At 42.1% G+C, this 72,089-nt stretch overlaps 1 protein-coding gene across 1 annotated transcript; it reads right to left on the bottom strand.

Annotated features, from left to right (window-relative positions):
• Positions 1 to 15,310: 15,310 nt before the first annotated feature.
• LOC145389572 (uncharacterized) lies at positions 15,311 to 45,603 on the bottom strand. The gene is made up of 6 exons (XM_080264830.1): positions 45,569 to 45,603; positions 30,765 to 31,246; positions 25,426 to 25,547; positions 16,439 to 19,292; positions 15,624 to 15,820; positions 15,311 to 15,322 (listed from the first exon to the last, which is right to left on the bottom strand). The coding sequence occupies exons 1-6, from the start codon at positions 45,601 to 45,603 to the stop codon at positions 15,311 to 15,313; spliced, it is 3,702 nt and encodes a 1,233-aa protein (XP_080120956.1).
• Between the last annotated feature and the right edge of the window lie 26,486 nt (positions 45,604 to 72,089).

Raw genomic sequence — 72,089 nt, 5'->3', positions numbered from 1 at the left:
TCTTTCTCAGTTAACAGTCTAGCCTACTCCCAGTTCAGGGAATCTCGCCTTCAAGAAATACGGCATGCCACAGAAAAGGACCCAACGTTAAGACTGATCAAGGATGTCATCGTTCAAGGGTGGCCTGATGAGAAAGGTCACCTTCCAGACTGCCTAGCCCCATATTACAGTTATCGAGAGGAGATGTCTGTACAAGATGGTGTTATTCTTAGAGGAGAGAGGGTGGTAATCCCTAGCTCAATGCGATATGAGATGATGGAGAAGGTGCACGCTGGCCACTCGGGTATAAACTCCTGCCTACGACGTGCAAGGGAGTTAATCTACTGGCCTAGGATGTCTTCGGAAATTCGTCAGTTTGTGGAGTCCTGTGACGTCTGTTCCTCCTATTCACTTAAGCAATCCCCTGAGCCCCTGTATCAACATGAACTTCCAGAACGTCCCTGGGAAAAAGTGGCAACTGACTTGTTCACCATCCAAAACCGAAACTATCTGGTAACTGTTGATTACTTTAGTCAGTTCACTGAAGTTGACTACCTTCCAGAGATAACTTCAGAAGCCATCGTCACAAAACTTAAGCACCACTTTGCTCGACATGGCATACCTGACGTTGTGATCAGTGATAATGGTCCACAGTTTTCCTCTCATCAGTTTCAGTCATTTGCAAAGAAGTGGAAATTTTGCCATGAAACTTCTAGTCCTGGAAACCCCAAGTCCAATGGTGCAGCTGAAGCCGCTGTAAAATCTGTCAAGCTCATGATGAAGAAGTGCCATCGGGCCAAAGAAGACCCCTACCTTGGATTGCTGAACATGCGCAATACCCCTCAAGAAGGTATGGCAACCAGTCCTGCTCAGCGGCTTATGGGGCGTCGCACCAAGACATTGATCCCTGCTATTAATGCTCGCTTGCAGCCAAATATCATTGCTGGAGAACGAGAATGCATGGAGAAGAAAAGAGCCAGCACTGCAGAACACTACATGCATAGAAGAAGCCTCAAACCCTTGTCCGTTGGAGATACTGTGCGAGTACAACCAATAGACGATCCAAAGAAGGAGTGGAAGGAAGCCACTGTAGAGAAGCAACTTAGTCCCCGAGCTTATGAAGTAACAACGAAGGATGGAGGTACATACAGGAGAAACCGTCAACAACTGCGATCATCTAAACTAGCCAGAACACACAAGAGTTGGCCCAATGATGATAAGACAACACTGGCAGGTGATGCATCCTTAGAACCTGAGACTGTGAGCTGTAGGGACTGTGTCGGATCTCCTTTAGTAAGTGACTATGTAACCCGGTCAGGTAGGACAGTTAAAGCACCAAGGAGACTGGACTTGTAGGAATAATGTACCGTACAGAGTACCATTTAGCACTGTGATTAATCTTGCCCTTCAAGGAAATAATAATTATTCATTTTTTTTTTTAAATATGTGTGGTCTGTAAGGAATTATTGGGTTCTATACAGCACTTTATTTCCAAAGAATGTAAATGGAGTGCAACACCCGACACTTGATATATGTCCAACTGTCTATTGAATACCTAATCTTATCATGATTGATTATGCTTTATTTATTAAAGGGGTAAGGTGTTTCGTGCTTTGCATGTCAGGATTGATTATGTGTCTTTTACGAAAGGAGGAAGATGTTACGTATTTTGAATTAGCCGCACTTGGCGCGCTACCCACAATGCTCAGCTGTTTTGTGTTGAGGGTCAGATTCGAAAGCTAGAGAATAAACACCGCTGTCTCACTCCACCCATCTCTTGTTTGACTACCCTGCCTCGCCAGTATATCTTCACGGCAAACGACATAATACACAAGAACACGAAACACTAGCCCTCCCAGGCGTAGCATTCAAGAACACACAACACATCCATCTAATCACTGTCCTCTGTATGTCTGAGCCAATGAATATCCTCTTCCTTTACTGCCCATGTCTCACTACCATCCAGCATTACACTCCTAACACATGTCCAAGATGAATATAATTTCCTGACCAACACATATACAACATAAGGTCCAATACTAGACTTCCTTTACTTAGCCTAAGGTGCCTTCATGTGGTGGCACTGATGTGTGTGAGTGGTGGAGCTGCCCAGGTATTTAAACATCCCTCAACACCTTCCCTATCTCTGCTTGGAGGAGGATGGAAAAAAATATGTTCATCCTTGGTTTGTATAAATCCACCAACTGTGTAAATTAAAATAAAAAAAGAACTGACGCTAAAGAGGGATGCCTTCACCTGGTGACACTAATATACAACCTCCCTCAACCCACAATTTCAAATAAGGAGGATGGTGGAGAGGATGGAGAGTGAGAGGCTAATGAAGATAATGTATGTGAGTGAGGTGGAGGGGAGGAGAGGGAGGGGGAGGCCAAGGATGAGATGGAGGAATGGAGTGGAGAGGTATATGAGAGAGAGAGGTGTGAGCTGGGAGCAGGGCAGTGAAATGGTGGGGGACAGGGCGACATGGAGGCGATTTGTTTGTGGACAACCCTTACGGGATTAAGGCGTCTGGTAATAGATAGACAGATAGATAGGATGGTGGACTGCAGGAGAAGAGCAACATCAGCCTGCAGTCCACTATATTTCAGAATCTACCTTTTGATTCACTTTCATTGCTTCACCCACAGATAAACAAACCGAGATACATGAAAGCAACAAAACCACACGTGCCCTATGGTAACATGCCACACATACCTTCACTATAAGCATGCGCACGTGCACATGCACGCACGCACGCATGCACACACACACACACACACACACACACACAAAGATTCATATCCTGATGGGCTTGAAGGAATAACAAGAACAAAGAGGCATCACATTCACACACTTACCACATTGTACAGGGCAGGTGTTGGGGTTAACGTCCATTACAGTTTCAAGTTAGCTGGGGATTTCTCTTCTTCTTCTTTCCGCCTCTCTCTAGGCAGCTTCCACGGCTGACAATCAACTCACGCACCTGAAAAATATATTACACAATTAGTCCTTTCCTTCTGAACCTTAAGTTTACCTGGTAAGAAATGTATCTGATGGCATCAAGAACAATATCATTTGGGGACAACAACAGGGTGACATGGAGGCAATTTGTTTGTGGCCACCCCTGGAGGCGTCTGGCAATAGATTGATACTTTTTTTTTTTTATGCACAGAAGGAACACAAGGCTACAAGCCCACAAGATTGTTCCTTCCAAGGAAAAATAAAAACACGATAACAGAAGCCATATTCAAGACCCAATCATTTCAAGATGCCTGGACACACTGTATTTAAAACACTAAAGATCACAGACAGTAGGAAATACAAAGACAGTTCCAGAGTTGACCTGTTGCATACATGAAGTACTGAATGTAATGGTTAACTCTTGCATTTCAGAGTTTACATATTACTATCTATCTATCTATTGCCAGACGCCATAATCCCGTACGGGGTGGTCATTTGACTCTGAGTTATTTGTTTTACAGGGAGGGGCACTAACCCTCCACCAACCCACTTGACACGTAGGGAGCACGTATGGTTTGGTTATATGGTTACCACCCAGTGTTGTAAATGGTTTCTTGGCTTACAGGAAACCATTTGGCTTGTCACTCAATGTAAAGCCACCTATAACGGAAAGAAAAGCAATAAGAAGTGACAGGAAAGATGGGAGAAATAGGAAGAGAGGAGGGCAAGCACAGAAAAAGAATGATAAAGGCTAAGGAAGAAGTAGGCAGCATTACATCAAGACAGGTTATCATTCTCATTATTTATAACCAAATCAAAGCATTATAGTGTTTTAACAAGTTCTTGATATTATGTCAAAGTTACCATCACATGATGTTTATATATTTATTTTAAATTTAAGTTTTGCTGATTCTATGAATATTATCAATGTCAATATTTTTCATTTCCTTGTACGGTCCAAAATGAGCATATGGTCAATTAATTTCATCAATCAAATGTCAACTGTAACGAACTCTCTGAGGAAACTGAAGAACCTTCTCAGAATTACAACACATCAGGTTTGGTAAGTAGCGCAGACACAGCCAACCATCCTGCCAACAATTTCAGTCTTACTCTGCCTGGCATTGCACTTCCACCACCGCTCTGCTACTTACCTAGACCCATTTGACTGTAATTTGGCCTACAATTTCTGTCTCTCCATCCTGAATACTGAGCTGTAACAACAAATTTACACTAGAATAAGATGCTAGTCCTGACTAAGTGTCATGAAATGGATGCAGAATGCTCAGGAGAGAGAGAAGCAGTCAGGGAGAAAGACTGAAAGTTGAGAAGCTGAGGATCAAAGAAATGGCAGATGAATACAGGACCAAAGTAGAGGACGAGTTAGAATTACTGAATTGGAATGGATTGGATCTGGACAGACTGTGGAAAGCATATAGGGATTGCTTAGTTAGGAATGCTAAAGCGGTATGTGGTGTGGCAAGAGTAACAACAAAGAAGAAAGGTATGGCATGGTGGGATGAGGAGGTAAAGAGAGCGGTGGAGGAAAAGAGGAAGAAGTGGCTAAAGTGGTTACAGGATAGGGGTTCAGTTGAAATAAGAACTGAATATGTTGTGAGCAAGAAGCACGTAAAGAGACTAGTGATGAGGAAAAAGGAGGAGGTAAATGAGGATCTAGGAAGAAAAATTAATGCAAACTACTCTGAAAATAGAAAGTTATTCTGGAAAGAGGTGCGGAAATGTAGAAGTGAAAGCAGTAAGAAATGGGATGGTATGAAGGATGCAGGTGGTAGATTATTAACCCATGGAGATGAAGTAAGGACCAGATGGAAAGAATATTTTGAAAGCCTGATGAATAGGGATAGAGAGAGCAGAGCAGCTGTAAACATGATTGGTTTTGGGGGTGTGCAGAGAAGGTATGCAGTGCCAGGAGACGTGACACTCACACAGGTGAAGAGTGCTGTGAAGCAGCTGAAAAATGGGAAAGCAGCTGGGGTTGATGAGGTGTATGCAGAGATGCTTAAATGTAGTGGAGAGAATGGAATGAAGTGCTTGTTGGAGATATGTAAGAAGACATGGATGAGTGAAACTGTTTCTGCAGAGTGGAAAAAGGCTGTGATTGTACCCCTGTACAAAAATAAAGGTGAATGAAGTGAGTGTAAGAATTATCGTGGCATAAGCTTACTGAGTGTGGTAGGGAAGGTATATGGAAGAATTATTATAGTGAGAGTAAGAGAGATATCAAAAGTCCTAGAGAGTGATGAACAGGGTGGCTTTAGGAGTGGCAGAGGATGTGTGGATCAAGTATTTGCAGTGAGACAGATAGTAGAGAAGGCTTGTGAGAAGGACCATAAGGAATTTATGGCATTCATGGATCTGGAAAAAGCATATGACAAAGTGGACAGAGAAGGATTGTGGAAAGTTTTGTGCATGTAAGGTGTAGAGGGTAAGCTGTTAGGTGCCATCAAGAGTTTTTATGATGGTAGTGAAGCATGTGTCAGGGTTAATGGGCATCTAAGTGAATGGTTCACAATCAGTGTGGGCGTGCGACAAGGTTGTGTGATGTCCCCATGGTTGTTCAATGTATATATGGATGGGGTGATGGGAGAAGTGAAAACATGAGTAATGGAGAGAGGGATGGCATTGGTAATGAATGGTGATGGATGGAATATCTCAAATTTGTTGTATGCTGATGATGCAGTACTGCTTGCAAGTACCGGACAAGAACTTGGTACGCTAGTGCAGAGTTTTGCTGATGTCTGTAAGCGTCGTGCCTTGAGAGTACACGTAGAAAAGAGTAAAGTGATGGTTATTGAGTGAGAAGGTGACTCCCAGTGCAATGTCACAGTAAATGGAGAGAGACTGGAATTGGTGAGAGAGTTCAAATACCCGGGTACAGTGATAGAAAAGAGTGAAAAAAAAAAAATGTTACCATAGACTGAATTAATGTCTTTCAAAACAAATACAAAGGAATCAGACTTAACAACATTCAGGAACAGACTCAGCACTCTTTCTCTCTCTCTCTCTCTCTCTCTCACACACACACACACATACATACAAAAGGGGGTGATGCCTGGTAGATTTACCCCTTATTATACTTAAAGCATCATACTGGCAAGTGCAAGTGCAATAAGATTGTGTCATATCATATTGTTTATAAAGGCTCCAACCTGATTGCATACATTCGCCTTGGTCACCTAATGGCAACTCTCCACATTACTTGATCTCTGGCAGCCTCCCTATTCTGTCCCTTATCCCTGAGGTCACACTCTATAACCTCGTCCCAGGTCTTTTTCAGTCTGCCTCTCACAACCCTACCTGACATTCATACTTCTCACTTTCCCCACCCAATTGCCATCCTCCATCCTCCCCACATGCCCAAACCATCTCAATCAACCCCTCCTTATCACAACACCAATACACTTTGGTCCGATCCTTCCTCTCAACTCTACCCTCAACGTTCACACCTCTCACCCTCCACACCCAGTTGTCATCTTTCATCCTCTCCACATGCCCAAACCGTCTCAAGCTACCCCTCCTCATCACAACATCAATACACTTCAGTTCCATCCTTCCTCTCAACTCTTCATCAACATCTCTCACCATACCAGTTGTCATCTTCCATCCTCTCCACATGCCCAAACCATCTCAATCTACCAATCCTCATCACAATAATGTTTTCATGTACATTTTTATACCCTAACTCCTGTTGCAACAATAATCAACTTACATGATGAAACTAAAAAATCCCTGATTATATATGACATGGTGGGCATACAAAGACAGAAAAAAAAAATAAGATCACTTCTATATTTTTACCTTAGAAAGTGCAGAACTAACCATCTACATGATATCTCCTTGCTGGGTATAATTTAGTCAACTACTGAGGCTGTGTTTATACTTCAAGATTACTTTTCTCATTTATTTGTACCCTTAAAATTTGCACACACACACAGGTTCATTTGTGCAACATTGGGGGGTTAGTCCTTAGCTTTAACTCATCTGATGTCTGTCTATCTGTTGCAAGACGCCTTAATCCCATTAGGGGTGACCACAAACAAATCTCCATATTGCCCTGTTCTCTGCTATTTCACTGACCTCCCTGCAACTCAACATCCGCTCTCCGATCTCTCTCCACTCCATCTCATCCTTGGTCTCCCCCTCCACCTGACTCAAACAGATCTCCATGTTGCCTTGTCCTTTTCTATTTGGTTCACCCTTCTCTAACTCACACTCCTCTGTCTCATACATCTCGCCACTCCATCCCTCCATCTCATTCTTGGTCTCCCCTTCCACCTCCAAATGAACGGATCTTGAATTTGGCTCTCTTTTGTATTGTTTTTGTTTCTTTCTTGGAATGAACATTAATGTGGGCTCAGACTGTGGTTCCTTCTTCGTCGCATTAAAAAAAAAACTCTTCCAGCTACTCAGACTCTTACACACTCTTTCAGCCAGTCTAACTTTCATACACTCTACTAGCCAGTCTCTCATTCTCCATCCATTCCACTTGGCCAAACCATATCAAAGTACTTCTCTAAACACTTTCAATCACAAAAGATTTCACATGAGCTAAGGGGTCTTTGTATGCAACACGTGCTACGAGTGTAATGGTGTATGGTAGTGAGACCTGTGCAACAAAGGAAGAGGATATTCACAGGCTTAAATGTACAAAAATGGCAATGATTAGGTGGATGTGCAGTGCATCCCTGAGTGCAAGGCCTAAGGGAGCTAGGTTTACGACAGAAGAGTTGAGAGGTGGGGTGGGACTGGAGTGTATTGGTGTTGTGATGAGGAGAGGTAGATTGAGGTGGTTTGGGCATGTGGAGAGGATGGGGGATGATAACTGGGTGCAGAAAGTGAGAAGAGTTAATTTTAGGGGTGGGGTTGCAAGGGGTACAGCAAAAAGGACCTGGGATAAGGTCATTAAGTGTGACCTCAGGGTTAAGGGACTGAACAGGGAGGCTGCCAGAGATTGAGCAGCATGGAGAGCCACCATTAGGTGGCCAAGGCTGACACATGCACGTTGGAGCCTTCAAAAACGAAACTAGTCACACCAGGTACTGACCAGAATTTTCAGCCATGTACCTGCACAAACAGTTTGGTTTCTAAGGGTGCTGTTTACCCCTCCATAAATATAAGTTTTTTGCTTTCGTTTTATAATCATGACAGTCTGTTTATATGTGACAGTATGGTGCAGAGACCAAGGATAAGGTGGAGGGATGGAGTTGAGTGATATACGAGGGAGGAGGGAGTGAGTTGAGGGGAAGGCAGTAAAATGGTGGGTGACAGAGCAACTTGGAGGCGTTTTGTCTGTGGCCACCCTTTGCGGGATTAGGGCGTCGGGCTATAGATAGATAGATAGATGGTGCAGCACAGATGATTTGCCACACAGCACACCCAAGGCAATAACCCTACATGGAGTTTACTGATGACTGACACTGTGAAGGCAGAGCTGATGGAGAATACGAGATAGTAGAAGGTCAAAAGGAATAGGGAAGTGAGCTTAGAAAGACAAAGGGAGAGAGAAAAAGACAAGTAGATAGATAAACAGATAGAGATAGAGAGAAAGAGGGAGAAACTTTATTACAGTACAATGATCCCTACTCTATCATATGAAAGTGAAGCTTAGCCTTACCTTATGACACCCTATGGAGATCTCAGCCACTAAGCCTCAGTTACGCAGTGCCGTGGCATCAATATATTCTTGCAAATACCCTAGCCTGTCGCAGTATGAGGCAAGAGGTGGTGTGTCTCCCATCTTTCGCAGGAAGGCGTCTGATTTCAGCTTGACGACTTCTACGGTGCAGGTTAACACGTTTGTGAAATATCCTTTGACGTGGCAGGATCTTCCCCTCTTGCTACGGAACTTTTATTCAAGCTTGGGTAGTACCAGACTCCTCCACAGGGTTAACATGCTGGTCTCAGCCCTGGTGAAAGGACACAGGTCAAGGGTGAGAGCAGTGGAAGAGTGGCAAAGAGTGAAAAAATGTTATCTGAGAGGAGCATGTGGAATGAAAAAGAGGTATATGAGAGGTGCATGTGGAATTATATGGAAAAACAACGACAAATGATGAAGGTGACAAGCACTGTGATGTGGATGTTACGAGAAATACTCTGTGATGGTTCAGTCATGTGGAGAACAGAGAATGAGACTGACCAGGAGACTGTATGAGTGAGGTATTAGGGCAAACTAAGGCTAAGATGGTGGGATGGAGTGGTGAGAGATATAAGAGGAGTTGTGAATGGCAGAAGACAGAGTGACATGGAGGCGATTTGTCTGTGGCCACCCCTTGAAGGATTAACGTGTCTGGTAAGTTATACAGATAGATACAGGTAGATAAACAGACAAGGTCAAAGGGAATCTGCTGGTAATGCATGACTTCCTGTAAATGTCTGTTACTATGACCTCAATCTTGGCTATAAAAAATCAATAAATAAATAAATCATGCCCTATGGGTCAGACACTTACATATTGAAACTTTATTTATTTATTTATAAGTGTACATTAGTGATTATTTAATGCACAGCTTCTCCCTTTCCTATAAAAATTCTAATGCTTGATCATTTTAAAAACACTTCCCTACCTTTCTTCCTGCCTCCCTCCCTTCCTGAATGGTGTGGAGGGTGGGAGATAATCCTGTCTATTCTTTTCTCACATGTTTGTTAAATCTTTGTACCCTCACATCCACTCTTTTTTTCTCACCAGAATGAGAGACTGACAAGGAGAGTGTATGTGAGTGAGGTGGAGGGGGGGGAAGAGGGAGAGGGAGGCCAAGGAGATGGGATGGAGTGGAGAGGTATATGAGACAGGGGGGTGTGAGCTGGGAGCAAGGCAATGAAATGGCAGAGGACAGGGCAACATGGAGGCGATTTGTTTGAGGCCACCCCTTATGGCAATAGATAAATAGGTAACCTTAATATGTGGCAATAGGCCCCCTGTTATTCCTGCTTCGTGTGAACGCCTGTATGAACTTGATAATTCCTCACATAACTCTCCATTCACTCTCACATGTACAACAGCTCCCCATTCATAAAATTTCACGTCAACCTGACAATCCATTAAGATACAGTTTTCTCTATCTATCTATCTACTGCCAGACGCCTTAATCCCGTAAGGGGTGGCCACAAACAAATTGTCTCCGTGTCACCCTGTCCCCCGCCATTTCACTGCCCTGCTCCCAGCTCACACACCCCTCTCTCATATACCTCTCCACTCCATTCCCCCCATCTCATCCTTGGCCTCTCACAGCTCTCTCACAGCCCATTTTTACTATCACCCATGGAACTCTTATCAAATGCCTTCTCCAAATCCACAACCATCATTCATTCCCTTGATATAGTCCCACCTACTTCTTCCTTACCCTTTCTCATTCTGTGTGTTCTCTCTTCCTACTTCTCCCTTGCCATCCTGTCACATTTTATTATTTTTCCAGTGCAGGTGGCTCTACACTGAGTTGCAAGCCTAATGGTTTCCTGAAACTGAGGAAACTGTTTACAATGCTGGGTGGTAACCATATAACCAGATGATGGGGTGATGTGCAGCCTTCTATGGTGACTGTCAATTGGTTGGACTGACGCATATCCGGAGTCCATTCAGAAACCAAGCCTCCATAATACTCCCTGTGCCTCATTTTATTTTTATTATTTATTTTTTTTAAATTTCCACACCTCCCTCCACTACACAAGGCTTCTTGACTTCATGGCTTCTTTACTTCCTAAATTGGTTCCTAAGCTTGAGGTGTGAGTCTGGTAGTTAATCCTATGACACAAACTGCTCACCAAATGTATCCTTCCCATCCCTGACCAACTTGCTGTTCCTTCTGAGACAAAAAAATCATCTGACTTCAAGTTCCTATCTACTCTTAAGTTATCTACCAATTTTCTTCCTAAACACAGCACTACAGGACACACTATCAAGGCTGGGGCTTACAAATTCTTGTAAGAGTGATGAAATGTCAGTTTTATAAAAGACATGGAGCTGAGACACTTCTTGGAGCAGCCAACAACTGAGGTAAAAATTATATACGAAGTGAGGAAACTTGGTGATGTAAGTGTTAAAGAGTGTGTCTATCTATCTATTGGCAGACATCTTAATCCCATAAGGGGTGGCCACAAACAAATCGCCTCCATGTCGCCCTGTCCCCCACCATTTCACTGGCCTGCTCCCAGCCCACACACCCACCTCTCTCACATACCTCTCCACTCCATCCCTCCTTTTCATTTTTAGCCTCGCCCTCCCTCTACACCTCACTCACATACACTCTCCTTGTCAGTCTCTCACTCTCCATCCTCTCCACATGGCCAAACCACCTCAATGTGTTTCTCCTAACGAGTGTGACATTCAATCAATCAATCAATCATTTCCTGTGGCACCCCATGGGATGCATAGGGCCTCAATGAACTCTCTCCACGAATATTTGTCTCTTGCCATCTCCAACACTCCTCTCCTGCTTCTTTTTTCATTGTCCTCAACCAGGTTTCCCTCGGCCTACCTCTACCTCTTCCTCTAGCAGTCCACTCTGGCACATCCTGTATTAAACTACCTTCTTTTCTGTATAAGTGCCCCAGCCACTTCCAACAAGACAGTCTCACATATTCATTAACTGGTTCCACTCTCGTAATATCCCTTACTCTTGCATTTGTAACTCTGTCTTGCCACTTTACCCCAAGAATCCTTCTCAGTATTTTATTCTCAAATCCTAATACTTTCTGATCTGTTGCAATTGTACTATACCATGACTCATGCCCGTAAATTAAAATGGGTCTAACCATGGACTTGTAAATTTTCACTTTAGTATGTAACGAAAGCATATTATTATTCCAAACAGATTTCAACATTCCAACAGCTCGCCAAGCCTGTCTAATCTTCTCCTCAATTTCATTGTTTAATGATCCATTAGATGATACAATCGTTCCCAGATATTTAAAGTTTTCTACATTCTTCACCACATTATTCCCAATTACACAATCGATTTGGTTCTCCACGTTCATATTAATAATTTCAGTCTTTCCACAGTTTATTACCAATCCCACTTTTTCTCCTTCCTCCACCAGACAATCAAGCACCCTCTGCATCTCGTAAATACTTCCGCAAATCAGTACAATATCATCAGCATAGACCAAATCCATCAGCTTCTTATTTTCTTTCCAGTTAATTCCTGCATCTGTTCTCCTTACAACTTTTTTCACAACATAATCCATAACCAAAACAAACAACAATGGCGAAAGAACTCCTCCTTGAATCACTCCTGACCTAACTTGAAATGGATCACTCAAAGAACCACCCATCATTACCTTACAAAAAGTACCTTCATGCAGGCTTCTAATAATATTTACAATCTTTCTGGTATACCATAGAATCTCATAATTTTCAACATAGCTCCACGTGAAACACTATCAAACGCCTTTTCAAAATCCACAAAACACATGTTAAGTGGCATTTTCATCTCATTAGCTTGTTGCATTAGATGCCTTACAATAAAAATCTGATCATTACAACCTCGACCCTTTCTAAATCCCGCTTGTTCTTCTCTTAAAATTTTATCAATTACTGGCTCTATTCTGTTCAACAAGATTTTGGAAAAGACTTTTGCAACTACAGGTGTCAAAGTTATCCCCTTCCAATTGCCACACACACTTAAATCTCCCTTTTTTGGTATTTTTATAATCACTCCATTTTTCCACTCTTCTGGAATTCCACCATTATCCCAAGCCACATTAAAAAGTTTCAAAAGCGCATTCATCAACTCGTCATTTTCCACCTCAAGCATTTCAGGGAATATTCCATCCTCACCTGGGGCCTTAAAATTCTTTAACTCCTTTACAGATTTTGCTACCTCTTCCAAAGTTATATCCCCTGTTTCTATCTGCAAATCTCTCTCGGCTGGCAAAATGTCCTCTTCAGCTGGGATTGGTCTATTTAGAACAGATTCAAAGTGCTCTTTCCACCTTCCTTTTATATCCAAATCTTTAGTGTGACATTAGACAGAAATAATTATATGGAGAGAATGGATGCAGATATGGTGGTGAAAAGAGTTTAGAGGTGAAAGGAGGCATGGTAGGACAAGAACCTATCATAATTATCTATCTACAGCCAGACACCATAATCGTGTAAAGGGTGGCCACAGACAAATCGCCTCCATGTCACCCTGTCCCTTGCTATTTTGCTGCCTTTCCCCCATCTTACACCCCTCTCTCTCACAGAGCAAGAGGATGGATGGATATAGTAAATGATCATATATGAAGGCAAGGTACGGAAGCTGATAAGGCTAGGAAACTGAGGCAAATATGGTGACTTATATTACACAGGGGAAAATACATGATAAACAATTGGAAAGTAATATTATGTGCAAGGAAACCATCATCCCTCCCTCTTTTCCCATCCAAAGACAGGGTGAGGTAGGGTTTAGAATGCAGGAGAATAGAAAAATATGATAAAGTGAATAATGAGCACCTTAGTCAATAATAAGGAGTATAAAACCACTCTGGTACTGCAAAGGAATGTCTTCATGCAGTGGTGCCAATAGACAAACATTCCTAACTTCCTAAACCCCAAGAGGAGCATGGTGGACTGCAGGAGAAGGCAACATCAGCCTGCAAACCCCCAGATTTAGTCTTGAACAAAATGCAACCACATTCAGGTACTTACTAGACAGTGGAGATAATTGTCAAGGTGACTGCCAGAGATCGGGCAGCGTGTAGAGCCGCCATTAGGTGACCAAGGCTGACGCAGGCAAGCATGTTGGAGCCGTTATGTACGATATGATACGATGACATGGCAGTTTCCACGGCTGAGTCAACTCTAGCCTGAAAGTGAAAATTATATATTAACCTTTTCAGTCTCTGGTTAAGTTCATAACATTCTCTGAAGACAGCAAGATTTTGCATGGTTCTATCTATCCATCTATTGCCAGATGCCCTAATCCCATAAGGGGTGGCCACAAATACAAGCATTTTCCTGAATATTTCCAAGAAAATTGACGGCATGAACTGGGAGGTTTGGGGTGAGTTGGCCTGGAATAACCCTGCAGCCTTCATGGGGTGGCACTGATGTAATGGTGGACTGCAGAAGAGGAACTTCCACCTGCAGCCCACTCGGTTCATGTTGCTCAATGAACCGGGGGCTGCAACTACTATTACTTATACTACAAACTTGGCATAAAATTGAAAAATCACCTTCAAACTGAGCTGAAATAATATGGTACAATGCCAGTCACAAAGAAGTGCCATGGAAAGGATTTTGAGTCACAACACTTTTTTCTGTCAGAGCTGAATGAAATAAAGCTACAAGAGGCTGAAATCTCGGCCAGGTCAAGGTGAAAGAACTATCATAATTAAAACACGATGCATGTCAGTGCCTTACTTAAAGTCTGTGACCCCGATTCATGGTTTCTGTCTGTTAAATACACCTGGGGACTACAAACTGATGGCTGTGATTAGTGGCACTCACATAATTAGCTGACTACACTCCCTGATTATACAAACATCCCTCAATTCCCTCCTTATCCCGTAAAAGGAAGCTGTAGTGGATCCAGTCCCTGGCTATACAAACATCCCTCAACTCTCTATCCCCTGAAAGAAGGATGGTGTACTGTGAGAAGAGCAATTTTGGTGTGAGCCACTGTGTTTACATCTGCTGAAGTACAATAACCACATACACACACACACATTTTAAATAATATGCAGATAATGTGGAATGATAACTAAACTCTTGCTCTCCCCACACTGCTCAATATCCAGCAGCCTCCCTAATCAGTCTCTCACTTGTGAGGTCACCCTCTATGACCTTGTCCTAAGTCTTCCTCAGTCTGCCTCTTCCAACAGTACCAAAAATATTCACCTCAGCACACTCCATACACATGATTACAAATAAAATGCTTAGCCAACAAGGGTGATGCAAAGAGAAAGCTATACAGTACATGGTATCTATGCTATGTCTTCACCTGGATTGGGCATTATAATAAAGTACACTGGTACTACGTGTAATAATTGTCCGTAAATACGGCAGGAACACGAAAACAACAAAAAGGCCACAATAAAAGCCGGCTGGTGGGCAGTCTCCAAGAGAGTCTATTTTGTTCCAATAATGTTACAGGAGCTTTCAGTTGGCAACATAAGTATAAGTGTTTTAAATAAATAACAATATATTACTAATAGATTCAAGAATAATAATATTGTATTTCCGGTACTATAAGTAAAATATAAGCCAATAATATTACATCTTCCTTTTTATACTAAAAGAAAACTTCAATATGGTAAAATTGGAAAGATATCCTTATAAATAAAAGATGCTTGTGAAATTACTAAACATATCAATATTATAACTCAAGTTTACTTGGTGGACGAACAACTCTTCCAGACCTAGTTATAGTCACATTTTCATCTGTTGGCAAATCATGGATTTCAGGATAATCAGGGGTTCTTACAGGTACAGTATGTGACTGTGTAGGGACTCTAGACTTGGGTAACGATACATGATTATAATTCTGAGGGGTAGAAGGCCTAATACTAACTTCATTATCTAATTCATGACTCTTACATAGGGGAGGGGACTCTTTAGTTCTAATCAGATGCCTTCTATTCCTTCTGTATATCTGACCAAAGTTGTCCTTCACCAGGTAAGACCTGGGAGCCACCACAATCCCCTTTTTAGATTCCTTACTTTGGCCATCATTAATCCTAACCACATCCCCCTGTTTCAGATCAATTAAAGGTTTGGCATTCTGATCATAGTAGAATTTCTGTTTATCTTGGCATTCTCTTAACATTCTTTTAATGATTACATGGTCTTGAGTTTCTGGTTTCAGCAATCCAGGAGCTGTGGGGAGAGTGGTACGGGTTCTGCGGCCAAACAACAACTGAGCAGGACTGACATCTCCAACTATGGGAGTATTTCTATAATCTAGTAAACTCTGATATAGATCACCACCATCCCGTAATGCTTTCATCATAAGTTTCTTTATAGTCTGAACACTTCTCTCAGCTAGTCCATTACTTTGAGGATATCTAGGGGAAGAGGATGTGTGTTGGATACCATAAAATTTACAGAATTGCTCAAACTCTTTAGCAGTAAACTGAGGTCCATTATCACTGTGTATAGTTTCAGGTATACCATGCCTCGCAAACTGATGCTTACAGCATTTTACTACACTACTAGCATGGGTTGTTTCTAATTCATCAACTTCCACAAACTTGCTGTAGTAATCAACAAGGATTAGGTATGATTTGCCATTTAGCTCAAACAGGTCAGCACCTAACTTTTGCCAAGGTAAATCAGGTACTGGGTGAGGCATCAATGATTCTTTCACTTGTTGGTTACTGAAAGCATTACAAGTATCACAAGAACTAATCAGATCTTTCATTTCTCCATTCATTCCAGGCCAATATACAAGGTCCCTAGCTAATCTTAAAGTTTTCTCAATACCTTGATGTGACTTATGCAGATTCCTCATCACTTTATTTCTCAGCTCTTTAGGTACAATTACTCTATCCATCTTACTTAACAGTCCATTGGAATAACTAATCTCTTCTCTAAAGTTCCAGTAAGCATGTATTTCTACTGGGGTTTGATTCTTACTATCAGGCCATCCTTCAAGAGTGTATTCCTTTAGCATCTGCAGAGTAGGGTCATCCTTGGTTTTCTGTTTCAATACCTCAACTTCCAGTCCAGTACCAACATTCAAGTCCATGGAAACTACACTAACATTAACTTCATCAAAGGATTTATCAAGTTCCTCAGACCAGTTGACTCTACTCAGAGCATCTGCTACATACATCTCTTTACCTTTCTTGTACTTTACCTCAAGAGTATATTTCTGAAGTCTGAGCAACATTCTTTGTAACCTTGGAGGAGCTAAGGAGAGAGGCTTCTTAAAAATGGTTTCCAATGGCCTGTGGTCTGACTCAACAATAACATCTGATTTTCCATATATGTAAGAGTGAAAATTCTCTACACCAAATACAATGGCCAGAAGTTCTTTCTCAATTTGAGCATAATTTTGCTGTGTTATAGTGAGTGAGGTAGCTGCATAAGCAACTGGTTTATCATCTTGCAAGATACAGGCCCCTATTGCATATCCAGACGTATCTACAGTTAGAGTTACAGGTTTTCGTACATCATAAAATCTCAGAACAGGAGCCTCACTAACTAGTTTCTTTAATTTCTCAAAACATTGTACTTGTTCATCATCCCAATGGAAGTCAGCATCCTTCTCTAATAATCTTCTTAATGGTTCATTTATGTTTGACAACCTAGGAATGAACTTGGCTAAATAGTTAACCATACCCATGAATCTGAGAAGTTCAGTTTTGTCCTGAGGAGGTGGAAATTTTGTAATAACCTCCACCTTTCTAGGATCAGGCTTCAATCCATCAGGGGTAAGAACATGACCTATATATTCTACCTGATCTGTCTTTAATTTCAGTTTATTTGAGTTTAGCTTCAAATTTCTTTCTCTACATCTCTGTAGCACAGTCTTCAGTCTTTCATCATGTTCTTTCTCGTCACTTCCATATACTAAAATATCATCCATTATAACCTCTACACCTTCTAAATCATCAAACATCTCGTGCATCCTCCTTTGATAGATTTCTGGAGCTGGACTAACACCAAAACCTAAGCGCAGATACCTGTACCTACCAAAGCATGTGTTGAAAGTGAGAAGTTTTGATGACGCTTCATCTAATTCTAACTGCCAAAATCCTTTGGTGGCATCAAGGACAGAAAATACTTTAGCATTAGACAATCTAGTGGAAATTTCTTCAATGGTAGGAAGGGGATAATGTTGTCTCTTTAAAGCTTTATTGAGATCTCTAGGGTCTATGCACACTCTGAGTTTGTCACCTTTCTCAACTATCACCATACTATTTACCCAGTCAGTTGGTGTACTTTCTTTTACAACTACTCCATTTTTCTCCATTTCATCTAATTCTGCCTTCAGTTTAGTTCTAAGTGCTACAGGTACTTTCCTTGGAGGATGCACTACAGGGCTTACACTGGGATCCACCTCTAGGTGAACTCTACCATCAATGCAGCCTAACCCTTGAAAAACATCAGCATATTCTGAAATCAGTGACTTCATCGACACTGGTATTGCAGATTCTGTTGACTTTGCCGTTACTTGTTTCATAAATTTAACAACACCAAGAAGTTCACAGGCATTCCTACTTAGCTGAGGCTTACAATCAAGATCAACAATATGAAACACAAGTTTGTACCTTTGACTATTATGTAGGCATTCAATCCAAATTTTACCAACTGGAGTAACTTTATCTCCTGTAAAAGACACAAGAACAGTCTTGGTTTTACCTAGTGTTGGTTTGGGCTTCATCATATCAAAAATCTTCTTTGGTAGCACACTAACCTCAGCACCAGTGTCAATCAAAGCCCTAAATTCACATTGATGATCTGGAAACTCAAGTTCTATTAAATCATGTTTCTTACCAGACTTACAGTAGTTTATATTGGAGGATTTACTCTCAGCACACAGATAACCCACTGTCTTATCTTGATACTCATCAGACCCAGAAGAGTAGTCCTGTTCCACACATGCGTTCCTTACGGACTTACTTCGGGCCTTGCGCTGTCCTTGGGAGGTGCATTTAATCTTGAAATGGCCCCGTCGCCCGCACTTGTGACATTCTTGATCAGCAGCAGGGCAGAATCGGCGACTGAATACGTGCTGGAATCCACAGAACTTGCAGCTTTGTGCATCGATTGGGTTGGGTTCACTTCCATTCCTCTTGGTATTCCTTGCATTGGCCTTGGTGGCTTTACTTGTAACATTAACAGTGGACTGGAAAGCTGCATTAAATTCCTTTAGGTGTTCCTCACTAACTTCATGGGTTCGGCACTGGTTCAGAACCTCTTCTAAACTAGGATCATCAATTCTCAAAAGTCTGCTCCTTAAAGTATCATCAATTATACCACAAATAACTCTGTCTCTTAATAATTCGTCATGCAGGGTACCATAGTTACAGTTCTTGGCCTTCTTTCTTAGGTCTGTGACGAAGCTATCAATACTCTCACCTGGCTGTTGTGTCCTTGTATTAAACAAATATCTCTCATATGTGGTATACTTCTTTGGTTCAAAGTGCAAATTTAAACTAGCCACTAGCTTTTTGTAGTCTTTCTTTTCCTCTTCAGACACAGGAAGTGTGTTGTAGATGTCCAGCAGCTCACGACCACCACAGTGAAGGAGTAATGCAACCTTAACTTCATTCTTCTTACCTTCTTTTTCAGAGCTAATTAGGTATATTTCGAACTCCTGGATAAATCTCCTCCAGTTCTCAGCACAGTTACCTTCCAAAGAAAGAGGACCCGGCAGGCGATTATGGTCGGCCATCTTCACTTGCTAACAATAACAACAACAACGAAGGCCTTGGCTATCTTGTTACAGCTGTTTCACGGAAAACCCTCTTCTTTCAGGTATACAGTCATAATTAGCTTATTCGGGAGACATTCAAGGAAACCCCACACCTGACACCATGTAATAATTGTCCGTAAATACGGCAGGAACACAAAAACAACAAAAAGGCCACAATAAAAGCCGGCTGGTGGGCAGTCTCCAAGAGAGTCTATTTTGTTCCAATAATGTTACAGGAGCTTTCAGCTGGCAACATAAGTATAAGTGTTTTAAATAAATAACAATATATTACTAATAGATTCAAGAATAATAATATTGTATTTCCGGTACTATAAGTAAAATATAAGCCAATAATATTACACTATGCACACACCCACTACCAACCTACCTTTCAGACTCCTGGTCATCCTCCTTTTGGGACTTTGGTGAAAGCTTTGCCATTGCACTTGACATCTCAAAGGCTTTTCTGGCATAAATCTTTAATTTCCAAACTGCCCTCTTACGGTTTCTATCCTTCTATCTGTGCCTTCATCTCTAGCTTCCTTTCTGATCGTTCTATAGCCGCTGTTGTAGAAGGCCATCGTTCTCCTCCTAGATCTATCAACAGTGGTGTTCCTCAGGGCTCCGTCCTATTACCAACTCTCTTCCTTTTATTCATCAATGACTTTCTAAGCAGTACATCTAACCCTATCCACTCGTACGCTGATGACTCCACCCTTCACCATTCTATTTGGTTCCCGCAACTTCCATCTCAGCAGTTAATTCCGACTCTGAGCTTTTTGGTTCTGAAATGGTATCAATCATATCTTTTCAATACTTCCTCTAAAATGAATAACTTGCAAGAGAATATAAGGTCATTTGTATATGGTGTAATGCCTTCTAAATGGAGCTGAGAATTTTTAAAAGATTGACAGTAAAATAAATGGATGTAAAGCCCATTTTACTCGTTACTCTTCTGTTAAACCTTCCCATTTACCTGCCTCCTTTTATAGTTCTGGATATTTTACATCCTGTGCCAAAGAAAACTATATTTATCTAAGCAGACGCCTTAATCCTGTAAGGGGTGGGCACTGACAAATCACCTACATGTCGCCCTGCCCCTGCCATTTCACTGCCCTCTGCCCCAAAGAAAACTACACATGGATAATGATACCAATGACTGATAATTGCTACAGAACTGCAAAGCAATACTAACCTTCATTCCACTGTGGCTTAACTTGATGTGTAGTACCAACTGCAGATATGTGGTTTAGTCCAGTCATGGATGGCGGCTAACTTGGTGAAGAGGTAGAAATGGCCAGAGTTGAGTCACCAGCAATGGCAATCCTTCCACTCCTGAAAATCATCCACACCACATTACTCACTAACTCAAGGATACTGTACTTGTCTATTTACCTATATATCTATTGCCAGACACCATAATCCCGTAATAGGTGGTCGTTTGGCTGCAAGTTAGTTATTTTATATGGAGGGAAACTAACCCACCACCAACCCACTTGCTGACACATAGGGAACATGTATGGGTTGGTTATATAGTTACCACCCAATGTTGTAAATGGTTTCCTGGGATCTAGGAAACTTTTTGGCTTGTCAATCAATGTAAAGCCACTTGAAAAAGAAAACAAGATTAACAAAAAGTGACAGAAAAGATGGCAGAAATAGGAAGAGATGAGGACAGACACAGGAAAATGAGAGAAAATGTCGCAGTCAGGCTCACCTGGCAACACACGTTTATATACGGTACTGTGATCCCTTGGTTATCATGCATAACTGGTACAAGGCTTGGTGTATGATAAAGAACTTGCACAATAACAAAAGCACACTACCTATGGGATTTACCCTACAGTACCGGACATCCTAAGTGCAATCCCAAATTTTCCCTTTGACAATAACACAGACCAACTAAATACATACATTATGATATGCTGTGCATCAGAAACACACACAGGCATGGTTAGATTAATAGAAAGTGAAAACACAATAAGGAACACACACCATAGAAAGACATGAGATGGGCTTGAGATAAGGGGTTCTCATACTAAGGGGTGGAGTATTTTCATTACTGGCAGTAGAATGGATTTGGAAGATGTGCAGACTGGCCTGGGAGGAAGGCAGAGTCCCGGAGGATTGGAAGTCAGGTATAATAATTCCCTTGTACAAAGGAAAAGGGGAAAAAGTGTATGGTAGGAGATCTACTGACAGAGTTAGGGAAATAACAGAAGAATTAGTTGAAAAACAGGGAGGTTTTAGGAAGGGATGAAGTTGTGCAGATCAGATATTCATTCTCAGGTCTTTAGTGGAGAAGTTTGTACAGAACAGACAGAAGTTGTATGTGGCTTCACGGATTTGGAGAAAGCATGTGACAGGGTGGATAGACAAGGAATGTGGAAAGTATTAGGAATACATGGAGTAAATGGGAAGTTGTTGAAAGCCATGAAGAGTATGTATAAGGGTGCTAAGGCTGCAGTGTATGTGGATAGGGAACTGAGTGAATTGTTCTCTTTGAAGGTTGGATTGAAACAGGGACGTGTCATGTCTCCATGGTTGTTCAATCTGTATATGGATGGGGTTATAAAAGAGATACAAGGTAGGACAGCAGATCTTGGAGCAGTCCTAATGACAGAGGGCAGTGTGTGGAAACTCCCTGTACTGTTGTTTGCAGGTGATATTGTGTTGTTAAGTGAAGATGAAGGGGAGTTGCAAGGCTGAACTCTTTCACCAATTCCAGTCTCTCTCGATTCACCGCAACATCGCACTGGGAGTAACCTTCTCTCTCAATAACCATCACTTTTCTCTTTTCTACATTTACTCTCAAGGTGCAATGCTCACAGACATCAGCTAAACTCTGCACTAGGCTAGCAAGTTCTTGTCCGGTACAGGCATACCCCGGTTTAATGAAGTAAATGGTTAGGTAAAACCCCATCATTAGGCGGGGTATCATAATATATTGGGTTACTTTTAACACGTACCTTGGGTTTCCATCCAAACCAAGCCCAAAACCCACCCAAATGAGCCAAAAGACAAGTTTAAACCCAATCTAAATGGCTTAACAGCTGTCAAGGACGCTAACTGAAGCCTAACACCTGTAAATAGCTCACTAAAACCAACCAATAAAGTAAAAAAATTGTCAAATATAAGTCTGGAAAAAATTAAGCTTGGTAAACTGTACCCTAAAATGACAATGTTCAACCCACCTATGGCTAAAACACATTAATCTAAGTCTAAAAACAGTTAATAAATCAATCTAAACACAATTTTTGTCTAAATTATCATCAAAATCAGTAAAAAAAACTCAAAATCCATCATTAAACCGGGGTTTGGCCATCATTAGGCAGGATATGGTGCAATTTCTACCATCGTTAAGCCAGGGTATTGTATATTGAGGTACAGTATTACTGTATTTGCAAGTAGTACTGCACCAGCAGTATGCAATAGGTTCGCCCTGAACACGCTCGCTATTATATGCGGTAAGTTCTGGGATACGTATAAGACAACGTAAGATTAATGAACCAATACAAAAACTATAAATTTATGCAAGACAGGCCTTTGAAAGGCCAAACCCTTGAACATCAGTGCAGTGCACATGGTTTGTTTTGATCACGTGATCACGTAATTTGCTGTACTGCTTTTCCTCAGTACAGTACATTACTGTTCTGGTAATTTTATGTGCAAGTTAAAGTACTATTAAATAACGTTAAAGCAAGAAGTAGTCTTATAACCAGTTTACCTGATAGGTGTCAGAATATGCCTTATTTATTTGTTCGTTAAAGATTTGCTATACTGCTTTTTCCACAGTACTGTATTTGCAAGTTAAATATTTACTGTTCTGGTATGTACTTGTAAGTTAAAGCACTTAAATAAAGTTAAAGCATTAAATAAAGCCTTGTAACCAGTAAACCTGATTTATATGATTACTCATGATCAGCGGGTTCTGAGACAATTCGCTATCAGACAATTCCTTGTCAGGACAATTCGCACCCTGGACGATTCCCAGTCATTCTATAAATATACTTATTATTAATAATCAATACTTTAATATCTATATTTCAGGGGGATCCATCATAGTTTATGTTCAATAGTGTAGGCTTTGGATATTATTTATTACAGTCACTACTCCTTTTACGATGGGTTTTTTTTCTGAGTAGTTTGCATTCATTATTAGATGGAGAGATGGGGTGGAGAGGTATATGAGAGAGGGGGGTGTGAGTTGGGAGCAGGGGAGTGAAATGGCGGGGGACAGGGCGACTTGGAGGCGATTTGTTTGTGGCCACCCCAAACGGGATTGAGGCGTCTGGCAATAGATAGATAGATAGATTCTTCCTTTATCATCATTTACCTCCTCCTCCTTCCTCTTCACTAGTCTCTTTACGTGCCCCTTGCTCTCAATATATTGAGTTCTTACTTCACCTGAACCCCTGTCCTGTAACCACTCTAGCCACTTCTTCCTCTTTTCCTCCACTGCTCTCTTAACCTCATCCCACCATGCCATACCTTTCATCTTTGTTCTTACTCTTGCCACGCTACATACCGCTATAGCTTTCCTAACTAGGCAATCCCTATGTGCATTCCACAGGCTGTCCAGATCCATTTCATTCCAATTCACTGATAGTAACTCCTCCTCTACTTTGGACCTGTAATCATCTGCCATTTCTTTGATCCTCAGCTTCTCAAGAAAATATAAAACAGGTTCATTTTTTGGTGGAAAAAGGGACCCTTTCAGGAACCAACCAGAAATTGTGCACAGAAAAAAACACAAAAAAAATCTTATAATACAGTAAATAAATAAAGATCTGTTCATTGAGATGCTTGGACACTGCATTTAAAAGACTGAAGGTCATAGGCTGTAGGAAACACACACAGAGGAAGAAAGTTCCAGAGTTGACCTGTTGGGTATATGAAGGATGGGAGTAATAGTTAATTCCTGCATAAAAGAGTTGGAGAGAAAGGAGATGAGAGTTTGTTACTGGACAGGTGCTGTGTACCTGCTGTAGTGCTAGAGGGATACAGGCAGACAGTTCAGGGGAGCAGTGACCACTGAAGCAGCAACAGAAAAGAGATAAAGATATGACAATGTGACAGAGACAGAGGCTGAAGGGAGTGAATGAGATGAAAAGTCTTTGACTCCACTTCATTATCTCTCCTCCTTTTACTGGCTCCCTTCAACCTCTGTCTCTACGTTGCACTATTGCATCTTTATCTCTTTCTATCGCTACTTCAATGGTCACTGCTCCTCTGAACAGTCTGCCTGCATCCCTCCACCACTACAGCAGGGGAAAAAGACTCATCTACTAGCAAATTCTCATCTCTCTTCTGCCCAACTCTTTACTGCAGAATTAACTGTTACTTCCAGTCCTTCATACTGCATATGCAACAGGTCAGCTCCAGAACTGTCTTCCTTTGTCTGTATTTCCTACTGCCTATGACATACAGTCTTTCAAGTGTAGTGTGCATCTTGAAATGACCAGATCTAAAATTTGGCTTTGATATCTTGTTTTTGTTTTTTCTTGGAGGGAACAATTTTGCAGGCTTTTGCCCTCTGGTTCCTTCCTGAACAGAATTTCATGAACTGGCAACATATATTTTATATATGGCACTGTGACCCCTTGGATATCATGCATAACTGGCACCAAGCATGATGCGTGATGAAACTGCACGATAACAAAAGCACAGAACCTATGGGATTTATCTTAACTGTTACTGGGCACCCCAAGTGCAATTAAAATTATTGCCCTTTAAAATAATTGAATATGGTCTTTCTCAGTCTACCACTTACTACCCTGCCCCCACCATTAACACTTTTCACTTTCTTCATCCAATTATCATACCCCCACCCACTCCACATGCCCAAACCATCTCAATCTACTTCTCATCACAACACCAATACACCCCCGTCCCATCCTACCTCTCAACTCATCCATCATAAACCTAGCCCCCCAGGCCTTGCACTCAGGGACCCAATGCACATCCACCTAACCATTGTCATTTCTGTACGTTTGAGCTTGTGAATATCCTGTTCCTTTATTGCCCAGGTCTCACTACTCCATGTTCTGATAAAAAGGAACCTACCACATCTCACAACTTGATGGATGAAAAATAAAAATGCCCACTCTCCCACACCCACCAGTATTTCCAGTATGACCCTCTGGTATGGCAGGAGGTTGATGAGTGCTCGGCATTGCCACAACGACTCTGGTATGTTGCAGGTGAAGCTGATGACTTCTGATGCTAGCTGGCTGTAGTCCACTGCAAAATAACAAAATCATTGGAGGCTGGAAGTGCATAAATCATCATCATCAACATTTTCCAATACCTAATTCCCATTTTTCATCATCATTATCATAATCCAAACTTAACCCTTCAAAGCCCATTCATTTATTTTTGAAGCAATCTTTTCGAAAATTTGATATGTTACTTAGAAAGCAATTGCAAGACACTTTTGCTGGTATGACTTTTTTTGTAAGAGCCATAGTGTAGCTAGAAAATGGGTGTCACCTACGGGGGACACTGGGCTTTTGCCGGACCAACTTGATGTGGGGAATGCTTTATCCCATCCATTACATATGAAATGATATTTGTTTGCATAGTTTACATAACTTTTGTTATTAGTAGGCATGATAAATGGCATAAAATGCATTATAAGTGCTTACTGAAGATTTCTATCTATCTATCTATTGCCAGATGCCTCAATCCCGTTTGGGGTGGCCACAAACAAATCGCCTCCAAGTCGCCCTGTCCCCCGCCATTTCACTGCCCTGCTCCCAACTCACACCCCCCTCTCTCATATACCTCTCCACCCCATCCCTCCATCTCATCCTCGGCCTCCCCCTCCCTCTTCCCCCCTCCACCTCACTCACATACACTCTCTTCGTCAGTCTTTCGCCCTCCATCCTCTCCACATGGCCAAACCACCTCAGTGTGTTCCTCATAACGCTTCCTATCACATCCACATCCACACCACAACGCTCCTTTATATCCTCATTCGTCAGCCTGTCTCTCCACGTGACTCCACAGGCTCCTCTTAAATAACTCATTTCCACTGCTCTCACTCTTGACTTGTGTCCTTCCAACAATGTCCAAGCTTCACTTCCGTACGTTAGAGTTGGTATCACAATACTGTCATGTAGTAACTTTTTCACTTCCATGCTCACTTCCCTGTTTCTTATCACTGCTTTCAAGGAACCAGCAACCTTTCTTCCCTGCTGTACCCTTTCAAGCACTTCACACTCCAAACCTCCATCCTTACTCATCACACTACCCAAATACTTAAACGTACTCACATTTTCCAATTCCTCACCATCTAACCTTGCTGTACATTCACTAACTTCACCTCTCTCAAAGACCATCACTTTACTCTTCCCTACATTCACCTTTAGGTTCCGTTTCTTACACACTCTCTCAAACTCATCCACCAAGCCTTGCAGCTCCCCTTCGTCTTCACTCAACAACACAGTATCATCTGCAAACAACAGTACAGGGAGTTTCCAAACACTATCCTCTCTCACCAGGGCCACTCCAACATCCACTACCCTACCTTGTACCTCTTTTATTACCCCATCCATGTACAGATTGAACAACCATGGAGACATGACACATCCTTGTTTCAAACCAACTTTCAAAGAGAAAAATTCACTTAGTTCACCATCCACACGCACTGCAGCCTTCGCACCATCGTACATACTCTTCACAGCATTCAACAACTTCCCATCTACTCCATATATTCTTAACACTTTCCACAATCCTTGTCTATCCACCCTGTCATATGCTTTCTCCAAATCCATGAAAGCCGCATACAATTTCTTTCCCTTCTCTAGAAACTTTTCCACTAAAGATCTAAGAATGAATATCTGATCTACACAACCTCTTCCCTTCCTAAAGCCTCCCTGTTCTTCTCCAACTAATTTCTCTGTTCTTTCTCTAACTCTGTCTATAAGTATCCTACCATACACTTTTCCTATTATACTAAGAAGACAAATGCCCCTATGATTACCACACACTTCTTTTTCCCCTTTTCCTTTGTACAAGGGAATAATTATACCTGACTTCCAATCCTCCGGGACTCTACCTTCCTCCCAGGCCAATCTGCACATCTTCCACATCCATTCTACTACTATCTGTCCCCCATGCTTCAGCATTTCACCACACACTCCATCAATTCCTGGGGCTTTCCCCGATTTAACTTTCTTCATTGCTTCCACAACTTCTATCCTACTGATTTCTTCCTGTCTTCTCACCTCCCTCCTTCTCCCAGCCATTCCCCAGCCACTTATACTTGCATTACTTCCATCCTCTACGTTCAACAATTCCTTAAAGTGTTCTCTCCATCTGCTCACTTTTTCTCCCTTCTCCACTAGTAATCTACCATTTTTATCTTTCACTCCCCTGCTAACTTCACTCCCACCCTGTCTTACTCTTTTCACTTCTCTCCAGAACATTTTCTTACAGTCCCTCCACTTTACACTCAAATTCCTTCCAAATTCCTCATCCACTCTCTTCTTACTCTCTCTTACTAATCTTTTCACTTCTCTCTTCCTTTCCACATATAACTCTCTCTTCCGCCTCTCAACTTCTTCCACGCCCCTATTTCTCACCCATTCATTGTATGCTTTCTTCTTTTGTGCCACAGCCTGTTTCACCTCTTCAGTCCACCACGCTGCTCCTTGTACCCCCCTCCGCCTTCTCTTCCTTCCACACACCACATCACATGCTGCACATATTTCTTCTGTAAATATCTTACACACACCTTCCACGTCTCCCATCTGCTCCAATTCATATTTGCCCAATCGTTCCTCCACTTCTCTCTTATACTCTGCCTTTTTCTCATCCTCTTGTAACCTTTCCACTCTCCTTGCAACTACTCCTTCCTCTCGTCTTTCCCTTCTTCTATTCCTCCATCTCACTTGCATCCTAATTCTGGCCACCACCAAGTAGTGGTCAGAAAGTCCACTCCCCCAACCTCTATACACTCTTGCATCCTTTACACATCTTCGCATCCTTTCATCCACACACACATAATCAATCATTGCCTTCCTTTCATTCAGTTCACCACCCACCCTTCTCACACTCGCCATGTATACCTGTGGATCATTTTATGCCTGAAGAGGGTATTGGCTATCACCAACCCCCTCCCAGCACAAATGTCCACTAACGCACTCCCATTCTCATCTATCTCAGCAGGCACACCCCACTCACCAACTATTCCATCCACCTTCACAATCCCAACTTTACCATTCATATCACCAATCAAAAACACTCTCTCATTCCTTCCAAACTTTTCCATGCACATTTCCACATTTGTCCAGAACTCTTCTCTCACTCTTCTAGCACGATCTTGCGTTGGCGCATACACACACACAATCGCCCACATTTGTATTCCAACTTTCAACTTTACCCACACAATCCTTGACCCAACTGATCCATACTGTCTTATGCTCTTCTTCCATCTTTTACTCACAACTATACACACTCCTTCCTTTGCCCTCTCCTTCTCATCTACTCCTGCACATATACCCCATCCATACTCCCATTCTCTCACACTTTCTCCTTTACATTTTGTTTCAGTTATTCCACATACATCCACTTTCGCACCCTCAAGCACCTGGACAATCTCTCTCTCTTTCACCTCATCATTCGCTCCTCTTACATTCCATGTACTCATTACCAAGTCCTTTGTCCGGTCCTGGGTCGTCATCGTTTGGTCAGTCCTTGTCCGAGGCTTCTTGTTTGTTTTTTTAGTTAGTTGTTTTCCGGGGAGGGGCACTAAACCTCCGCCAACCCTTTTAGTCGCCTTTTACGACAAGCAGGGATACTGGGGGAGTATTCTTGAAAACCCCCCTACCCCCAGGGGGGGTAGGGGGGTTTTCAATATTTGTTCATGATGCTATACATTTCTACTGAAAATATTAGTAATTACAGAACAGTAATGACTATAAGTGTCTAAACTATGCCAAAAGAGAAAAAGATTTCCTTCTGGTTGAAATACCAAAGTACTCACATTTCATATCTGCATTCATAATGAATTATTCAATAGATACAAGTATTATGTATACAGGAAAAAAAATCATTATCGTGATACCATTTGTCCATAAAAAAAATACTGTAGGTTCTGAATCAAAGCAAATGAAACTTGACTAAACACATATAAGTAATCAATGTAGAGATAAAAAAACCCAACAGTAAACTAGGTTAGTCTATTTGGAATGGAAAACATAAAAGCAGTGAATGTGAAGAGGTACTTTGCACTTTTTGCACATGATTCTGGTATGCCTGTGACACTCTGCACATCGAGCTTGGTTGCAGGAGTCTTGTACATGACCAGTCATATCATCATCAGTGCGTACTTTCTGATGCACTCTTTTTTCCCCTCTACCACTACAGTATGGTGATTTTGTGGGTGGTGACTAGTAAGTTCCAAGGTAACCCTGCACCACTGATCACCTAAAGTCACAATATGTCATTTTACTAGTAGCACACACTTTATGAATCTGTCACCCATTCTGACAAGCTGCATCAATTCCAAATGCAAATAGAGGATACCATCATTTTTTTCCTCTAAATGCCACCCTTTGTGAGTCTACATTTTGGTCAAATCGATCCACTCCTCCCATATGCTTATTGTACATGGTCACTACATGTGGGCAGTCAACTTTGATTTTCTGTCTCTTGTTATTCACAGTTGCTATTCTGTCTGCTTTTGTAACAGGCTGACATCCATGACAGTTAGATGCCAAAGTCACAATATTAATATCATTCCACCTGACAACACATATTTTTTTGTTGTTCTCATGGTCATTGATCCTCTTGCCTTTTTCTTCATCACTTGTGGACTTTCCAAAGGACACTTCTCAGTTCTGTTCTCTCGGATTGTTCCTGTTCCTTTGTGTCCCAGTTCAGTTAGTTCATCTAGAAGTGGCAGACTAGTGAAAAAGTTGTCAAAATAAAGACTGTATGACTTGATTGTCTTAGGTAAGTGAGATGTGAGAGACAAAACAACAGAAGCACCAAGTCCTAGCCTCAGTTGATCTGGCAGTGGGGCTGTTTTTGATCCCTGGTATGGTATGAAGTATACCAGATATCCTCCTGGAGTTGCAGCTGACCATAATTTATATCCAAATCTAATTGGTTTTGCATGTATATGCTGTTTACTGCCATGATGCCCATAATATGGCACCATTGTCTCATCAATAGATATGTTACTAGTTATTACATACCTTGAATTTTTCACAAAACATTCATTCAAATGATCAAAGTAATGTCTCACTTTTCCAAATTTGTCATTATCAGGGAGTTGCTCATTGTCACATGTGTGTAGGTATTTGTGAATCTCAAAAAATCGCCCCCTTCTCATGCTATTTGAAACCAGTTGATTGTGGGTGTCAGATTTTGTCTCCCAAAACATGCGTATGTTTTTTGGAGTTAGATATCCTGTCAACAAAAGGATTCCTATATACACCTTCATCTCACTTTCAATCACCTGTAGCTCATGGTTTTTCTGAGATGCATATCTATTTGACATATCCACTAATAGCTTCACCAATGACTTGTCAAAGCCGAGTTCAAAACATTCAGTAGGCGTCATAAACTCTCCCAGAGTGTCATTCACTTGCAAATCTTGCTCAGGTACAGATAATTTAGGGAGTTCTACATTAGCTTTCCAGAGTCTGTTTGTTTTCTTGTTCCTTGATTTACATTTATCCTCATTATTCTCATTTGTACTGTCTCGTGCCTCCCTGACAGCTACTTTTATCTCACATTCTGACACTAACTGAGATGAAGTAAGGTGATTCAGGTTTCCAGAATTTTCATCATCTGAATCATTATCTGTTTCAGCCCCATCTACTGGAGGGAAAATTGTGATTTCCTCTACATCTCTGCCCCTAATTTCTTCATCTGGACCCTGGTTCTCATTGTCTAGTTTCTCTAGTAATTCAACTGCCTCTTCAAGACTCAGACCGAAAATAAAAAACTATGAATAATCTAAATAGCAGTTCAATCAATAATCAACAAATAAATAATCAAAGATTACAATATATTCAAGGACATATAAACTGCAAACCATGAAATAAAACCATAGAAAACCATAAAATCATCTGTTGTTACTGGGCACAGGTTTCACAGTATTAGCTTGTGCTCAGTTTCCCTACAGGTGACAGGCTTTATAAAAGATGATATAGAGTTGATGTCAGTCATCATATGGTTATTTAGGTGGTTTGCTGTTATTTAGCAACTATTTAGGCTGTTCAAAAGAGACACTGAGTTACCATCACTTACCCCTTTACTTTTCTGGTAGCCATAATGAGTAGAGTACTCAATAATTTGGTGAAAAAACTTCAACACTCCCTCTTTCACCTCTTCCTACAGCTTCATATGTAAACATTGGGCCACACTGATTATATCAAAGAAAACAGACATGCTTGAGCTCCATAGAAAACCAAAATTTAAGGACAAAGTAATAAAGGTTAATAATCCACATCCAGACAAACTTGTGTAACCTACAGGGGACACTTGCCTCTGGAGGGTTAATTTTCACATACGAAATGAGGTAGGATCCATAAACAAATAAAAAGAATGCACAAAAGTACGAGTAATTAATGAGACAATCACACATCACCCATGCTTTCAAAAGTAATCCACCCCACAAAAAGTATATTTTGTGCACTGTTCATAAGTACTTATCAACAAAATTATGCAAGAACTGGGAAAATTGCATACCAGTGGGAAAAAACACCAAGCATGGAAGAACAAAGAAAAAATCAGAACAAAATCTTCACCTCAATCTTTGGTTGGGGAAAAATTCTGCAAAATGATGATCTGCTTAATGATCACCAAACTACCTGTACAGTACTCTTGGCATGCATAAAAAAGTGAGTAAGCTTGGAATATAGAGAAGATACAAACTATCAAGCTAAACTTGTAACTGAAAAAAAGGAAACTGCCTTTACTTCTTTAGCTCAGGGGCATCATCTACAGCATACTGTATTTTTATTTAGACTGTTAGAAATTGAACAGCAAGGAAAGCTGCCACAGGTTGTATTAATAAGAGCCAAAAGGATACTGGTACTGAGGTGTAATAAACAGAGTAAACTGGTAGGGAAAAGGTATTAAGATACCTCCAAAGCCATTAAAGACTTCAGCCCTGCATTTTTGGGATTGCTGACAGGATGTGATACAGTATTCTCATTGTGCCTTACTGTACAATTGTGAAAACAAAAAAGACATACGTGCAAGCATTTTTTTTTTTTTTTGTTTTGAATGTTCTATATTTTAATGTACTGTACTCTTTTTTTTTTTTTCTATGGTATTTGACATTAGTGTTATTGTATTTAACTTTTACTTTTTTCTAACAAATGCTAATACTAGTTCTTAAGTCAATAAGTCTTAATGCAATATTGACTAAAACCATCGGAGATGTTTCCTGTAAACTGGAAAGGGGTGAGGCAGGGTGAGGCAGAGGAAAGCAGGGAGAGATTGAGAGGATGGGTGAAGCTGGGTGAAATAAATGATTGAAGAATGAGGAAAAGTGAGAGTTTAGAGGGGAAGAGGTTAGGCAGAGTGAGGCAAAGCAAAACTAAAATATGGACAGATGGACAAGATAAGGCAGAGAGATACAGAGTGAAGGACAGAGGGAACGCATATAGTTAGAAACATGTGGACTAGAACACAGTAGCTACATTATTTGGGCAAAGTAGCCCACAGTTATAGCCATGTACAAAAAGAAGTAACACACAGCTATTGAAACAGGAAAAGCCTTCAGTCAATAGGGACTGGATGATGGGGTTTGTAGAGAGGAAAAATACAGGGTAGGACAATGTGAACAAAGAATAGAGGGTATATCTGTGTTGGGAGATGAATTTATATTTACCTTCTGCACTTGGCAAGTGTACCTGCCTCCTTAAAACCATCAGCCAATGCAAATTCTCCAGAGAGTGAACAGAGGGGATGCAGATTTTATCTGCATCAAAGTTACAGAAGCAGGTAGCCATCCATCCATCATCCAATCCTACATTGCCCCATGAGGAGCGTAGGGGCCCGGGGCTAAGCAGTTGGTCCTGATATTTAAGATGAGAGTGACCAGCCTCATTCATCCCTGAGTGGCATTACATGAGCAATCAACCCCAACCATCCCTTGGATATAAACCTTCACCGGCTCAATACGACTGGAGCGCAATAATTACTCACTAAACCACCAGGCGCCAAAATTTGGTTATATGGTTACCACCCAGCGTAGTAAATGGTTTCCTGGTGTACAGGAAACATTTGGCTTGTCACTCAGTGTAGAGTCACCCACAGGCAGAAGGAAGAGGAAATACTTATGGGAAAAATTTGAGTTTTGTTTTAAATCAGCATCATCATAATTTAATTCTTCATTTTTTATATATAGAAATATATTGACATATATTAAACAGGATGGTTACTAAGTTAAATAAAGAATACAGTCTGCAGATTTTAACCATGGATTTTGTATATGATGAGGTGAAAGAGAGAGAGATTGTCCAGGTGCTTGAGGGTGCGAAAGTGGATGTATGTGGAATAACTGAAACAAAATGTAAAGGAGAAAGTGTGAGAGAATGGGAGTATGGATGGGGTATATGTGCAGGAGTAGGTGAGAATGAGAGGGCAAAGGAAGGAGTATGTATAGTTGTGAGTAAAAGATGGAAGAGGAGCATAAGACAGTATGGATCAGTTGGGTCAAAGATTGTGTGGGTAAAGTTGAAAGTTGGAATACAAATGTGGGCGATTGTGTGTGTGTATCCACCAATGCAAGAACGTGCTAGATGAGTGAGAGAAGAGTTCTGGACAAATGTGGAAGTGTGCATGGAAAAGTTTGGAAAGAATGAGAGAGTGTTTCTGATTGGTGATATGAATGGTAAAGTTGGGAATGTGAAGGTGGACAGAATAGTTGGTGAGTGGGGTGTGCCTGCTGAGATAGATGAGAATGGGAATGCGTTAGTGGACATTTGTGCTGGGAGGGGGTTCGTGATAGCCAATACCCTCTTCAGGCATAAAATGATCCACAGGTATACATGGCGAGTGATAAGAAGGGTGGGTGGTGAACTGAATGAAAGGAAGGCAATGATTGATTATGTGTGTGTGGATGAAAGGATGCAAAGATGTGTAAAGGATGCAAGAGTGTATAGAGGTTGGGGGAGTGGACTTTCTGACCACTACTTGGTGGTGGCCAGAATTAGAATGCAAGTAAGATGGAGGAATAGAAGAAGGGAAAGACGAGAGGAAGGAGTAGTTTCAAGGAGAGTGGAAAGGTTACAAGAGGATGAGAAAAAGGAAGAGTATAAGAGAGAAGTGGAGGAACGATTGGGCAAATATGAATTGGAGCAGATGGGAGACGTGGAAGGTGTGTGTAAGATATTTACAGAAGAAATATGTGCAGCATGTGATGTGGTGTGTGGAAGGAAGAGAAGACAGAGGGGGGTGCAAGGAACAGCGTGGTGGACTGAAGAGGTGAAACAGGCTGTGGCACAAAAGAAGAAAGCATACAATGAATGGATGAGAAATAGAAGCGTGGAAGAACTTGAGAGGTGGAAGAGAGAGTTATATGTGGAAAGAAAGAGAGAGGTGAAAAGATTAGTAAGAGAGAGTAAGAAGAGAGTGGATGAGGAATTTGGAAGGAATTTGAGTGTAAAGTGGAGGGACTGTAAGAAAATGTTCTGGAGAGAAGTGAAAAGAGTAAGACAGGGTGGAAGTGAAGTTAGCAGGGGAGTGAAAGATAAAAATGGTAGATTACTAGTGGAGAAGGGAGAAAAAGTGAGCAGATGGAGAGAACACTTTAAGGAATTGTTGAACGTAGAGGATGGAAGTAATGCGAGTATAAGTGGCTGGGGAATGGCTGGGAGAAGGAGGGAGGTGAGAAGACAGGAAGAAATCAGTAGGATAGAAGTTGTGGAAGCAATGAAGAAAGTTAAATCGGGGAAAGCCCCAGGAATTGATGGAGTGTGTGGTGAAATGCTGAAGCATGGGGGACAGATAGTAGTAGAATGGATGTGGAAGATGTGCAGATTGGCCTGGGAGGAAGGTAGAGTCCCGAAGGATTGGAAGTCAGGTATAATTATTCCCTTGTACAAAGGAAAAGGGGAAAAAGAAGTGTGTGGTAATCATAGGGGCATTTGTCTTCTTAGTATAATAGGAAAAGTGTATGGTAGGATACTTATAGACAGAGTTAGAGAAAGAACAGAGAAATTAGTTGGAGAAGAACAGGGAGGCTTTAGGAAGGGAAGAGGTTGTGTAGATCAGATATTCATTCTTAGATCTTTAGTGGAAAAGTTTCTAGAGAAGGGAAAGAAGTTGTATGCAGCTTTCATGGATTAGGAGAAAGCATATGACAGAGTGGATAGACAAGGATTGTGGAAAGTGTTAAGAATATATGGAGTAGATGGGAAGTTGTTGAATGCTGTGAAGAGTATGTACGATTGTGCGAAGGCTGCACTGCGTGTGGATGGTGAACTAAGTGAATTTTTCTCTTTGAAAGTTGGTTTGAAACAGGGATGTGTCATGTCTCCATGGTTGTTCAATCTGTACATGGATGGGGTAATAAAAGAGGTACAAGGTAGGGTAGTGGATGTTGGAGTGGCCCTGGTGAGAGAGGATAGTGTTTGGAAACTCCCTGTACTGTTCTTTGCAGATGATACTGTGTTGTTGAGTGAAGACGAAGGGGAGCTGCAAGGCTTGGTGGATGAGTTTGAGAGAGTGTGTAAGAAACGGAACCTAAAGGTGAATGTAGGGAAGAGTAAAGTGATGGTCTTTGAGAGAGGTGAAGTTAGTGAATGTACAGCAAGGTTGGATGGTGAGGAATTGGAAAATGTGAGTACGTTTAAGTATTTGGGTAGTGTGATGAGTAAGGATGGAGGTTTGGTGGGTGAAGTGCTTGAAAGGGTACAGCAGGGAAGAAAGGTTGCTGGTTCCTTGAAAGCATTGATAAGAAACAGGGAAGTGAGCATGGAAGTGAAAAAGTTACTAAATGACAGTATTGTGATACCAACTCTAACGTACGGAAGTGAAGCTTGGACATTGTTGGAAGGACACAAGTCAAGAGTGAGAGCAGTGGAAATGAGTTATTTAAGAGGAGCCTGTGGAGTCACGTGGAGAGACAGGCTGACGAATGAGGATATAAAGGAGCGTTGTGGTGTGGATGTGCATGTGATAGGAAGCGTTATGAGGATAACACAGAGGTGGTTTGGCCATGTGGAGAGGATGGAGGGTGAAAGACTGACGAAGAGAGTGTATGTGAGTGAGGTGGAGTGGGGAAGAGGGAGGGGGAGGCCGAGGATGAGATGGAGGATGGGTAGAGAGGTATATGAGAGAGGGGGGTGTGAGTTGGGAGCAGGGCAGTGAAATGGCGGGGGACAGGGCGACTTGGAGGCGATTTGTTTGTGGCCACCCCAAACGGGATTGAGGCGTCTGGCAATAGATAGATAGATAGACTATAAGGGGTTGGCAATTGCCAACACCTACTTTCGTTATAAGATGATCCACCGGTATACATGGAGAGTAATGAGGAGGATGGATGGTGAACTTGTTGAACGAAAGGCAATGATAGACTAAGTGTGTGTGGATGAGCGAATGAGAAGACAAGTGTTGGATGCAAGAGTGTGGAGAGGGTGGGGGAATGGAGTCTCGGACCATCACTTAGTGATGGCCAAGGTAAAGATGCAAAGAAAGTGGTTGAGGAGGCGAAGGGGAAGACAGGAGGAAGCAGCTCCTGTGAGAAGAGTGGAGAAATTGCAAGATAGTGAGAAAATGACAGAGTATTTTTTTTTTTTTTTTTTTTTAAATAACAGAACGGAGGAAGGAAAAACAAATGGAGAAAAAAAAATAATCCATACACCAGATTACTGGTGTCCTCTGTTCATAAAATATCTGTAAGAATTAGACTTGAACAGTTGTAGGTTGAAATTTGGAGGAAAACAACTCTGGGGAAGCGAGTTCCAGAGAGATGCAGTTCGGGGAATGAAAGAATTCTGATAGGCAGAAGTTCTGCAATGTGGTTGAGTGACATTCCAGTCATGAGCGTTACCAGATGCCCGTGTAGCACGAGGGAAGGCATGGAGAGGTGGCACCATGGACGCAACTTCGTCTGAGCATTTGCCAAAAAAATATCTGTAAAATAATGCAAGGGAGGCAACATTCCTTCTTACTTGCAGGGGAGGTAGTTTATATGTAATGGCAGGGTTGTTAATGATTCTAACAGCTTTATTCTGAATTTTGTCTAGTTGTCTTAATGCAACCTCTCCACAACCATTCCACAAGGGTGAGCAATATTCAAGCTGAGAGCGCACATGACTCTTATAAATTATAGCTAACTGCTCATCGGCGAAGAAGTTACGGACTCTGTACAATAATCCAAGTTTCCTTGAGGCGGTTTTAGCAAGTGATCTGACATGAGAGGTCCAGCTGAGGGCACTGTTAAGTGAGACACCAAGAATTTCAATACTTTTGGAGATGGGAATATTAGTAGCACTGAAGGTAATGTACGAATCTGGCAATATCTGTCTATTAGTAAACTGTATATATTTAGTTTTACTAGCATTAAAAGAGACAAGGTTGTTTTGTCCCCATTCACTGATTGTAGATAGATCTTGATTTATGGAGATGGCTGTATTGAGTTGAGAGGTAGAGATATTAGACTTTGTAAATGGATGTCTGAGTGTGAATGAACTATGTAGTGTTGAGTCATCTGCATATGAGTGAATGGGATTGTGAGTGACAGATAAGAGATCATTAATATGAACCAGAAATAGGGTTGGCGCCAGAACTGATCCCTGTGGCACGCCGGCGTTAATTGAGTGGAAATTCGAATATACATCATCTACTTTTACTCTTATTTTCCTGTCACTAAGATAAGAAGAAATCAAAGGAACAAAAGACGTTAGTCCATAGCAAGGGAGTTTGGACAGCAGGGAACGGTGCCATACTCTGTCGAAAGCTTTAGAGACATCAAGAGCTACTGCATGAGTTTCTCCAAAAAGATCAATTGATTGATGGATGGTATGAGTTAAGAGATTGAGTATGTCAATGGTGGATCTTTCGTGGCGAAAACCGTATTGTCTATCATTAATTTAGTTGTTGGATTCAAGATGTTTAACAATATGCTTATTAATTAAAGTTTCAAATACCTTACCAAGAGAAGATGTGATAGCTATTGGTCTGTAATTGGAGGGGTCAGACGAACTTCCTTTCTTCGGAACTGGGTGGATATTGGCTTCTTTCCATGAATTTGGGAATAAAGAAGTACGTATGCATAGTCTGAATAATTTAGCTAGGACAGAGGCAAGTTCAGGGGAACACTTTTTCAAAACAATTGGCGGAATTCCATCTGGACCTGGAGCTTTGTTGGTAGGTAAATTGTCTAGGATGGATTTTACAAATCTTGTCTGTATTTTAAGTGGGGCAATTTCGGGAGAATCAAGTTCCAGTACTGAGACATTCTGGCTGGTATCATCTATGGTAGAGTTTCTTGCAAAGGTACTAGCAAAGATATCTGCTTTCCCACGTGAGTCATTTGTAATATTGCCATCTGAAGATTTTAGTGGGGGAATGGAAGATGACTTGTTAAAGTTATTATTGAAAGAATTAAGAGTTGACCAGAATATTCTGTTGTCATTAGGGTTGTTAAGTAGTTTTGATGCTTGCTTTTGAAGAAAGTTTGATTTAGATAGATTTAATACAGCTTTTGCATGATTTCTAGCAATTTTAAATTGGGAGAGTGATTCAGGTGTTTTTGATTTTAAGTAAGAGTTATATGCTAATAAGAGCATAGTGGAAGAAAGATTGGGAAGGTATGAGCTAAAGCAGATGGAAGGGGTGGAAGATGTATTTAAGATATTCACGGAAGAGATAGGTGCAGCGTGTGAGGCAGTTTGTGGAGTGAGGAGGAGATGCAAGGGTGTACAAGGGACAGCATGGTGGAATGATGAGGTGAAACGAGCTGTGGAACAAAAGAAGAAGGCATATGGTGAATGGTTGGCGAGTACAAGTAGGGGAGAATGTGAGAGAGAGAAGAGAGAGGTATATGTGAGCAGGAGAAGGGAGGTTAAGAGACTGGTGAAGGAGAGTAAGAAGAAAGTAGATGAAGAGTTTGGGAGGAATCTGAGTGTGAAATGGAGGGAGAGTAAGAAATTGTTTTGGAAGGAGGTAAAGAAAGTAAGGCAGTGTGAAAGGGGAAATAATAGGGGAGTGAAAGATAGGAATAATAGATTGTTGGTGGAGAAGAGAGAGAAATTGAGGAGATGGAAAGAGCACTTTGAGGATTTGTTGAATGTAGAGAGTGAGAGCAGTGTGAGTATAAGTGGTTGGGGAATGGCTGGGAGAAGAAGAGATGAGAGGAGGGAGGAAGAGATCAGTAGGGAGGAAGTAGTGGAAGCGATGAAGAAGATTAAGCTGGGAAAGGCCCCAGGAATTGATGAAGTGTGTGGTGAAATGCTTAGGTATGGGGGTGAGATTGTTGTGGAGTGGATATGGAAGTTGCGTAGATTGGCTTGGGAAGAGGGAAGGGTTCCAGAGGACTGGAAATCAGATATAAATGTTCCTCTGTACAAAGGAAAAGGGGAGAGAGAAGTATGTGGTAACCATAGGGGTATTTGCCTTCTTAGTGTGACTGGTAAAATATATGGTAGAATACTCATTGATAGGGTTAGGCATATGACAGAGGAGCTAGTTGGAGAAGAACAAGGGGGATTTAGGAAGGGAAAAGGGTGTGTAGATCAGATATTTGTTCTAAGATGTTTAGTGGAGAAGTATCCAGAGAAGGGAAGGAAAGTGTATGCTGCCTTCATGGACTTGAAGAAAGCTTATGACAGAATAGATAGGCAAGGTATGTGGAAGGTATTAAGAATATATGGAGCGGAGGGGAAATTGTTGAGTGCCGTGAAGAGTATGTACGAGGGAGCTAGGGCTACGGTGCGAGTGGATGGTGAGCTGAGTGAGTTCTTTGATCTCAATGTGGGACTGAAACAGGGGTGTGTGATGTCTCCATGGCTGTTTAATATATATATGGATGAGGTTGTAAAGGAGGTGCAAGGTAGGGCAGTGGATGTGGGGCTGGCCCTAATGAATGAGGGTGAGATATGGAAGCTTCCGGTGTTGCTGTTTGCTGATGATACAGTATTGTTGAGTGAAGATGAATGGGAGTTGCAAGGTTTGGTGAATGAATTTGGGACAGTGTGTAGGAGGAGGAAGCTGAAAGTTAATGTAAACAAAAGTGAAGTTATGGTGTTTGAGAGGAATGAAGTCACAGAGTGTGCAGTGAGGTTGGATGGTGAGGATATGGAGAATCGTTTCGTTTTTTTGTTTCGTTTCGTTTTTAAAGGCTCCAACATGCTTGCATGTGTCGGCCTTGCTCACCTAATGGCGGCTCTCCACGCTGCATGATCCATTGCAGCCTCCCTGTTCAGTCCCTTAACCCTAAGGTCACACTTAATGACCTTGTCCCATGTCTTTCTCGGTCTATCCCTCATAACCCCACCCCCAATATTAACACTTCTCACCTTCCTCACCCAATTATCATCCCCCATCCTCTCCACATGTCCAAACCACCTCAATCTACCTCTCCTCATCACATCACCAATACACTCCAGTCCCATCCTACCTCTCAACTCTTCCATTGTAAACCCAGCCCCTCCAGGCCTTGGACGCAGGGATGCACTGCACATCCACCTAATCATTGTCATTTCTGTACGTCTGAGCCGGCGAATGTCTTCCTCCTTCACTGCCCAGGTCTCACTGCCATACAGCATTACACTCCTAACACACGCTGCATACAAAGACCCCTTAGCATGTAGGGAGAGCCCTCTCAATGTCAGGAGAGGCAAGAGCTCCCTGAACTTCTTCCAACCACTTCTCACCCTAGCCACAGAGCTACCTCCAGCCCCACCTCCAGTACACAACATGTCTCCCAAATAACAAAACTCTTCCACACACTCAAGAGATTCACCAGCAAGTTCAATCCTTTCACGTCTGACGATCTCCACCTGCTCACCCCGGCACGCCGTACACATAAAATCAGCATTATCTCGCAGTCTACCTCTGATACCACTACATCTCTTATGCACCCATTTATCACACACACCGCACAAGATGGAATTACTTCCCACGCCCTTGTGGCAAACTGCACATGGCCACTCTCCCTCGTCTTTGACAGTACCGCCACCAACCCTAGATATCATCACTTTTGTTTTATCTGCATTTACCCTTAAACCTTTTTGCCCCATACCATCTCTCCACTTCCTAAACCTTTCCTCCGCCTCCCGTTCATTCTCTGCAATCAACACCAAATCATCAGCATACAACAACTCCCACGGGAGTCCGTTTCTAAAGTCACGTGAAAGGGCTTCAAGTACCATGATAAACAACATGGGACTCAAGACTGACCCCTGATGCACACCAACATTCACAAAAAACTCATCACTCAAATCTCCATTCACTCTCACCGGGTGTGGCACCCACATACATGGCTATAACCACCCTAATCAGCTACTCCTCCAAGCCAAGCTTTCTCATTGCCCACTTCACCACCTCTCTAGGGACTCTGTCTAAGGCCTTTTCCAAATCAACAAAAACAAAATAAAGATCCCTTCTCCTACCAATATATTTTCCTGAAGCTGTCGAACAATGAATATGGCATCAGTGGTCCCCCTACCTGGCATAAACCCAAACTGCATCTCATTAATATTCACTCTTTCGCTAATCATACCTTCTAAAACTCTCTTCAATACCTTCATTATCTGATCTAAAAGCTTTATATCTCTATAATTTCCTCTTTCCAGGGCATCACCCTTCCCTTTAAACACATTTACAATTACACTCTTCAGCCAATCATCTGGGACAACACACTCACAAATAATCCTATTTATCAGGTCAGTGACTAAACTCACCCCTATATCGCCTGAGGCCTTCAACATTTCGGCAGTCAACCCAGACACACCTGCTGCCTTCCCCACCCTCATCCTGCCTATTGCCTCACTCACAGTAGCAGTATCAATCAAAGGCCAAGGGCCAGACACTGGATCTGCTGGCTCCAAACCTTCCCTGTCCCAGTCAAACTCCTCATTCAACAACCGGTTATAATGCTCTCTCCATGCATCTTTAATATCCTCACTGTTCACCAGTGAGTACTTGGGTAGTGTGATGAGTAAGGATGGAACTGTGGGGGATGAAGTACATGAAAGGGTACAGCAGGGAAGGAAGGTTGCTGGTACACTGAAAGCAGTGATGAGAAATAGGGAGGTGAGTATGGAAGTTAAGAAGTCACTGCATGATAGTACAGTATTGTGATCCCTACCCTGACGTATGGAAGCGAGACGTGGACTTTGCAAGAGGGGAACAAGTCAAGAGTGAGAGTAGTGGAAATGAGTTACTTGAGAGGAGCATGTGGAGTGACGTGGAGGGACAGGTTGACGAATGAAGAAGTGAAGGAACGTTGTGGGGTAGATGTGGATGTGGTTGAGAAGATTAGGAGAAATACACTGAGGTGGTTTGGACATGTGGAGAGAATGGAGAATGAAAGACTGACTAAGAGGGTGTATGTAGGTGAGGTGGAGGGAGGGAGAGGGAGGGGTAGACCGAGGATGAGGTGGAGGGATGGAGTTGAGAGGTATATGAGGGAGGGGGGGGGTGAGTTGGGGGGAGGGTAGTCAAATGGTGGAAGACAGAGTGACTTGGAGGCGTTTTGTCTGCGGCCACCCTTTGCGGGATTAGGGCGTCGGGCTATAGATAGATAGATAGATAGACGAGAGAGAAAATACTGACTGTTAAAAGTTCCACTGCCACTATTAAAGCTGACTTACCAATTTCACCCAGTTGACATAAATAGTTAAATTAAAAAAAAAATTGTGGTATTATGAAACATAACCATGACATGTAACAACGACCTACTGTATCTAAGACTAATGAAAAAAGATTGTGAAACAGCAAAACTAGCTTTAGGGCAATACTGAGTTCCTTTATTTTATTAATTTCTTTATTTATATTTTTTAGAACAATTTTAGACTTTATCACTCCTACCTGAACCGAGCAACCTACCTGCCATTGCCTAACAAGGTCTTGGCACAATTATTTTTTCTAAAAGACTATCTATCTATCTATATACCTAGGCTGCTTCCCCCAAGGAAAGGGAGGTAGCCGAGACAGGACGACACACTCTCCATTTACTCATCCATTCAAACACATTCATTCGCATCTTAGCCCCAAAGGGGAGAACGGACAGATCCTCACCGAACCACACCGCACAAGGGTCAACTGCGCAATGCAATCAGTGACATCCGCAGCAGGGCCCGACGGCAGAACTGGTTTACCCCTGCCACATCATTACAGACCCATCCCCTTACCTGCACCTGACCTGACTAGCTGATCAGACCAAATGCGGGAGAATATCCCCTCAGGGCTGCATCATCACTTATTCATTCACAATTTCTCTCCATTTATTTCTGTCACGCACAGCCACTCTTCCTTGCTCAAAAGACATCCCTCTTGCATCCAGCGCTCTCTTCACACTGTCCATCCATCTTATTCGTGGTCTCCCTCTCAGCCTTACACCTCTCACATCAGATCTAGTTATCTTTTTCTCCAATCGTTCATTATCCATTCTCTCCATATGCCCAAACCATCGCAACACCCTCTGCTCAACTCTACCAGCCATCTCCCGAACAACTCCAGTTCTCCTTCGCACTTCATCATTTCGCACTCGATCCATACGTGTCACTCCACACATACTCCTCAGACACCTCATCTCCATTACATTCAAACTTTTCCTCTCTGCTATACCCATATTCCATGTTTCAGCCCCATATAATGCAGTCGGTACCACAACACCCTCATACAGCCTTCTCTTTACATCCATTCTAAGCGAACGACATTTAAACACTTTTTTTCATTCCTCCCATCACCTTTCCTACTTCATTTATTCTAAACTTCACTTCTGCATCTATTCTTCCATCCACAGCAACATGTGACCCTAGTTATTTAAAACAATCTACCTCCTCAAGCAACTCACCATTCAAAACTATATTCATCCCCCTACCATCTATCAACCTCGTACACTTCATCACTTTACTCTTATTCTCATTTACTTTCAATTTCCTCCTTTCACACACCCTTCCAAACTCCTCTACCAACTGTCTCAATCTCTCCTCTGAATCAGTCACCAGTGCAGTATCATCTGCAAACAGCAGCTGCTTCACATTCCACTCTCCACCATCAACATTTACCAGACTCAGACCACCTAAAACTCTTGCATTAACCTCCTTTACAACGCCATCCATGTAAATATTAAACAGCCAAGGCGACATCACACATCCCTGTCACAGCCCCACTCTCACGGGAAACCAATCACTCACAGCATTTCCCACTCTTACACACGCTCTACTATTTACATAAAAACTTTTCACCCTTTTTAGTAACCTACCATCAAGTCCATACAATCTTAAAACAGTCCACAAAGCCTCCCTATCAATTCTATCATACGCTTTCTCTAAATCCATAAATGCCCAAAACACATCCTTGCCTTTCGTTAAATACCTTTCACACACTTGTCTCACAGCAAACACCTGATCAACGCATCCCCTCCCTCTCCTAAAGCCACACTGCTCATCACTAATCACTCCCTCTGTACCCTCTCTAACTCTCATAATTAACACTCTACCATACACCTTACCTACAACACTCAACAGACTTATACCCCTAAAGTAGTCCATGAGCCTGGGTCGATATCGGTACCATCTGGTGGGGCAAATTCTAACTGATATTTTTGAATTCCCTCATGTCCTTGATTAAAAATTTGATATGATAGCAGTCGCAGATGAGTAGCTTTTTATGAGTAATTTGCCATATAAAAATGGCCGCCCCCTTAACTGATAAGAGTCTATAACTACTTTTACTACAGGTAGAAACATGATCTTGGTGTTTAAACTTATGTTATGGAGTATTTCCTAGTCCCTGGTGGCCACTACAAATGCCTAAGAGAGTCGGCCATCCTTATTTGACTGGAAAAATTCAAAATGTTGATTATAGATACTTCCAGATACTCGGTGCTTTCAACGTATAGTTGCTAAACTGAGAATGTACAACTAATTTGTATCTTTCACTTTCAGGTAGCTTGCATGCTTAGCTGTAGAAATGGAAAGTGAAAGGACATTGGATGTAAGTCAAGCGTCAAGTTATGGTGGTGGTGATAATGCTCAAGATGGACTGGGTCCTTCAAACCGTGCAAAAACTGTACCAGAATGCATTATACATAGCAGTACTTGTGATGAAAAACTGACCCTGAATCTCTCTTGTTTGAGGGACATGAACTCATGGAGCACACTTCTTAAGGCAGCACAAATAAAGAAACATCTACCAATTCTAAACATTGCCCAAGAAACTCCAGAGGGCATCATTCCAAAAATTCACTACCATAGGAAATGTAGAAGTCTGTTCACAATGAAAAGGGACCTTCAATCGAAACAAAGTACAGAACAGGCATCCAGTGACAAGGAAAAATTTGAACGAAAAAGACTCCAGAGGAGATCAATGACAGTATCTGAAGAGTCTAGAATATACAGCAAGGTCTGTATCATATGTGAAAAGGACAAATTTATGCCAGGCAGCCGGACAAGGGAGCGACTTACACAATGTGTTGAGCTACGGTCAGATGATACTCTTAGGAACACAGCAATTTCCAAGCAAGACAGCAGGATCCTAGCCTTATTGGCAAGGGCTTTAGTAGCAGCAGATGGCCACTATCATAGATCATGCTACAGAAGCTATACCAGAACAAGGCCACAGGTGATTCCCATAGAAACAGACTTAGAAGAATATCCATGTGTAATGAAGGAATCCTTTCAGAAGTTGTTTGCCTATATCAGAGAAGATGTTTTTGAAAACCCCAGGGTAATTAAGCTGACTGAGCTTACGACAAAACTGACCTGCTGGATGCTACATGAGGGAGTTCATAAGGTGGAAGATTCTACAAAGAAACATGTCAGAAGATATCTTGAGACAGAATTTGGAGAGAGTCTGCATTTTGTACAAGATGCAAAGAGAAAAGTCCTGGTGTACCCTGATAACTTGTCCCGAAATGCACTAGTCAAGCAAAATGTCATTCTGATGGACACAGTAGAGGACCTGGAATCAAAATGCGACATTGAAGGACTCTTGAAAAAGTCAGCTCACTTGCTTCATAATTCGATAAAAAAGCATAGTGTGTCCATATCTTGGCCCCCACTTGCATCAGAACTGAACAATTCTTCAGCTTTTATTCCAGGCAACCTAAAGGGATTCTTGCAACACTTAATAGCAGGGCCTCAGGATGAAGCTTCCCTTTCTCCAAGAATTCAGCGCCTCATTGAATCTGTAGGCCAAGATATTGTCTATGGGGTGACCCGAGGACAGCTGAAGCCACCAAAACATCTAATGCTGCCATATGCTACCAAGGCCTTCACAGGCTCAGTAGAACTCATTAGGATGATTAATCGTCTTGGGCACGGTGTGTCCTACACGCAAGTTGAGGAGTTGGAAACTGCATTATGTATTCAGAAACTTGAGTCCCAAGGAGATGAAAGTGTAGCCATACCTGAGCAGCTCCAGCCACTCATCCCAACGACCCTAGGCTGGGACAACATAGACCGGTTGGAAGAAACCTTGAGTGGGGGAGGTACATCTCATCGAGTAAATGGCATAGCAGTGCAACCCAGAGTGTATGGACCACATCCTCCTAGGAAAGCTCTACCCAAACCTGTTGTAAAGAAGAGGACCCTTGATGCAAATCCTATCATTCTACCTCCATACAATGCTGGTGAACGGGTAGGACCACCATCAAGACTGCATATTGCGTTACACTATAAGGAGGTAGTACAGCAAGCCCAGAAGAATAATTTGATTTGGATCTTGGCTAGATTGCATACTGCCAGTAGTCAAGAGAACCCAGTACCTGGATGGACAGGGTTCAGTATTGCTACCAGAGATAATGAAGAAGTTTCTCAAAATACTGTGGCATATCTACCCACCATCAATGCTCCAGCTACTGAAATGTCCACTATCCATGAAGTTGTGATTCATTCGCAGAAGATCAGGAATACTTTGGAGCTCAAAAGCATTGTCGTAGTGTGTGACCAAGCGATATATGCAAAGGTCACTGAGATATTGTGGAAGCACAAGGACACGTTTTCGCACATTGTACCACGACTTGGGGCATTCCATACAATATGCACATTAATGGCAGTGATTGGGAAGCGTTTCTCTGATGCAGGACTACAAGACCTTTGCATCGAGTCAGGTGTCATTGCAGAGGGATCCATTTCTGGTGTGTTGGAAGGACGCAAATACAACCGTGCCATTCGACTTCATAAGCTTCTGTATGAAGCTTTGATGCGCCTGGTTTGGAGAGAATTCCCATCCTGGTGTGAGGAGCATCATAGTGAGAGTGCACATCATCTTCAGTCATTGGTGGTTGAGATTGAAACCATGTCTGCAAACCTGTGCCAGACTTCTTTCACAGAGCTCATCCAGTCTCCTTCTTTCCAAGTGATAGCTGAACTGTTTGACAAGTTCAAAGAACATCTTCGCAGTAAGTGTGGTCCTTTGGCCTGCTTCTGGATGAGTTATGTTGAAATGGTGGAGATTGTGTTGAATTTCGTGAGAGCCTCTCGTGAAGGAGATTGGCACCTGCACCTGGCAGCAATCCAGGCTATGATACCCTGGTGCTTCAGTTATGATAACATTAACTACGCCAGATACGTCTCATGCTACTATGCTGAAATGTCACATCTTCCCACAGAAAATCCCGATGTCTATGAGTATTTGAAGGCAGGAGGTTTGTCTATACAGCTTGGAACTGAAAATACATTTGGAAAGGTTCCAGTTGACCAGGCTGTGGAGGAGACGATTAACAGAGACACTCAGACAGCTGGCGGTACAAAAGGCTTCAGTCTAAAGCCAGCAGCAGTTAACCTTTACTACTTGACTGCAGAGTATCATAGCTCATATCTTAGAACCCTGAAATATGCATTGGACATGGATCAACCAAACAGTATGCACAAAGATCTTCAAAAAACAAGAATCCTCAAAGATGAAGAAGATGTCAAGAGGTTGATGGAGATTCTGGACAATAGCTGGATCAATCCTGTCAGTACTGAACAAATGGATCTTGTTTGCTTGTCAAGTGGATGTGTGGCTCCAAAAGATATTGAAACAGACCTTCTCGAAGCAAGACAATTAGGACAAAGAGCATATCAAAATTTCAGAGAGGAAAGGCTACAAAGCAGTCCACCAGTCAAGAAATTCCACGACCCTCTGCCCAAACTGAACCTGAAGACATTCGCCAACTTGAACAAGAAAAAGAAGACAAATAGCAACACTCCAAAGGAAGTAATCATGAAAGCTGACCGAAATCTATTTGCTCACATGGTACTCATTGCTCAGAGCAGAAGTTTGAATCTGCAGGAGGTTTTTCAGTACCCACTAGGCCCTCTTCCATGGTCCCTAGCAACAGCAGATGGTAGCCTCAGAAAGACAAATAAAGCTGCACTGGCCAAAGAGCTACAGAAGAATGTCTGTCCAGCGGAATGTGTGCCAGGGAAAGCTGCTTGTCTTATTGATGGTATGGCCCTGATCCAGAAAATAAGAGGCACCCATAAAACCTTTGCTGAAGTTGCTGACCATGCTCTTTCCATTGTAATTGCAGAAGGTGATGATTCTCCACGCATTGATGTTGTATTCCATGTGTACCAAGAAAATTCAATCAAAGCTGCTGAAAGAGTTCGGCGAGGTGAGTCTGAATCTACCCAGTTCAAGAGCATCTCACCTGGCCATACCATCAAACAATGGAGAAAGTTCCTTGCCAGTTCCAGAAACAAGGAAAACCTAATCAAGGTCATCACAGATGAGTAGAAACATCCAAGACACCAGAGACGGTTTGTTGGCAAAGTCATATATGTCACCTGTGGGGAAACCTGTTATCAACTGACTGAGCATGATTCCATGGTAGTGGATGGATTAAAGTCCACTCAAGAAGAAGCAGACACACGACTTCTTCTTCATGCTGCCCATGCAGCCTCACAGGGCTATACAGCAATGAAGGTTGTATCAGATGACACAGACGTTCTAGTGCTATGTGTGGCCTTCTCTAGTGATATCCCAAGCAGCATCTATATAAAAAGTGGTACCAAAAACAGAGTAAAGTACATAGATGTTACCAAAGTTGCAGCCACACTTGGACCAGACAACACAAAAGCACTTCTGGGTCTTCATGCCATGACAGGCTGCGACACTGTGAGTGCCTTTGCAGGAAAGGGGAAGGTCTCTGCTTTGAAACTAATGAAAGGTAACACAGAACACCGAGAGGCCCTGCAGAGGGTTGGAGAGGGCTGGAACCTAAGTCAGGAGCACTTTCAGAAGTTAGAGGCCTTCACGTGTCACCTGTACAGTATCCAGGGAGCAACTAGAGTGGATGAGCTACGTTACCAAATCTTTTGTGCCAAGAAAGAAGAGGCTGAATCCTGGCAGCTACCACCATGTAAATCTGCTCTGTATCAGCATTGTCAGCGTGCTATCAGGCAAGAGTGTGGAAGCAGTCATTGGAAAGATGCCCAACCATTCCTCCCCCAACAGGAAGAGGCTGGTATACAGAGAATGTGGATAACAATGAGCAACTCATGATTGATTGGTCTGATGTTCCTGCTGCCCCTGAGGCTATTCTGGAACTACTCTCTTGCAAATGCTCATGCTCATGCAAGAATCCAACATGTCCATGTCTTGCGAATGGATTGCCTTGTACAGAACTCTGCGAGCTACAAACATGTAGCAACCAAACACTATCTATCTATCTATAGCCCGACGCCCTAATCCCGCAAAGGGTGGCCGCAGACAAAACGCCTCCAGGTCACTCTGTCACCCACCATTTGACTCCCCTCCCCCCAACTCACCCCCCCCTCCCTCATATACCTCTCAACTCCATCCCTCCACCTCAGCAACCAAACACAAGTTGAGATTATGAATGACAACACTGAGGATAGCGATGATGAAGCACATGACGAATGGGTGTAATATTTTCAGAATTTCTTTTTAGTTTTTACCTACATTCACTAGAATGAACACAAACAACAAGCAGATTACATACTTTTCAGATTATTTCAATGAAGTCTTTGCTTTGTCAAGTGCCAAATAGCCGGGTGTGGCTTGGCGCTGTAGGTATATCCATTGTAATAATAATTTGCTTAGTCTAAATGTTTAGTCTTCTATTCTTTCACTTATGAACCTTATGGACGGTCTAGGGAGATATGTGTGACTGTATATTGTAAAGTAGGTAGCCATTTTGACTGATTATTATTTTCATATGTATTCAAACTGATAATTGTATAATTTTTGTATTATGGTGATAATTTGATGTATATTTCATACACAAGGTATTTACAGTTCTCATACCAGAAGCAGTTTTGTTACACAAGTTTGTTTTATAGATAAATGTGTTATATATTGTGTTATATATTGTTATATAGATAAATGTGATTGAATACTTTCAGTATTAAAGGTTTGAAGGATTATTTTGTAACTCTACTGATCATTACTTACCCTACACCCACACCGCCTCGGAAAAGTTTGATTATCGGTACCACTGAAAAGTGGCTCTTTATGAATAAAAAGCTACTGCTTTCGAAGTGCTATCATACAAAAATGAAAAGTAGAGACATATTGCTATTTTAAAATGCACGACAGAAATTGCCCCGCCAGATGGTACCGATGGTCAAATTTCTGGGACCAGGCTCAAGGCCTAAAGCTAGTACATTCATACTTATCACCCTTGCCTTTATACAACGGCACCACACAAGCACTTGCCCAGTCAATTGGCACCATACCTTTCTCAAAGCACACATTCAACAATCTTACTAACCAGTCAACAATAGTCACTCCACCACCCTTCAAGCATTCCACAGCAAACCCATCCATACCTGCAGCTTTCCCTGTTTTCATCTCCTTTACTGCCTTCTCCACTTCCTCCTTCATGATCATAGAATCATTCAACTCTCCCAACACATTTATTCCTTGCACCCTTCCATCCGCCACAATCTCAGCCACCCTTTCCTCCTCTACATTTAACAATCGTTCAAAATACTCTGCCCATCTCTTCCTTACTGCATCCATCTCAATTAACATCCTTCCATCCTCTGCTTTTACTCGTTCTTCCTTCCCAGACTCTCCCTTTCGCACCCTTTTCACCTCCTCCCAAAACATTTTCTTATTCTGTTGAAAATTCTCTGTCAGCCACCTACCCCACCTCTCATCTGCTGCCACTTTAGCATCACGCACAGCCCTTCTCGCTCTATTCCTCTTTTCCTTATACCTTTCATATGACATCTCATCCTTCCTCTGCAGCCACACTTCATATGCACGTCTCTTCTCAGCCACAGCCATACTTACTTCCTCGCACCACCATTCACTTCCTTTTCTTACACCACCACCCACACGTCTCACACCACACACCTCTTCTGCATGCCCCACCACAGCACTCTTAAACAACTGCCATTCCTCCTCCACACTGCCATTTTCCCGATCTTTCACTGCATTCCACTCATCTTTCAATTTCTCCTGATACTCTATCTTTTTCTCTCTTTTATCCAACTCACTCACTTTCAAAACCTCCCTGCCACACCTAACCCTCCTAGCTCTCACCCATCTCTTACCTACTCTTAACTTTCCCTCCACCAGGTAGTGGTCAGACATACCTCCACCCTCCCCTCTCAGAACTCTCACATCCAACAATCTTCCTATTACATTCCTAGACACAACCACATAGTCCATCAAGGCTCTATCAACAACCCTTCCACCCTCCTGTCTCACCCATGTATACTTATAAATATCTTTCTTCTCAAACAGCGTATTCCCAATCACCATCTCTCGCTCAACACACATCGCTATCATTCGTTCCCCATTTTCATTTCTTCCAGGCACACCATGCATACCAACTACGCCTTCAACTGCTACATTTCCCACTCTAGCATTCAGATCTCCCATCATTACCACATTCACATTTGCTCCAAAACTCTGCAGACACTCATCAACATCATTCCAGAACGACTCCCTCTCTTGTTCATCCCTTTCACTACCAGGCCCATATGCACTCACAAACACCCACAACTCACGTTCAAATTTCGCTTTCACCCACATCAGTCTTGATGACACCTCCTTCCATTCAATCACACATTGCTGTACTTCCGGACTCACTAACAAGGCCACACCTTCTCTTGCCCTTCCTCTATCAACACCTGACAATCTTCCATTCACACTTCCAAACATAGATTCCCCCTTCCCTTTCATCTTCGTTTCACTCAAAGCTAACACATCCAACTTTCTTCTCACAAACATTTTTCTTAAATTTTTATATGTACTAGTATATAGATGCAGTATATTCAAGTGTGAAGTAATCCCCACATAGAATAACAATGAATGTGATTCATGTCAGAATTACTTCATGTGCAATACAACTAGTGTTTTATACTTCACATGAAATACATCGTGTTTTTTTTAACCATACGAAGGTTATTTGTCATTGTTATAGTGGCTGTACCTAGTGAGTGAGAGCAATACAAAGCATGAATATCACCAAATGTAGTTTGTTTATCTGCTCATCATCCTCCCTCCTTCCCCTTAAAAATAAATAAAAGCTACATTCTCATCAGTGTAGAAGGCTAACTTACACCTCTTCCTTACCAGTCAATTTCCACAAATGGCATGTTATGAAAGTCAGCCAAGGGAATTTAATAAATTCTATTATTGCTGCCTCTATAAAACTACATTCAGCTAAGGATGACTTTTTGAACTGGAAGAGCTGGATATAGTTTTCATTAACCCCTTCATTACTTGGGAATTTTCTTGAGTATATCTGTCTTGCAGTCACAAGAATAAAAGATGTCCTCAGACTGAACAGGTTACCAATCTCCTGTGTGCTATTTATGCATTATTAGTCCACAAAAATAAATACAAAGACAAATATTATATGAGAATATTATGGTAAGGAAGAGATGCTAGAAAGTCTCATTAGCTGATGGAATACAACATGTAGTTTGCTTACCTCCACACTGCCCTCCAACCTTCTCCATATACCGTACACCCTGCAGGCCCCACCACACTGCACTAAATACTCCTTGACCTTGAATCAGCATTAAGCACATCTTGACTGCTGCTGTTGCAATTGAGTGCTCCCTGGCTAGACACCTGTAGAGTAAGGATGAACTTCAGCACTTTTTAGTACATCACACTGACTATGAGGTCCCCACACTCTCAAAATGAAATGAAATATTTTAAGAGCTATTGGCTCTGTACATACTAGCAGCAACATACATTTGAAATTTAATAAAAAGAGGTACATTACTACTGTAGAGTAATATTTATGGTTTGCTCCTATCATCTGTCAATTTATTATTCATCCTTTGAGTGATGACTGTTTACCTCTTTCATATTACCAATCAAAAACACTCTCTCATTCCTTCCAAACTTTTCCATGCACACTTCCACATTTGTCCAGAACTCTTCTCTCACTCTGCTTGCACGATCTTGCATTGGCGCATACACACACACAATTGCCCACATTTGTATTCCAACATTCAATCTAACCCACACAATCTTTGAGCCAACTGATCCGTACTCTCTTATGTTCTTCTTCAATCTTTTACTCACAACAATACACACTCCTTCTTTTGCCCTCTCATTCTCACCTACTCCTGCTCATATTTCCCATCCATAACCCCATTGTCTCTCACTCTCACCTCTTCATTTAATTTCAGTTATTCCACATACATCCACTTTCGCACACTCAAGCACCTGATGGAGTTAAGGAAATAACAGAGGAATTAGTTGGAGAAGAACAGGGAGGCTTTAGGAATGGAAGAGGTTGTGTAGATCAGATATTCCTTCTTAGATCTTTAGTAGAAAAGTTTCTAGAGAAGGGAAAGAAGTTGTAGGCGGCCTTTATGCATTTGGAGAAAGCATATGATAAGGTGGATAGACAAGGATTGTGGAAAGTATTATGAATATATTGAGTAGCTGGGAAGGTGTTGAATGCTGTGAAGAGTATGTATGAGGGTGCTAAGGCTGCAGTGCATGTGAATGATGAACTGAGTGAATTTTTCTCTTTGAAGGTTGGGTTGAAACAGGGATGTCGTGTCTCCATGGTTGTTCAATCTGTACATGAATGAGGTTATAAAAGAGATACAAGGTAGGGCAGTGGATGTTGGAGTGACCCTAGTGAGAGAGGGTAGTCTCTGGAAGCTCCCTGTACTGTTGTTTGCAGATGTTAAGCAAAGATGAAGGGGAGCTGCAAGGCTTGGTGGACGAGTTTTGGAGAGTGTGTAAGAAACGGAATTTAAAGGTGAATGTAGGGAAAAGTAAAGTTATGGTCATCGAGAGAAGTGAAGTCAGTGAATGTACAGCGAGGTTGGATGATGAGGAAATGGAAAATGTGAGTACATGGTGGTAGGTGGTGGCGACCATCATCCACTCACTTGATGTAGTGCTGCCTACTTCTTCCTTAGCCTTTATCATTCTTTTTCTGTGCCTGTCCTCCTCTCTTCCTATTTCTCCCATCTTTCCTGTCACTTCTTATTGCTTTTCTTTCCTTTACAGGTAGCTTTACACTGAGTGACAAGCCAAATGGTTTCCTGTAAGCCAAGAAACCATTTACAACGCTGGGTGGTAACCATAAAACCAAATCATACGTGCTCCCTACGTCAGCAAGTGGGTTGGTGGAGGGTTAGTGCCCCTCTCCGTAAAACAAATAACTCAAAGTCAAATGGCCACCCCTTACGGGATTATGGCATCTGGCAATAGACAGATAGATAGATAGATTTAAGTACAGTACCCTCGCGTCCAGCACGGTAATATTGTCATGCATGGGTCACGTGTTGGACCAAAAACGTGTTGGACTAACAATAGAGCTTATGGGGAAAAATGAATTATGTCAGCAACCCAAGGAAAAGTCACCCTAAATACCTACCATATACCTATACATATATTGGTACTACTGTAATTATAATAAATGTTACTGTACTATGAATGATTACTAATCTTTTAGGATAGTGCTGGTGGGCTTGCTGGGAATGGAAGGTGATGTCCGAGGCTGTAAGTAGTCCTATTGGTTCCCCGAAAGATGGCTGTTGGCGTCACTAGCGGGTAATGGCTGCTGCTCCTCCTCAACCTCCTTCATAAATCCTTCAAAATCACATTCAGAATCACTATCCTCATCCACATCCATGGAAGGTCCTGCTTCTGCCTGTTCTAGCACTCTTCTCTCTTCCTTCTTTTGCTGGAAGAAGCTAGTGATGAGTGTCTGAGTCCTCTTGTTAATGTGTCTCCTGTACAGATCAGCATAGTAATGCACACTGTTTTCCACGGTATGTATCACTTCCTGGCGTCGGATTTCATTAGGATCTCTGTTCATGGCCTCCTTAAGAATTTCAACAGCATGAAGGATCTCGGTAACATCCTGCATCTTCAGGGGGGGAGCTGGAGGTGCGTTGAAGTCTGCAGCAGCCATTCTCACCTCCTCTACCTGCACCTCGTCAACTACAGCAACTCGACGAACAGCTTCGTCCAAGGTGGTCTCCTCTCGGCGTTGCACAGGGTCTGTTAAGTCCTCCTCTGCAACCTCCTCACAGCCTGGGACCCTCTGAAGTTCTGCCAAGGTTGCCTGCCTGCTGTGCTCAGGGTACTGAAGTGAATCTTGTTGGTGAGAAGTGGTGAAGTAGGGAGTTAGCTTGCGCCAGGCATGGTTGATTGTTGCCACGTTAACACTATCCCAGGCAGCCACAATATTGTCAACACAATTTTTCATGTTGTACTTTTTCCAAAACTGTACAACAGTCATAGCAGCAGGGTTACTTGGAGTAGTTGACGTCATGGCAGGGTGGGGATATTCCTGAGGTGGTGATGCTGGCAGTGGTGTGGCAGCGCTTGTTCCTGGTACAGGTGAGTCAAGATCAGGTGAGGACGAGCGAGATGATGCTGGTGAACTGTCGGGGCTTCCACCCAATTCTGCCTCCATCTGCTTCACTTCTGAAAAAGTTTCTGTTGCTTTCTGAAGATGTCGGCTTAGTCTCTGATTGTAAAACATCTTGAAGTTACTTATGACCTCCTGGTCAAGAGGCTGCATAAGTGACGTGGTGTTGGCTGGTAAAAACACCACCTTCACTGCTGGGTCTATGTCAGCCAAGATCTGAGGATGTCCACGGGCATTATCTGCTAACAGGAGGATTTTCTCAGGAAGTTTCAGAGCTCTCATCTTGCGTTTTGCATCAGGGATGAAGTGTTTCTTAAACCATTCTATACAGGATACTGCCGTCATCCAACCTGAGTCATTTTTATGCCAGATAACATTAGATCTGCCATAGAGCGGTTGTAGAAGCACCTGGGGTGTGCCACCTTGCTTATCAAAAACGGTCTCATTTTATGAGACCCGGAGGCATTGACGGTTAGAAGTAGAGATACACGGGACTTGTCGACCTTCCTGCCTCGTCCCTGGAGGCTGGTTTTCATGATGTAAGTGTTGTTAGGCATCTTCTTCCATTGTAGTCCCGTCTCATCCATATTGTACACTTGATGTGCTGTGTACCCTTCCTTCTCTATGATGTTCTTCAGTAGAGCTGGGAATTCTGAGGCAGCAATGTGGTCTGCTGAAGCAGTTTCTCCATGCAACTTGGCCCGCCGTATCTCCTTCCTTTTCAAAAACGATGCAAACCACCCTGTAGAGGCACGGAATGAGTTAGGCTGTGACCCAGTCCTCCTCATAGCCACACTATAGAACTTCTTCGCCATCTCCCTGATGTTCAAAGAATCTACAGGAACACCCTCTGCCTCCTTCCTCTGTACGTACATACTGAGGTACCGCTCCATTATAATGATTGCTGGGTCAGTAGGCCTGCACCTGGAGTCAAGTGGCCCGCCCCCGTAAGCCTTCACTGCCACCAGGATCTTGTCTTGGTTTTTTATTATTGTTCTCACGCTGGCTTCATTCACGTCGTAGGCCTTGGCGATGTCCACATTCCTCTCCCCTTTCTTCTTCCTCTCGATAATTTCTAGCTTGGTGGCCTGAGGGAGGTGCCGCTGCTTCTTGGGGTTCTCAGAAGGCTTCCTAGGCATCGTGAGCAGGGTAGAATGCAGTACCAAGGGCAGAAATTTAGAAAATGCTGCGAGAACAAAGCACCGTCCAGTGCGAATTAGGAGTGGAGCTGTGGCGGGAGAAATTTAAACAAAACATCACGTGACAGCAGAACCGTTTTTAATTGGGCGCCATCACGATCACGTCATGATAGCGGGCGGGGAAGGCTACTTGATCAGAAGTTTTCACTGGCTATCATCATCATGGGAATGTCCAGTATGGCCGTGTTGGACCGGGGGTGATCGTGCTAGAGTGAACTCTGTGGATTTGGCCCACTTCTCGGAGCTCTGTGCGTGTTATGCTAACACACTCGTGTTGCAGTAATTAAATCGTATTAAATAATACTAATTAATTGCTCACCGTGCTGGACTCGAATCGTGCTGGACTAACGCGTGCTGGACGCAAGGGTACTGTACTTGGGTAGTGTGATGAGTAAGGATGGAAGTTTGGAGGGTGAAGTCCTTGAAAGGGTACAACAAGGAAGAATGGTTGCTGGTTCCTTGAATGCAGTGATAAGAAACAGGGAAGTGAACATGGAAGCGAAAATATTACTACATGACAGTATTGTAATACAACTCTAACGTATGGATGTGAAGCTTGGACCTTGTTGGAGGGACAGAAGTCAGGAGTGAGAGCATTGGAAATGAGTTATTTGAGAGGAACATATGGAGTTACATGGAGAGACAGACTGACAAATGAGGAAGTGAAGAAGCATTGTGGTGTGGATGTGGATGTGATAGGATGCATTAGGAGAAACACACTGAGGTGGTCTGGCCATGTGGGGGGGATGGAGAGTGATAGACTGATGAGGAGAGTGTATGTGAGTGATGTGGAGGGGGGGAGAAGGAGGGGGAGGCCAAGGATGAGATGGAGGGATGAAGTGGAGAGGTATATGAGAAAGGGGGAGGGTAGTGAGCTGGGGGGAGGGCAGTCAAATGGTGGGTGATAGAGCGACTCAGAGGCGTTTTGTCTGCAGCCACCCTTTTCGGGATTAGGGCGTCAGGCTATAGATAGATAGGAAAGGCCTCTTGTACTGAAGGGGTTTTTTAAGGCTACATCCATCCAAGCCAGTACGAAAAGTCTGCCATAAGCTGAATGAAATCTTTCAGAAATGACAAGAAAAATTAAAATGACATCCCTGGCAGATTATTTCCATACTGTGTACCATTTTTGCATTGTCTCATATCCAGGAAAGTCTAGGTTAGGTTAGGTTTGTTTTCTTAGCATAAAGTAAGTTAATCTGTTATTCAGTTAGGTTAATGTGTTAGATTAGTGTAGGTTAAGTAAAGTAAGATTAGAGTAGGTTATGTTAGATTAGTGAAGATTAAGTTACATTAGATTTATGTAGGTTAAGTTACATTAAAATAGCAAAGGTCAAGTTACATTAGAATAGCGTAGGTTACGTAACATTTGATTCATTGCAGAATTTATTTTTGGCTTGATTCTCAAAAAGGTAAATTTTCATATTTGCACCTAACTCTCAAACAAGCTTAAAATCATATTTTTCCGAAGGATTTTAGTGTTTTTCGTTTGAATCTGATAATTATTTCTGTTGGAAATACCTTTTTTTTTGCGTTCTCCATCCCCCCAAGAATAATGGGAGACCTGTGGGAAAGCGGGGTTTTGGGTGGGGAAAACACGCAAAAATGAGTGATTTCCAACTGAAACTGGTATCAAATTCAATCCAAAAACACTAAAATCCTTTGGAAAAATATAATTTTAAGCTTTTTAGGAAGTTCGTGTTTCCTAACTGGGGGGCTTTGCCCAAAATAGTCCATGAGCCTGGGTCGATATCGGTACCATCTGGTGGGGCAAATTCTAACTGATATTTTTGAATTCCCTCATGTCCTTGATTAAAAATTTGATATGATAGCAGTCGAAGATGAGTAGCTTTTTATGAGTAATTTGCCATATAAAAATGGCCGCCCCCTTAACTGATAAGGGTCTATAACTACTTTTACTACAGGTAGAAACATGATCTTGGTGTTTAAACTTATGTTATGGAGTATTTCCTAGTCCCTGGTGGCCACTATAAATGCCTAAGAGAGTCGGCCATCCTTATTTGACTGGAAAAATTCAAAATGTTGATTATAGATACTTCCAGATACTCGGTGCTTTCAACGTATAGTTGCTAAACTGAGAATGTACAACTAATATGTATCTTTCACTTTCAGGTAGCTTGCATGCTTAGCTGTAGAAATGGAAAGTGAAAGGACATTGGATGTAAGTCAAGCGTCAAGTTATGGTGGTGGTGATAATACTCAAGATGGACCGGGTCCTTCAAACCGTGCAAAAACTGTACCAGAATGCATTATACATAGCAGTACTTGTGATGAAAAACTGACCCTGAATCTCTCTTGTTTGAGGGACATGAACCCATGGAGCACACTTCTTAAGGCAGCACAAATAAAGAAACATCTACCAATTCTAAACTTTGCCCAAGAAACTCCAGAGGGCATCATTCCAAAAATTCACTACCATAGGAAATGTAGAAGTCTGTTCACAATGAAAAGGGACCTTCAATCGAAACAAAGTACAGAACAGGCATCCAGTGACAAGGAAAAATTTGAACGAAAAAGACTCCAGAGGAGATCAATGACAGTATCTGAAGAGTCTAGAATATACAGCAAGGTCTGTATCATATGTGAAAAGGACAAATTTATGCCAGGCAGCCGGACAAGGGAGCGACTTACACAATGTGTTGAGCTACGGTCAGATGATACTCTTAGGAATACAGCAATTTCCAAGCAAGACAGCAGGATCCTAGCCTTATTGGCAAGGGCTTTAGTAGCAGCAGATGGCCACTATCATAGATCATACTACAGAAGCTATACCAGAACAAGGCCACAGGTGATTCCCATAGAAACAGACTTAGAAGAATATCCATGTGTAATGAAGGAATCCTTTCAGAAGTTGTTTGCCTATATCAGAGAAGATGTTTTTGAAAACCCCAGGGTAATTAAGCTGACTGAGCTTACGACAAAACTGACCTGCTGGATGCTACATGAGGGAGTTGATAAGGTGGAAGATTCTACAAAGAAACATGTCAGAAGATATCTTGAGACAGAATTTGGAGAGAGTCTGCATTTTGTACAAGATGCAAAGAGAAAAGTCCTGGTGTACCCTGATAACTTGTCCCGAAATGCACAAGTCAAGCAAAATGTCATTCTGATGGACACAGTAGAGGACCTGGAATCAAAATGCGACATTGAAGGACTCTTGAAAAAGTCAGCTCACTTGCTTCATAATTCGATAAAAAAGCATAGTGTGTCCATATCTTGGCCCCCACTTGCATCAGAACTGAACAATTCTTCAGCTTTTATTCCAGGCAACCTAAAGGGATTCTTGCAACACTTAATAGCAGGGCCTCAGGATGAAGCTTCCCTTTCTCCAAGAATTCAGCGCCTCATTGAATCTGTAGGCCAAGATATTGTCTATGGGGTGACCCAAGGACAGCTGAAGCCACCAAAACATCTAATGCTGCCATATGCTACCAAGGCCCTCACAGGCTCAGTAGAACTCATTAGGATGATTAATCGTCTTGGGCATGGTGTGTCCTACACGCAAGTTGAGGAGTTGGAAACTGCATTATGTATTCAGAAACTTGAGTCCCAAGGAGATGAAAGTGTAGCCATACCTGAGCAGCTCCAGCCACTCATCCCAACGACCCTAGGCTGGGACAACATAGACCGGTTGGAAGAAACCTTGAGTGGGGGAGGTACATCTCATCGAGTAAATGGCATAGCAGTGCAACCCAGAGTGTATGGACCACATCCTCCTAGGAAAGCTCTACCCAAACCTGTTGTAAAGAAGAGGACCCTTGATGCAAATCCTATCATTCTACCTCCATACAATGCTGGTGAACGGGTAGGACCACCATCAAGACTGCATATTGCGTTACACTATAAGGAGGTAGTACAGCAAGCCCAGAAGAATAATTTGATTTGGATCTTGGCTAGATTGCATACTGCCAGTAGTCAAGAGAACCCAGTACCTGGATGGACAGGGTTCAGTATTGCTACCAGAGATAATGAAGAAGTTTCTCAAAATACTGTGGCATATCTACCCACCATCAATGCTCCAGCTACTGAAATGTCCACTATCCATGAAGTTGTGATTCATTCGCAGAAGATCAGGAATACTTTGGAGCTCAAAAGCATTGTCGTAGTGTGTGACCAAGCGATATATGCAAAGGTCACTGAGATATTGTGGAAGCACAAGGACACGTTTTCGCACATTGTACCACGACTTGGGGCATTCCATACAATATGCACATTAATGGCAGTGATTGGGAAGCGTTTCTCTGATGCAGGACTACAAGACCTTTGCATCGAGTCAGGTGTCATTGCAGAGGGATCCATTTCTGGTGTGTTGGAAGGACGCAAATACAACCGTGCCATTCGACTTCATAAGCTTCTGTATGAAGCTTTGATGCGCCTGGTTTGGAGAGAATTCCCATCCTGGTGTGAGGAGCATCATAGTGAGAGTGCACATCATCTTCAGTCATTGGTGGTTGAGATTGAAACCATGTCTGCAAACCTGTGCCAGACTTCTTTCACAGAGCTCATCCAGTCTCCTTCTTTCCAAGTGATAGCTGAACTGTTTGACAAGTTCAAAGAACATCTTCGCAGTAGGAGTGGTCCTTTGGCCTGCTTCTGGATGAGTTATGTTGAAATGGTGGAGATTGTGTTGAATTTCGTGAGAGCCTCTCATGAAGGAGATTGGCACCTACACCTGGCAGCAATCCAGGCTATGATACCCTGGTGTTTCAGTTATGATAACATTAACTACGCCAGATACGTCTCATGCTACTATGCTGAAATGTCACATCTTCCCACAGAAAATCCCGATGCCTATGAGTATTTGAAGGCAGGAGGTTTGTCTATACAGCTTGGAACTGAAAATACATTTGGAAAGGTTCCAGTTGACCAGGCTGTGGAGGAGACGATTAACAGAGACACTCAGACAGCTGGCGGTACAAAAGGCTTCAGTCTAAAGCCAGCAGCAGTTAACCTTTACTACTTGACTGCAGAGTATCATAGCTCATATCTTAGAACCCTGAAATATGCATTGGACATGGATCAACCAAACAGTATGCACAAAGATCTTCAAAAAACAAAAATCCTCAAAGATGAAGAAGACGTCAAGAGGTTGATGGAGATTCTGGACAATAGCTGGATCAATCCTGTCAGTACTGAACAAATGGATCTTGTTTGCTTGTCAAGCGGATGTGTGGCTCCAAAAGATATTGAAACAGACCTTCTCGAAGCAAGACAATTAGGACAAAGAGCATATCAAAATTTCAGAGAGGAAAGGCTACAAAGCAGTCCACCAGTCAAGAAATTCCACGACCCTCTGCCCAAACTGAACCTGAAGACATTCGCCAACTTAAACAAGAAAAAGAAGACAAATAGCAACACTCCAAAGGAAGTAATCATGAAAGCTGACCGAAATCTATTTGCTCACATGGTACTCATTGCTCAGAGCAGAAGTTTGAATCTGCGGGAGGTTTTTCAGTACCCACTAGGCCCTCTTCCATGGACCCTAGCAACAGCAGATGGTAGCCTCAGAAAGATAAATAAAGCTGCACTGGCCAAAGAGCTACAGAAGAATGTCTGTCCAGCGGAATGTGTGCCAGGGAAAGCTGCTTGTCTTATTGATGGTATGGCCCTGATCCAGAAAATAAGAGGCACCCATAAAACCTTTGCTGAAGTTGCTGACCATGCTCTTTCCATTGTAATTGCAGAAGGTGATGATTCTCCACGCATTGATGTTGTATTCGACGTGTACCAAGAAAATTCCATCAAAGCTGCTGAGAGAGTTTGGCGAGGTGAGTCTGAATCTACCCAGTTCAAGAGCATCTCACCTGGCCATACCATCAAACAATGGAGAAAGTTCCTTGCCAGTTCCAGAAACAAGGAAAACCTAATCAAGGTCATCACAGATGAGTGGAAACATCCAAGACACCAGAGACGGTTTGTTGGCAAAGTCATATATGTCACCTGTGGGGAAACCTGTTATCAACTGACTGAGCATGGTTCCATGGTAGTGGATGGATTAAAGTCCACTCAAGAAGAAGCAGACACACGACTTCTTCTTCATGCTGCCCATGCAGCCTCACAGGGCTATACAGCAATGAAGGTTGTATCAGATGACACAGACGTTCTAGTGCTATGTGTGGCCTTCTCTAGTGATATCCCAAGCAGCATCTATATAAAAAGTGGTACCAAAAACAGAGTAAAGTACATAGATGTTACCAAAGTTGCAGCCACACTTGGACCAGACAACACAAAAGCACTTCTGTGTCTTCATGCCATGGCGGGCTGCGACACTGTGAGTGCCTTTGCAGGAAAGGGGAAGGTCTCTGCTTTGAAACTAATGAAAGGTAACACAGAACACCGAGAGGCCATGCAGAGGGTTGGAGAGGGCTGGAACCTAAGTCAGGAGCACTTTCAGAAGTTAGAGGCCTTCACGTGTCACCTGTACAGTATCCAGGGAGCAACTAGAGTGGATGAGCTACGTTACCAAATCTTTTGTGCCAAGAAAGAAGAGGCTGAATCCTGGCAGCTACCACCATGTAAATCTGCTCTGTATCAACAATGTCAGCGTGCTATCAGGCAAGAGTGTGGAAGCAGTCATTGGAAAGATGCCCAACCATTCCTCCCCCAACAGGAAGAGGCTGGTATACAGAGAATGTGGATAACAATGAGCAACTCATGATTGATTGGTCTGATGTTCCTGCTGCCCCTGAGGCTATTCTGGAACTACTCTCCTGCAAATGCTCACGCTCATGCAAGAATCCAACATGTCCATGTCTTGGGAATGGATTGCCTTGTACAGAACTCTGCAAGCTACAAACATGTAGCAACCAAACACAAGTTGAGATTATGAATGACAACACTGAGGATAGCGATGATGAGCACATGACGAATGGGTGTAATATTTTCAGAATTTCTTTTTAGTTTTTACCTACATTCACTAGAATGAACACAAACACAAACAACAAGCAGATTACATACTTTTCAGATTATTTCAATGAAGTCTTTGCTTTGTCAAATGCCAAATAGCCGGGTGTGGCTTGGCGCTATAGGTATATCCATTGTAATAATAATTTGCTTAGTCTAAATGTTTAGTCTTCTATTCTTTCACTTATGAACCTTATGGACGGTCTAGGGAGATATGTGTGACTGTATATTGTAAAGTAGGTAGCCATTTTGACTGATTATTATTTTCATATGTATTCAAACTGATAACTGTATAATTTTTGTATTATGGTGATAATTTGATGTATATTTCATACACAAGGTATTTACAGTTCTCATACCAGAAGCAGTTTTGTTACACAAGTTTGTTTTATAGATAAATGTGTTATATATTGTTATATAGATAAATGTGATTGAATACTTTCAGTATTAAAGGTTTGAAGGATTATTTTGTAACTCTACTGATCATTACTTACCATACACCCACACCGCCTCGGAAAAGTTTGATTATCGGTACCATTCAGAAGTGGCTCTTTATGAATAAAAAGCTACTGCTTTCGAAGTGCTATCATACAAAAATGAAAAGTAGAGACATATTGCTATTTTAAAATGCACGACAGAAATTGCCCCGCCAGATGGTACCGATGGTCAAATTTCTGGGACCAGGCTCAAGGCCTAAAGCTAGTACATTCATACTTATCACCCTTGCCTTTATACAACGGGACCACACAAGCACTTGCCCAGTCAATTGGCACCATACCTTTCTCAAAGCACACATTCAACAATCTTACTAACCAGTCAACAATAGTTACTCCACCACCCTTCAAGCATTCCACAGCACATCCATCCATACCTGCAGCTTTCCCTGTTTTCATCTCCTTTACTGCCTTCTCCACTTCCTCCTTCATGATCATAGAATCATTCAACTCTCCCAACACATTTATTCTTTGCACCCTTCCATCCGCCACAATCTCAGCCACCCTTTCCTCCTCTACATTTAACAATCGTTCAAAATACTCTGCCCATCTCTTCCTTACTGCATCCATCTCAATTAACATCCTTCCATCCTCTGCTTTTACTCGTTCTTCCTTCCCAGACTCTCCCTTTCGCACCCTTTTCACCTCCTCCCAAAACATTTTCTTATTCTGTTGAAAATTCTCTGTCAGCCGCCTACCCCACCTCTCATCTGCTGCCACTTTAGCATCACGCACAGCCCTTCTCGCTCTATTCCTCTTTTCCTTATACCTTTCATATGACATCTCATCCTTCCTCTGCAGCCACACTTCATATGCACGTCTCTTCTCAGCCACAGCCATACTCAGTTCCTCGCACCACCATTCACTTCCTTTTCTTACACCACCACCCACACGTCTCACACCACACACCTCTTCTGCATGCCCCACCACAGCATTCTTAAACAACTGCCATTCCTCCTCCACACTGCCATTTTCCCGATCTTTCACTGCGTTCCACTCATCTTTCAATTTCTCCTGATACTCTATCTTTTTCTCTCTTTTATCCAACTCACTCACTTTCAAAACCTCCCTGCCACACCTAACGCTCCTAGCTCTCACCCATCTCTTACCTACTCTTAACTTTCCCTCCACCAGGTAGTGGTCAGACATACCTCCACCCTCCCCTCTCAGAACTCTCACATCCAACAATCTTCCTATTACATTCCTAGACACAACCACATAGTCCATCAAGGCTCTATCAACAACCCTTCCACCCTCCTGTCTCACCCATGTATACTTATAAATATCTTTCTTCTCAAACAGCGTATTCCCAATCACCATCTCTCGCTCAACACACATCGCTATCATTCATTCCCCATTTTCATTTCTTCCAGGCACACCATGCATACCAACTACGCCTTCAACTGCTACATTTCCCACTCTAGCATTCAGATCTCCCATCATTACCACATTCACATTTGCTCCAAAACTCTGCAGACACTCATCAACATCATTCCAGAACAACTCCCTCTCTTGTTCATCCCTTTCACTACCAGGCCCATATGCACTCACAAATACCCACAACTCACGTTCAAATTTCGCTTTCACCCACATCAGTCTTGATGACACCTCCTTCCATTCAATCACACATTGCTGTACTTCCGGACTCACTAACAAGGCCACACCTTCTCTTGCCCTTCCTCTATCAACACCTGACAATCTTCCATTCACACTTCCAAACATAGATTCCCCCTTCTCTTTCATCTTCGTTTCACTCAAAGCTAACACATCCAACTTTCATCTCACAAACATTTTTCTTAAATTTTTATATGTACTAGTATATAGATGCAGTATATTCAAGTGTGAAGTAATCCCCACATAGAATAACAATGAATGTGATTCATGTCAGAATTACTTCATGTGCAATACAACTAGTGTTTTATACTTCACATGAAATACATCGTGTTTTTTTTAACCATACGAAGGTTATTTGTCATTGTTATAGTGGCTGTACCTAGTGAGTGAGAGCAATACAAAGCATGAATATCACCAAATGTAGTTTGTTTATCTGCTCATCATCCTCCCTCCTTCCCCTTAAAAATAAATAAAAGCTACATTCTCATCAGTGTAGAAGGCTAACTCACACCTCTTCCTTACCAGTCAATTTCCACAAATGGCATGTTATGAAAGTCAGCCAAGGGAATTTAATAAATTCTATTATTGCTGCCTCTATAAAACTACATTCAGCTAAGGATGACTTTTTGAACTGGAAGAGCTTGATATAGTTTTCATTAACCCCTTCATTACTTGGGAATTTTCTTGAGTATATCTGTCTTGCAGTCACAAGAATAAAAGATGTCCTCAGACTGAACAGGTTACCAATCTCCTGTGTGCTATTTATGCATTATTAGTCCACAAACAAGTAAATACAAAGACAAATATTATATGAGAATATTATGGTAAGGAAGAGATGCTAGAAAGTCTCATTAGCTGATGGAATACAACATGTAGTTTGCTTACCTCCACACTGCCCTCCAACCTTCTCCATATACCGTACACCCTGCAGGCCCCACCACACTGCACTAAATACTCCTTGACCTTGAATCAGCATTAAGCACATCTTGACTGCTGCTGTTGCAATTGAGTGCTCCCTGGCTAGACACCTGTAGAGTAAGGATGAACTTCAGCACTTTTTAGTACATCACACTGACTATGAGGTCCCCACACTCTCAAAATGAAATGAAATATTTTAAGAGCTATTGGCTCTGTACATACTAGCAGCAACATACATTTGAAATTTAATAAAAAGAGGTACATTACTACTGTAGAGTAATATTTATGGTTTGCTCCTATCATCTGTCAATTTGTTATTCATCCTTTGAGTGATGACTGTTTACCTCTTTCATATTACCAATGAAAAACACTCTCTCATTCCTTCTGAACTTTTCCATGCACACTTCCACATTTGTCCAGAACTCTTCTCTCACTCTGCTTGTACGATCTTGTGTTGACGCATACACGCACACAATTGTCCACATTTGTATTCCAACATTCAATCTAACCCACACAATCTCTGAGCCAACTGATCCATACTCTCTTATGTTCTTCTTCAATCTTTTACTCACAACAATACACACTCCTTCTTTTGCCCTCTCATTCTCACCTACTCCTGCACATATTTCCCATCCATACCCCCATTGTCTCTCACTCTCACCTCTTCATTTAGTTTCAGTTATTCCACATACATCCACTTTCGCACACTCAAGCACCTGACGGAGTTAAGGAAATAACAGAGGAATTAGTTGGAGAAGAACAGGGAGGCTTTAGGAAGGGAAGAGGTTGTGTAGATCAGATATTCATTCTTAGATCTTTAGTGGAAAAGTTTCTAGAGAAGGGAAAGAAGTTGTAGGCGGCCTTTAAGCACTTGGAGAAAGCATATGATAGGGTGGATAGACAAGGACTGTGGAAAGTATTTTGAATATACTGAGTAGCTGGGAAGGTGTTGAATGCTGTGAAGAGTATGTATGAGGGTGCTAAGGCTGCAGTGCATGTGGATGGTGAACTGAGTGAATTTTTCTCTTTGAAGGTTGGGTTGAAACAGGGATGTGTCATGTCTCCATGGTTGTTCAATCTGTACATGAATGGGGTTATAAAAGAGATACAAGGTAGGGCAGTGGATGTTGGAGTGACCCTAGTGAGAGAGGGTAGTCTCTGGAAACTCCCTGTACTGTTGTTTGCAGATGTTAAGCGAAGATGAAGGGGAGCTGCAAGGCTTGGTGGACGAGTTTTGGAGAGCGTGTAAGAAACGGAATTTAAAGGTGAATGTAGGGAAAAGTAAAGTTATGGTCATCGAGAGAAGTTAAGTCAGTGAATGTACAGTGAGGCTGGATGATGAGGAAATGGAAAATGTGAGTACATGGTGGTAGGTGGTGGCGACCATCATCCACTCACTTGATGTAGTGCTGCCTACTTCTTCCTTAGCCTTTATCATTCTTTTTCTGTGCCTGTCCTCCTCTCTTCCTATTTCTCCCATCTTTCCTGTCACTTCTTATTGCTTTTCTTTTCTTTACAGGTAGCTTTACATTGAGTGACAAGCCAAATGGTTTCCTGTAAGCAAAGAAACCATTTACAGCGTTGGGTGGTAACCATATAACCAAATCATACGTGCTCCCTACATGTCAGCAAGTGGGTTGGTGGAGGGTTAGTGCCCCTCCCCGTACAACGAATAACTCAAAGTCAAATGGCCACCCCTTACGGGATTATGGCATCTGGCAATAGACAGATAGATAGATAGATTTAAGTACTTGGGTAGTGTGATGAGTAAGGATGGAAGTTTGGAGGGTGAAGTCCTTGAGAGGATACAACAAGGAAGAATGGTTGCTGGTTCCTTGAAAGCAGTGATAAGAAACAGGGAAGTGAGCATGGAAGTGAAAATATTACTACATGACAGTATTGTGATACAACTCTAACGTATGGACGTGAAGCTTGGACCTTGTTGGAAGGAGAGAAGTCAGGAGTGAGAGCATTGGAAATGAGTTATTTGAGAGGAACATGTGGAGTTACATGGAGAGACAGACTGACCAATGAGGAAGTGAAGGAGCGTTGTGGTGTGGATATGGATGTGATAGAAAGCGTTAGGAGAAATACAATGAGGTGGTTTGGCCATATGGAGAGGATGGAGAGCGAAAGACTGATGAGGAGAGTCAATGTGAGTGAGGTGGAAGGGGGGAGAGGGAGGGGGAGGCCAAGGATGAGATGGAGGGATGGCGTAGAAAGGTATACGAGACAGGGGGGTATGAGGTGGGAGCAGGGCAGTTAGATGGTGGGGGAGAGGTGATTTGTTTGTGGCCACCCCTTACAGGATTCAGATGTCTGGCAATAGATAGACAGATCAACAGGTAACTGTTCAAAAGGAAGAATTATATAGTACTCACATGTGGAACAGTCATCTATTTTTCCAGCTTTTCCTGCTATGGGTAAAATTCTTCCAATCTGAAATAAAGAAAAACTCCCTTAAGCTTATTCAGACTCTATACATGTATTTCTACAGAAGCCAAAGGTCCAGTGCTGTCAGTCTTGGCTTACCTTTAGCCTCTATAAAATTATGAAAGAATATCAGCAGCAAATTATGTCAACTGTACAGCACTGTGTTGCGGGAGAAAGTAGCAGTAAAAAAAAAAAAAATGCACAATATCATCAACATCATCATAACAACAATACAACTTCTTAAGACTACTGTACGAAGGGATGAGTATGGTCCATATCATGAAGAGGGAAACCAGATACCACAGCAGGAAAAATTATGAAGAGGATGCAGGGTAAAACAGGCCAATGCTATACATGCATTCACTTTCACTGATGATGCAGTTTTATGCCACGCACTCTCTTCTTGGACAAGCCAAGATGGTGCCTCTATTCAGGGGCCTTCTGTTGAAGTATGTAACACTTCACAACTGGATACCTTTCCTGATGTCAACCAATGCACCTAGCTTGGGATCAAACACTTGGCTCCTTGGCTGGTAAGATGCACTCTAATCAACTAGACCACAGTGGCTGCCCACTGACCCATCAGTCATACCTTTAAAATCTTTTCTTCTATCTATCAGGCTCAATCCTGTCACTATCATTCATCATGCCAAACTAATCAAGGGCCTACAAACTGCATACAGTGGGACTGAAGGATTAACTGGGGTCTGTTAACAACAATGAATTTCATGATGACATATTTTATCTTCAAGCAGCAAGGCCAACCATAGCAAATGGATAGTAAGCACCAAGCCAATGACTTGAAAATACTATCCCTTATTAGGTCCAACAACATTACAAGCAACAGTACTTACAATCACTGAAGCTTATTCTCAAGGATAAAATATATGAATCCGTTAACCATTTTCACAAAATATATCGGTATGCTGAACCTCTCAATTGTAAATATAATTTTTTCTACCAAACTATCTTTGAACATTTGCTGCGCAAACTCTCTTACCCTTCCAGAAGTATCTGAATAGTTCAGAATACACCCTAATGCAATAAAATTTTGCAATTTCAAGGAACTTGACCACAGCTTAAAATATGAAAATACATAGAAATTACCATTCTGCCTCACAAGGTATTTATGCAACATCTATCTATCTATCTATCTATTGACAGACACCATAATCCCTTAAGGGGTGGCCATTTGACTTTGAGTTATTTGTTTTAAGGGGAGGGACACTAACCCTCCACCAACCCACTTGTTCACACGTAGGGAGCACGTATGGTTTGGTTATATGGTTACCACCCAGCGTTGTAAATGGTTTCTTGGCTTACAGGAAACCATTTGACTTGTCACTCAATGTAAAGCCACCTGTCAAGGAAAGAAAAGCAATAAGAAGTGAAAGGAAAGATGGGAGAAATAGGAAGAGAGGAGGGGAGGCACAGAAAAAGAATGATAAAGGCTAAGGAAGAAGTAGGCAGCACTACATCAAGTGAGTGGATGATGGTCGCCACCACCTACCACCAATTTATGCAACATACCTATTATATATATGATACCACTGATTCTCCATTCATGCCTAACTTCCATGCATCGTAACTGTACCACCTATCATATACCATACAGTTAGTCCTCCTTCAAAGAAGTGTCACTTAAGATTGTTTCACTAATAAACTGCTCCGATATACATTTTATTATTATTTTTTTCAACCCTTAAATCATGAACCAGAGACACATGTCACCTACAGTTGTTTCACTTAACCTCTTCAAACCAATTACATATTTGCCTGTGTTATTTTTCTTATCAACAGACAATTAATTTACTGAGATGGGACAAACCTCCAATAGTGAAGGATTTAATAATAGCTATATTCTTCAGTTTGAAAAGTCTCTCCAATGTTGAATAAAATCATTCAGCAGTAGAAATAATGAGCTATAAAAGACACCATTAGGGAGATGGGGGGTTAAAACTGCAATTTGCCTATACACATCCTATATCTTAAGTGAGAACTGACTGTATTGTATGCTTGTTAGGACTCCATATTATAATTACAAATCATAATAGATAAATAGATAGATAGAGAGACAGATAGAAGACACTTATGTAACAGTTGCATTAACAAAATGTAACTACAGTTATAAGGCCAACACATGTATGCATTTCACTACAATAACCCAAGTACATGCTCTCACCAAATGATCTTAGGTCTTGCTACGGCTACCTTTTACACTTTTTACATTAGC

Source organism: Coenobita brevimanus, unplaced genomic scaffold (genome assembly GCF_032717465.1).
Source record: "Coenobita brevimanus isolate Jiangsu-jjx unplaced genomic scaffold, ASM3271746v2 jjx.HiC_scaffold_132, whole genome shotgun sequence".
NCBI classification, from domain to species: domain Eukaryota; kingdom Metazoa; phylum Arthropoda; class Malacostraca; order Decapoda; family Coenobitidae; genus Coenobita; species Coenobita brevimanus.
Note: the sequence above shows the minus strand (reverse complement) of the source record. Positions and strands in the feature narration are given on the sequence as shown.

Bases quoted from the DNA above. Each gene is read 5' to 3' on its own strand.
- LOC145389572 (XM_080264830.1), bottom strand. From the start codon at position 45,603: ATGAGTTCATGTCCCTCAAACAAGAGAGATTCAGG. The intron at 19,293-25,425 runs GTGGGTGTGGGA...TGTTATTGTTAG, and splicing joins GGGTCATACTGGAAATACTG to CAAGTGAAGATGGCCGACCA. The intron at 15,821-16,438 runs GTAAGATGGATA...ATACTCCCATAG, and splicing joins TTATTCCAATGGACTGTTAA to TTGGAGATGTCAGTCCTGCT.